This window comes from Podarcis raffonei, chromosome 6 (assembly GCF_027172205.1).
Source record: "Podarcis raffonei isolate rPodRaf1 chromosome 6, rPodRaf1.pri, whole genome shotgun sequence".
NCBI lineage: Eukaryota > Metazoa > Chordata > Lepidosauria > Squamata > Lacertidae > Podarcis > Podarcis raffonei.
In genome coordinates, this window is record NC_070607.1 from 51,298,740 (window position 1) to 51,364,048 (window position 65,309).

The following is a 65,309-nucleotide window of genomic DNA, read 5'->3' on the forward strand; positions in this document are numbered from 1 at the left end:
AACTATTCTGCATCGCAGACAAAAAAAGCAATTCTTACTATTCAGTGTTGCTAGTCAAATTCAGCATTGTTGTTTTTAAAAATTAAGATGGAAAAATAATTTGACATTCATTTAGCTTGCACACTAAACTCTTGAACCATTACATAAATGGGTTAGGGCCACATTTTAATTCCCCACCCTCCTCTGTGATCACAAATATTTTTCAACCCCCCCCCCAAAACTTCAATATTTGCACCCAGTTCCATGATTCCAGGACCTGGAGCTTTGTGAAGCTGAAAATACAGCAAGCCTTAAATAATTAAAATATATTGTGTCACTCTTGTCCATTTCTTTTGATGTTTGATTTCTTTTGTTGTCATTTTGCAGGGTGAGATTTGTTTTCTCCCCCCTTTTCAATCCTGAAGTTGCATTAAATGAATGTATGTCCTTAATAAAGGGTAAAGTAACAATTTTACTGTCATATTAAAAAATGAAAGCCATCCCTTCATTTCTTCCACCCTGGCTCTAAACATATTAACATGCAAATCAGAGTTCACTTCTTTCAGTCAGGCTTGCCCCATCAACTTTACCAATGCAGTGGTTAGACCTAAGTAGTGGAGCCCAAATCTGAATTAAGCATTGCCATTTATATCAACTGACAATAGAAGGTAACACAGCTTTCTAATTGCTACTGTAAGTATTGCCGTGACCTTAAATGATAGCAATTCTAGTTTTTAAAATGCAGATTTGGGGCTTCTGCCAAGAAGACCTTTGCTCTGGAGAACAGGCTTCTAGTTTGCTTCTGCCCCACACTTGCCAAAATCATGCTCCCATCTTCCTAGCAAATGGGGCACAAGTTCCCACACATCCCAGCCAGACCTTCTGCCACAATTAGAATCAGACGAGCGAAGTAGAAAGAAAAGAACAACTTACCCCTGTGATTACTGCACACTCATACAAGGTTATCAACAGAAAGATGCACATGATTTGGATAGTTATTTTCATGGTGCTTGAAAGAATAAGGAGATCCTTGTCTTTTTCCTCCTCTTCACAGCCTCTCTTTCATGTCACGGCTGCACTTGTGGTGTCGCGAGTCCCTCTTCTCCCTTCTGCCTTGTTAGGTTCTCAACGAGAGCTGATCACACCCCTCTCTCCTGCCTCTCTATTTAACATCTTCTCAGCCCCTTTCAATCTCTTTTACTGATGTGAGACTTGCTATGATGATCTCCAATACCACAGACAAGGCTCGTATCCATAACATAGCAAAACAGGAGGAGGAGGACGATGATGACAGCAGTCTGGGGGCTTTGAAAGATTTATTGCACGTGGAATTTAATCACACGTCATTTTTAAGATTGCTTTATTTTTAATGTAATGTTGGTGGATTTACAAGATGTTGAAGTCCTGTCGCTTTAACTATCCTTATGTATGAATTCACCAATTTATTATCACTTATTATCGTTACCATTATATCTCAAAGAGTCCTCCAAGGAGTTTAAGGTGGCAAACATTTGCCATCACAACAACCCTGTGAGGTAGGTTAGGCTGAGAGACAGTGACTGGCCCAAGGTCACCCACTGAACTGAGTAGGGATTGGAACACTGGTTTCCCAGTTCCTACTCTGACACCCTATCCATTACATTACAGTGGATCACCAGTGTTATGTCCATATGTGCATCTTTAGGCCTTTGGAAAGGAGTGGGTGGAATATAAACTAGAAGTACATGGTCTCCTCAGAGACAACAGTGGTTAGATCACACTAATTGATGCAGAATAGCTGAGTTGGCATAAGCAGTGGGTTACACCACCATAACTAAAGCTTGAGAACTCTGTACCTGGAAAGAGAATCTCAGCCTTCTAGTCCTATCCAACAAGTAAAAGACAAATTCTCTTCTGCAGGCGTAGGCAAACTTGGCCCTCCAGATGTTTTGAGACCACAATTCCCATCATCCCTGACCACTGGTCCTGTTAGCTAGGGAGTTGTAGTCCCAAAATATCTGGAGGGCCGAGTTTGCCTATGCCTGCTCTACTGAGACCAGCACATGGTTAGAAGCACAGAAATCTACCTTATACCAGGTCCTAGCCCATAGATGTTGACTCTAGAAATGGCTTCCTTGTATCTCAAATGGAGGGATTTTACATCGCTGTCTACCCGATTCTTTTAACTGGAGATGTCCAGAGCTATATCTGAGGCCTTCTGCATACAGGTGCAACAAATCAGGGCTAGGCTAAGACATTTTGCTGCCTGATGTGAAGGGCAAGATGATGGCACCCTTCCCCCATTTCTGCTGCATTAGCAGTTGAACTTCAACATTAGTTATGAACAGCCAATGAGGACAAAATGGGGCACATGAGTTCTGAGCGCATGTTAATTTATACATAGAGATTCAAATTCAGAAATAAACACTAGAATCTAACTGGAAATGCACTGCATCTCAGCACAGTGGGAAAGACTGGGACCAGGGGGCTTTTGATGTGTATTTGCTGTCCAGGTGCTGACTTATGATGGGCATCTTCATGAAGTTGGACACAGCCCTTCAAAGAGAGAGCTGTTGTTTCTAAAGTAGGGACACATGGCTACTCTGGCCCATGTTTTGATCCCTTGGAGTTCTGTTGGAGCTCTGGGACTTAGAGAGCAGGATAGGTTCCACTAACCCACCTCTTTCAATCTCCATTCTAAAAGGGTGCTTTGATCGAGCAGCATCACCCCTCCTTCTGCTGGGGAAACAAATGTTTCCAAGACATCCTCCCGAAATATTATTCTCAGAGAAGTGAGGCTTCACTTGTGAGAAACAATGGTCTCCTTAGGGGACCTCTTCCTTGCAAAATATTCATGAATTCAGGATTTTTCAGAGTGCTACTAATTTGGATGGCCTGGTTACAGTATCTAGTGTGGCCAGCAAATCTCAAGGGAGAACATGAACTGGGTAGTCCAAGAGCACATGCAATTTCTGTGCTTTACTGTCATTGTTGCAACAAACAATGCAAACTTAGTGCCCCACTACCAACAAGTAGCAGTGGGCTAAGAGGGGTCCCTTCTTTCTTAACTTACCTAGGTAGTTTGCAGGCTGCTTCCCTCATATAGAAGTGCAGCTAGGAAAGAAGAATGGATGAGAAAACGGTGAACACCTCCCACCCACCCCAAGCAGCAGAAATTAGCAGAGAAAGGGCAATCCCCTGCACCCAGTTAAACTTTGGGTCATTAAATGTGTCTGCATTCACCATGAACACCATGAATGTTTTGGGGGGTGGTTGTTGCTAATTATCAGAATTGCAGCTGCAGTCCAAACTAAAATTGCTCATCTGAAATTACTATTTCCATTGGGAGGAAATCCCATATTGGGAGGAAATACCCTTTTGGCACCAATGCAAACAGCCATTTTAAAGTTATATTTTGCCTTTCTATCTGCTGTGATTCTGATAGCTTTCAGGGAGCCTTCCCCAGGTGCAGTGTTTACATTTTTTAAAAAAGTATCTTTGATGCATCTTTGTATTAAATGCATTTGATGTTACATCTAATTTGGCCCTAATTGTGAGAAGCACTTTATATGCCTGAGGTGAGGGTCACTGCTGTCTGAGATAAGAAGGGGAGCTCATGCTCATCTGAGCAACTTTCTTAAATTAAAGTGCCTATCATGGTATTTGTGGATAGTCACTAAGCTAACAGTAGAAGTTGCCTCCCATTTAATAAGCAGAAGTCACAACTCAATGCTGTAAGGGCCCCTCCAGAATGGAGTTTTGTTTTGCTGGTGTTTTCTGCAGCATATCATGTCATCTGGAGGGGCACCCCTGCACTGTGATGCAACCAAAGTGGGACAAGAAAATCCTGGCACATTTTTAGTAAAAAAAAGCTGCAGGATTTTAGCAGGACATTATGGGACATGCAGTGATTGGAAATGAAGCAGTATGTTCACCCCAAAACCTTTGCAGGCAGTATTGAAAGCACAATGCTGTATAACAGCCCTGATACCATCAGGTACATAAATCATCATGACTGCACAATAAAGAGGATGTCTCAAGGGACCCCAAAGTATCGATCAGCGGCAAGCAAAACAACAGCATCTTCTCGTGGCAAATGAACATGGCACACATGCCAAGACCAGGATAAATGTGAAAAAAGAGCAACCATCCACAGGGTTCCAAGGTCCGATTGCAGAATAACATGCAAAGTATGGCTTGACTATGTGCAAGAGCATTGCAAGCGCAAATTAGTTAACTGTGGAGAGAAATGTTTCCATTTTATTATAAGTCATTTGTGAGTACCCACCTATCTGCTTAAGTCAGAATAGGTAATAAATAAACCACTGATGTATTTATATTGCAGCATCCTGATGAGTCAGGAATTATAATTAGAATTAGAATTATAAGCCAGGAGCCCCTAGACTCCTCCTATTAATCTTCCTGGCATTTGCCTTAGGATGACATTTATTTTCAACTAACCTTACTTGCTTTTTGCCAGCACTGAATCCTCCAGTGTGATCCTGGATCTGCAGAGGCTGCTGCTGCTGCTATAGTTCTTCTCATTCTTCTCATTCCCACCTTCACCATAATCATTGACAACAATCCTGTCCTTCTATTGCATTAGGCTCTATCTTTTTCATAACCAGTGGCCACCATTTACACCCACCTACACCAAGAGATGCGCTTAATTTTCAGCACATATGATTGTCTTTCTCCTTCTTTTCTTCCTCCTCTCTTTTTCTTCTGTCTTTCCCTCCATCAACTTTCTCCTCCATCCCAGCTCTGTCCTCTGAAAGAGGAGACTTGGCCCGCCACAGGCTACTTTAGCTTTAAAATGTGAAGGATAAAATCACAGAACATGAGACCATAGTTTGAACCCTAGTGGGTCAATAAGAACATAAGAAAAGTGGTGTATTCTGGTTGGATGCCACAAGGCAAGATGAATCGGGAGTTGCAAGACAGTGGATAGCTCTGATACAGCTATCCATGGTCCTGAAGCCTGCTCTGACAAAGCCTCTTTCTGAACCCCTGGCCCAGACTACTTCTTCCAGGCTCTGCCTCCTTGTATTGAACTCAGATCCTTAAAGGGCAAACCATCTGTAAATATTGGGGGTAAAAATTGCTCCATTCAATCCAATTTCTTTGATTGGGTTGGGAGTTGCCTATTAATATACACTAAGAAAATGTTCAAGTATGCAGGACTCCTCAGAAGATCACCAGACACTGCGTAATATGGTGTATTACTCAATTTGTGATTGATAAGGCAAGTTCCAAGTCTTACTTCAAAGTAATTAGGAAATGGTAATATGTCAGGGAAATCCTTGTTTAATATGAGTACTAGACCAACCAGATATATGGGTACAAAGCAATGCATGAAGGAGTCTGATGCACTCAGCATAATTCTTTAAAGATAACTCAGTTGAAAGTGATGTGTTTAATACCAATATTCATAATTTATTGAACACCTAAAAGATATAAGCCTAAGAAAAATAGGTCTTGCCTAGATGGGCTTGTAATCTAATATATTGTGTAACATGGTGTATTTACAAAAGACAAAATAAATTAAGCTAGAGGAAGAAAAGAAATATGCCGAAATTTAAATTATAACAATTTAACCTTAGATTAGGTGAGGGTCAAACTAGACATTTGTAATTTTATTTAGCCTTATTTGTTTATCTTATTTGTAAATCTCTATAAAGGGGTTTTTTTGTTTGTTTTTTACAATCAAGTGATAAAATCATAGGAACATAGAATTGTAGAATTGGATGGGACCCCAAGGGTCATCTCTAGTCTGACCCCCTGCAATGCAAGAATCTCAGCTAAAGCATCCATGACAGGTGGCCACCCAACCTCTGCTTTAAAAGCACAACTTCCTAAGGGAGACCGTTCCACTGTTGAACAGCGCTTACTGTCAGAAAGATTTTCCTGATGTTTAGCAGGAACATCTTACTCCCTGCTTTTACTTACCTTGCAGTATGGCCCATTGAACTCAATGGGGTTTAATTCCAAGTAGTTCTGCATGGGCTTGTGTTGTAAAATGGTATCATAATAATGCAACATGAAGCAAAGTAAAAGAACGAACCAAAACAGAAAGGAAATTCAAAAGAAAGGAAAGAATGAACTCCTTTGTTTGTTAACAATTGAAATGGGCTATGGATGAAATCTGAAAACAAAACTATCAAAACTGTTTAGCTTGAAGAAGGGGAAATGTCAGAATGGAGCTTATAGTCAAGCCTTTTCATGTTTATTGCAGTTAGAAATCTACTGGAAATTTAGCAACAGATTTGACACCAATGGAATATATGCTAGGTACATTCCAGCTATATAGCTGGAAGCACATTTCCTGTTTCTAATTTAGATGATCACATGCCATGTTTAATTACCCAGTTCTCTAAAAGTGCATCAGCAACTTTCTCTGCTGGGAACCAGTAATTATTTAGAAGATGGGACTTTTTAGATTGCCCTGGTGCTTCAATACCATCCCATGGTGCATGGCTGTGAGTTAATTACCGTGAACCACCGAAGAAACCAAGCAAATAAGAGCTTATCCCAGCAAGTGAGCAGAAATCAAATGTGGCAATACAAAGGTACATCCTGTGAGGCAAAGCTGACCTGTTGCCTGTGTTGTGTCCTGTGGTTAGGGTTTCTCATCCCATTGGCAACCACACTTCCTTCATTTAATTTATAAACTGGGATCAATGGATTGTAAAGGCATGTGACTCCACCCTTGGAGGTTGTGTTCTAGTCATTCACAAATGAGATAATTCACATACATGCATGAATGACACCATTCATCCAGTCTATGATGTCCATTTATTATTATTATTATTATTATTATTATTATTATTATTATTATTATTATACCCCGCCCATCTGGCTGGGTTTCCCTGGGCGGCTTACAGCATATATCAAAACATAATAAAGCATCAAACATTAAAAACTTCCCAATACAGAGCTGCCTTCAGATGTCTTCTAAAAGTTATGTAGTTCTTATCTCCTTGACATCTGAAGGGAGAGTGTTTCACAGGGAGGGTGCCACTATTGTATTAAAGAAACAGACATAGTTCCCCCCGATGGTACTCAAGGGTACGGAGTATCGGCACCTTTTTTTCTAGAAGAAAAGCACTGGAAAAGCACCCTAAATGGCCTCGGTCCAGTATACCTGAAGGAGAGTCTCCACCCCCATTATTCTGCTCGGACACTGAGGTCCAGCGCCGAGGGCTTTCTGGCGGTTCCCTCACCGCGAGAAGCCAAGTTACAGGGAACCAGGCAGAGGGCCTTCTCAGTAGTGGCACCTACCCTGTGGAATGCCCTCCCACCAGATGTCAAAGAAAAAAACAACTACCAGACTTTTAGAAGACATCTGAAGGCAACCCTGTTTAGGGAAGCTTTTAATGTTTAACTGACTATTGTATTTTAATATTTTGCTGGAAGCCGCCCAGAGTGGCTGGGAATACCCAGCCAGAAGGGCGGGGTGTAAATATATTGTTGTTGTTGTTGTTGTTGTTGTTGTTGAAAGGTGAGGAACATCAGGCCTGGGCGTAGTCCATCTGGGAGTCCATGTGGCCCTCAGAAATTTCCTCAGGCCATATCCCTCACTGGTCCTACTCCCTCCCCACCCACCCACCCGTGCTTTTGCCCAGCTAGAGTGTGAACTTGAACTCTGATTACACCTCTTGCTTGTCTGAATGGAGGATAAAGGAGGCGTGTGAGAGTGCGCATATAACCTAACTTCTTGTACAAAGGTAAAATTGCCATTCATTGCTCTGCCCACTTTTTGCCTTTGGCCCTGCCCACCACTAGCATGCAGCCCTCAGAATGCTGCCCAGAAATAAATGTGGCTTTCAGGGCAAAAAAAAGGTTCCCCACTCCAAAATAGTACTTAAGAGGAAGAGAACAAAAAAGAGTCCTGCATGCTCAGAGAAAGCACAATGTAGTCTTGTTTCTAATAGTGGCCAACCAATTGCTTCTGGAACGTCCGCAAGTGTGACTTGAAGGCACTGACCTGCCTGTGTGTTGTGTGTGTGGCAGAATGAGTTCACTTGCCTCAGAAGAGGCATTTGTTCTACTGAGAAAACTTGCCTGCAGCAGTGGCATCATCCACACCACACCTGACTCTGGGGTGGGGGACCAAAAGGGTGCCCAAAGGACACTTTGCCCAGTGCCTCTTCAACCAGGCACCTGCCCTGGCAAGGCAGAACAAGGAGCATTTTTCAAACAGAGAGTTTCTCAAAAGCTTTGCTTAGCTTCCCTGATCAATAACATTTTAATTTTCTCATCTGACAAGGCTGGATCTATTGACACACAAGATGGGAATTTACTGTAACTGGCAGTCTATTTGTATCTATCTTTGACTCTGCACATTTACTTTCTGAGAAGAAGAACCTTACTGGCTTGCAGTGATTTTTTTCAGTGTGCCTTCTGAAAAACAACAACACCGCTTGAGTCTCAGAGAAGCTTAAAAAATTATTTGCTTTGCGGAGCTTGAATCTACAGCTAAAGGAAATGAGAACAGATAAAACCTAACTGTATTCTCAGCTGCGAGGGGTGGAAAGACTGGGCACAATCCTCTAGGAAATTCTCCTGCACAGGTTCTGTTGAAATGAGGGAGAGGGAGATGTAGTGAAGAAAGGGCCTTTTCTGTAGTGGCACCCCAACTACGGAATGCCCTCCCCAGTGAGGATATGATAACTGTCTTCAAATATCTGAAGGGCTGTCAGGTAGAAGGTGGAGGGAATTTGTTCTTGGTTGCTCCAGAGGGCAGCATGAGAACCAATGGGTGGAAGATGCAGAGAAGCAGATCTTGGCTAAATGAGAGGAAAACCTTCCTAAATAGGATGTGTTTGACACTGGACCAAACTGCTTTGGAAGATGGTGGTGGCATCTATGCTGGTGCTATTTAAGCAGAAGTTACATAGCATTCTTCAAGAGATGCTGTTGTTGTATCCTACAGTTTAGATCTTGCATTGAGCAGGAGGATCTAAAAGATGATCACCATGGACCCTTCCAAATCTAAAATTCTATCCATCCATCCACTTTGACAGACACACATTTTAACAGGCTCACAAAACATGCCCAAGGCCACCCAGACAATTTGGGGCGAAGAAGGTCTTGTGCATGTTTACTCAGAAGTAAACTGGGACTTACTCATTGTTAAGCATAAATAGGATTGCAACCTGAACCTTCCTGACCAGCATCCAATTCCCTATATCAAATAGATGCATCATTCCTTGGCAAGTTCTGCTACAGCAATATCTTCCTCACAGTGATAGACACAATTGTAAAGAAAAGACTTATTTTAGTGAAGCATCAATGTATTTCAAAGCACTTTGCTTCTGACTTAATGAAGTGAATTACAGGAAGCAGCCTTAACTGCTCAGGCTCTATCTAACAGCAACAGTAAGTCATCTACATTGGATAAACCAATGAAAATGTATTTCCCACCACGAAAAGAAGATGGGACCAAAAGGCCAATTTAAACAGCTCGTGTAAGCAAATGTGTTTTCATAAAAGCTATATTAGCTTATCTCCTGACTAGATGCAATAGCAACAGAGCCATTTTCTTCAACTGCAGGCCTAGAATGTATGCCTCACATCAGGAAATGGACCACCAAGGCCAAGAGGGTGCCACATTGGTTAATGAAGAGTCAAGGAAGCTGTAAGAGGTAAGAAGGCTTCAGAAAATGGAAGTTTTGTCAATATGAGAACAGGAGCACAAACTTTTGCCAAATAGACACAGGCAGACAGTGAAGGATGCCACCACCCTGTCTCACCTTGGCAGAGTAAGGAAGGAAGAACAGTTCAACAGCTCTGTCCCACCACACTAGGCACTATTTAAATACTACACAGTCTAAAGTATTATAACAGAAAACTGCTTCCAGCTATAGCTGCAGCACCAAAGGAGAGCGTCCTTGTGGGGGGAGTAATCTTTTTGTTACTGTGCATATGGATCATGTCTGGCTTTTCACACACTAAAACAGAAGATGCTATTGTTTAGTCGGTTCTCTGTGTTCATGCAGTTCTTCCTAGAACTCCTTTATACCATCTGAAGCTCAGCTGCAATTCAATAAGGTGCCTTTGACTCCTCACAGTGTGAGGCGAACATCTACTCTTTGTCGGAAATATTCTATGATGAATGGTTAGGCATCACCCTGGATGGGTCCCTCTGGAAATTTGAAGAGCTGCGTTGTAAAGGAAGCACCAGAAACCCATCAGTTAAAATCTACTGATGGCCCCACCAGATTTGGAAGGTCAGAGTCAGACTGGAGGAAAGGGCAGGATTAAGCAGCAGAGCTTCTTTTAATGCCCCTGGGGAAATTAGGCCATATTGATGCAGTTATATTCACACAACAATCATGGCCCACTTGGCAATCACATTAGCAGCTGTATTCATCCTTCTGGCAAAGCAAGCACATTGCTTCGACCATACTAAGCAGGTTGAAGATTGTTGGTACACGCTGTTAGGTAGACCTGAGATGGACCGGAGGAACATGAATAAACTTAAGCATGTGGCAGTCAATGCAGGAGACATGATGCAAGACTCGTGTTCAAAAAGCTCAGGAGCAAAGACAATGTGTTCAGTGTAGTGCTGTTCTAGGGTATTCCTGGGATGGGGCAGAGGAGAATATTATTTCTTTTAATATTCTTTATTTTGATTTATTTTAATTAATAACCATTGTATACCACTTGTTTGAACATAAAACCTTTAAGCGGGTTTTTTGTTCTTGTCTGTTACCTGTTGCAACTGTTAAGGAACTTTAGAAACAGTATTTAAGAAACTGTAAAAAAAAGAAGTGTATGTAGCGATGTTTCCTAACGGCTGATGCACTCTCAATCAATATATCCCATGATGTTCTCATAGCTGTTGTTGCTCCCCAAAGAGAATTTGAAACAGTTTGGAAACTGCCGCCATCTAGTGCCCAGTAATGGTTCCTCCCTCCTCCAACTGCTACAACAGGGGCTTCTTGCCCTGGGGGAGAGCAGAGAAGCAGCAGAAATCAATCTTTCAGTGAAGCAGCACTTACATTCTGGCATTCCCTGCCTATTAATATTAGGCAGATGCCTTCTTTGCAATGTTTTGGCACTTGCTAAGAACTTTTTTGTTTGGGCAAGTCTACCTTAAAAAAAATCTCTTGATTTTATTTATATTTTGATAACTTTGTGATGTCTACTGTTTTAAAAGTCTGCTTTTATTGCTATTTTTAATTAATATTTCATACCATTTTATGTAAACCACATTGAGATTTTTAAATGATTATTAAGCGGTATATAAACCAATCATTTCTGCTTTTGATAGAGTTACAAGCTTGGTGGATCAGGGAAATGCATATACGTCATGTATCTTGCTTTCAGTAAGGCTTTTGAGAAAGTCTCCAGCGATATTCTTGTGGAGAACCTGGTAAAATGTGGGTTGGTTGAAGCTACTGTTATAGGTGGATTTGTAGCTGGTTGACTGACCAAACCCAAAGAGTGTTCACTAATGGTTCCTTGTCATCCTGGAAAAAAGGGACAAGAGGGATGCTGCAGGTCCTTCATTGTTGTTCAACATCTTTATAATGACTTGGATCAAGGTATTGAAGGGACACTCATCAGATTTGCGGGTGTCACCAAACTGGAAGGAGTAGCCAATGCTGCAGAAGACAGAATAGGGATTCAAGATGATCTGAACAGGTTGGAGAACTAGGCCAAAAGTAACAAAATGAATTTCAATAGGGACAAATGTAAGGTTCTACACTTAGGCGGGAAGAGCCAGCTACACAAATATAAGTTGGGGGGGGTACCTGGCTTGCAAGTACATGTGAAAAGGATCAAGGAGTCTCAGAAGATCACAAGCTTAACACAAGTCAACAGTGTGATGCAGTAGCAAAAAAACCTACTGCTATTCTAGGCTGCATCAACAGAAGAATAGTGTCCAGATCAAGGGAAGTAAGACTACTGCTTAATTCTGCCTTGGTCAGACCACACCTGAAATACTGTATCCGGTTCTGGGTGCCACAATGTAAGTGGGAATGTGTGCAGATGAGGGCAACCAGGATGATAAAGGATCTGGAATCCAAGCCTTATGAGGAACAGTTGAAGGAATTTGGTATGCTTTGTCTAGTAAAGAGGAGACACAGCAGATGTTATGGCCATCTTCAAATATCTAAAGGGTTGTCACATGGAAGATAGAGAAAACTTGTTTTCTCCTGCTCTGGAGGATATGCCCAGGCAGGTGTAATACTGATGCCTGAAAAGAGAGCCTTCTACAAAAGTATGTATGGCATGGATTGATGGATTTAGGAGGATAAGCATGTGAGATTCTTATCCTGCCCATGTCAGAAACACAAAGGAAAAATATATATTGGGGGCTTATTTGGGCTTTACATTTTATCTTGTTATCTGAAAGCATTTTGTTCAGTTTTATTCAGGTGTGTTTTTCTTTTAGCAACCTTCATGCTTGTTTGAGAGATAAATCTTGGATTTTGTGTTAACCCCAAATAATAAATTACTCATCTGCACTACAGCTATGTACACATTAGCAGTTTGAAACCACTGAGGTTGTGCATCCAACCCCCTCCACCAACTGAATTTCAAGTCTCGTTTTTCCCCTGCTGTACACAACAGGGATATTTTCACTACATAACCTGATTTGTTTCCCCATGTCTGCACCTCCCCACAAACTTCTAGTTAATGAATCTGTCATCTGCATATGCACTGCCCTAGCTCCTCTGATATCACAGAGAGATAAATAAACTCAGGCCATGTCACTAAATGCTACCTTGGAGGTTTTAGGATAAGAATTTGAAGGTCTGTGTGCAACGTCTGTTAAATACAGCTTCATAAAACTAAAGCTTTTAGATCTACCTGTGTGGCCATACTACTGGACTGCATGCTACATTGTCATCTAATGGGAACAGGGCTTTCTTTGATGTGCCTGCAGTATCGTAGAATGCCCTCTTGGAGGAAGGCTGCATGTAACCTTCTTTGGCAACCTTTCACAAACAGCTTTATCATTTATTTTTTATCTGACAGATTTGTGAGGAGCCCCTTCTTCTTCTTCTTCTTCTTCTTCTTCTTCTTCTTCTTCTTCTTCTTCTTCTCCTTCGTATCTTGCTGTTGCTTTAGCTGATTTAAAGTATTAAAGTTGTGTTTAGATTTTTATGAGTTTTAAGGCTTGCTTTGGATAGAATCTTATTTTATGATAGAAACCACTTTCAAACTTTATTTGTTGCTGCTGAAAAGCAGTATATGATTTGGAATAGCACCTTGTTGATATAAATCAGTTGAGCAGAGAGTTGCAGTAAATGTTTAGCTTGCTGTAATCAGAATGCATTTGTATGCTGCACATGAGAATGAGGGGGAATATATATGGATTTTCATGTTTGGGTATCCAGTGTGCATAGGTGAAACATCTTTTTCGGATGTTGTTTGTCAGCTGAGTGGCCTTATACAGTATAGCTGCTGGGGTAGAGAGGATCAGAGCTGTTTCCAGAGCTGTTTAACACACTGGATTCTGGACTGTGGAGAATGATGAAGGAACTTTCTCTCTTGTTCATAGTTACTTGTCCAAAAAATGATAAACCTTTATTTCCCCCAAGTAAGTCAATTGGTTTTTCACTCTCGGCTTGTGCTTTTAAGATGGATGGAATTATATACATCTTACATCCTCATAGGCAATTGGGAGTATCAATAGAGACATCACTCTTTTTGCTTCTGACATGCTCATCAGGGAAAGAGTGCTGAAGCAAAAGAATTAATGTGGCATTTGATTTAATACACAGAACCCAGTACTCAATTCCAGTAATGACATATGGCTTTGGGGGCAAGTCAGCTGGAGCTGTAAAGGAGTGGGAATTGCAGCCTGATTCTGCTAAGGAGTTTGCAAAATCAGTTCTGAGAGTAGCCATTTTTAAGAGAAAAGAGTGAGCATGAATCTTAGTTTTAAAATACATCCATCTCAGAAGCATAGAACCAAATATCCCTACATTTAAAGTAGGAAAACTAAACAAAAGTAAGTCTTTTTTTAAAAGAAGAAGAAGAAGAAGATGCCTGCAATCATATTTTGTTATGCCTGAGCCACAGAGCGATAGTATGAACACAAAATCTGGGGCAGCATAAAAAGGATAATTTGAGCAAGATTGCTTGCTAATTTTTTGTTTTGTTTTTCCCATTCCCAAAATTCATTTGAATGTGTCTTTATTATTACATATTCATAGTCAATGGGATCCTGAGTAATTTGGGACTGCATACACACCATAGATTTAAAGCACCCACCCAGAGAATCCCGGGAAGTGCAGATTGTTAAGGGTGCTGGGAATTGTGGCTCTGTGAGGAGGAAGCCACAGTTATAAGGATTCTTCTCTCTCTGTGTGTTAAATGCATGGTGTGTTTTTGTGTGTGTGCATGGAGCTGTTTGAGACAAGAGTTCCCTATTCAAATAATTATCTGCACTTTTAAGTGAATATGGATCTAAGAACAACCTTCTGTTTCATTCTCTATGCTGATATAGTGTCCGTAAAGGGGATCCAAATAGCTTCACAGCCACCACTTCTCAGAGCATTACCTCATCCCACTCACCATCATTAGTAAATACTGGCCTCCTTTACACGGGGGTTGTGATGATTGTTGAGAATTTGCATGCTTAAAATCTGCTATAGAAACACAAATTTCCAATATATATCATTAGAAGAATCAGCAGGGCCAGATTTAGGTTTGATGAGGCCCCAAGCTATTGAAGGTAATGGGGCCCTTTATGTGTCCAGCTGTCCTTTGTCAACAACAAATTGTCGCTTTTTTGTGTTGAATATATGCTATATGGCAGGGGAGCCCAAACTTTTTTCAAAGAGGGCCAGATTTGATGAAATGAACAGGCATGAGGGCCAACCAAAGTTAGGATTGAAGTTGTTGAGCTTTTTGGGAAATTTTACCCCAGAAAATAAACTGCCACAGGGGCCAGATTAACATAGCTGTCAACGCTTCCCTTATTCCGAATAGGATTCCTCGCAAGAAAAGGGGAAAGTTGACAGCTATGCGGGTTAAACCAACCTGCAGGCCAGATTAAGCCCCCAAGACAGTCTTTGGACATGTCTGCTAGAGGACGAGATGGTTGGATAGTGTTCTCGAAGCTACCAGGATGAGTTTGACCAAACTGCGGGAGGCAGTGGAAGACAGGAGTGCCTGGCGTGCTCTGGTCCAGGGGGTCACGAAGAGTCGGACACGACTAAACGACTAAAGAACAACAAATGGACCTAATAGGTATATAAAGCCATTTGCACATAACAAAATATGTATTTTATCAAAATAATTGTTGAACTGAAATACAATTAAGAAGACGAATATTAATAGTGAAATACTTTAAAATTTTTGGTGGGCCCCCAAGAGAGGGGCCCTAAGCTTGTTTAGCTTATACGCACTGGAAACGATGCCTTATGAGGAACGGCTAAGGGAGCTGGGCATGTTTAGCCTGGAGAAGAGGAGGTTAAGGGGTGATATGATAGCCATGTTCAAATATATAAAAGGATGTCACATAGAGGAGGGAGAAAGGTTGTTTTCTGCTGCTCCAGAGAAGCGGACACGGAGCAATGGATCCAAACTACAAGAAAGAAGATTCCACCTAAACATTAGGAAGAACTTCCTGACAGTAAGAGCTGTTCGACACTGGAATTTGCTGCCAAGGAGTGTGGTGGAGTCTCCTTCTTTGGAGGTCTTTAAGCAAAGGCTTGACAACCATATGTCAGGCGAGCTCTGATGGTGTTTCCTGCTTGGCAGGGGGTTGGACTCGATGGCCCTTGTGGTCTCTTCCAACTCTATGATTCTATGATTCTATGAGTATCAGCCACCTGGTCTAAAACAGATTTAATAAAACACCTCCGTTTACAGCTCTCTACTTTGGGGCTTAAGAATCTTTCCTACGTTTTCCAGCCACTCCCCTTTCCTGAGAGTAAAATCCTTTAAATCTGCACGCCTGGTGTCAGGGTCTGGCCTCCGTTTTATTGATGTGAGCGGATTTTAGGCGACAACATTTGCACGAAAAAACAGGATAAAAATAAACAGGCTTGTAAACAAAGAAGGACTGCGATATAAAGTTCAGTGACACTCCGTTACTAAACATGTTCTTTGGGAAATAAACTCCACTGATTGACCTCCTCCTAAAAGGAAAAGGAAGGACGCTTCGCCCCCCTCGTGATTCGCGAGAGCCGAGCCGGCGTTTAAAAACATGCGGCCCCATCAGCAAACGCTTCGCCTCCAGGAATTCTGACCCTGACGAGCCACCGTACCAGCCCCTTGCCATCATGTGATTACAAGTCAGCTGACAAAAAAAACACTCCCGCATGCGGAAGTGATCGCGGTGCTCGGCAAGATGGAGGGGGCGTTGGAGCATCATTTAGAAGACACGTAGGTGCTGGGGTGGGAGGGAGGCGGCGGGCGGGCGGGCCGGCCTTCTCCCTTTTGGCAAAGGGCCGTCGGAGTCGTGGGGCGGAGGGGAGGGTGACGCGGCTCTCTCCTTGGATGCGTCCGGTACAGTAGCAGCCGCTGATCTCTGCCGTTTCCTCCTCCTCCGTTAGAATGAAGAACCCCTCCATTGCAGGAGTCCTGTGCACCGATTCCCAGGGCCTCAACTTGGGCTGTAAGTAACGCTGACACCTTGTTATCGCATGTTCCCATGACGTCCAAGATGCTGCCTGTTTTTAAAAAATAGCTTGCTACTGCACCTAAACCAGCCACCCCACTAAGTTCCCAGTTGTGGACAAGCGTAGTTGTGGACAAACATGAGATACACTTATTGGGTAAGTAGGTGCTGGGGTGGCTGGTGTTAGGTGCAGTGCTTTTTTCCCTGGGGGTACGCATGCCCCTAAACATTTTGTGAATCTAAGTTTGGCCTCATTGAGAGTCAGTATTTCAATATGAGTAGGAAAATGAGAGCACCCCAAAACATTTTTTTTAGAAAAAAAGCACTGGTTGGGTGTATGTGCATAATAGTTACATATGTAGCTGAAAAGCAGTGATAAATGTGTCTGTGGCATCTACATCCTCCCTTTTTGCCAAATGTCATCAAGATGGTGCCTGAAAAGAGATCTACATAAATTCTGAGCATCGTTTTTACTAGTTTAAATTAGGCAATGATTAAAACCTTGTTTTAATCTAAAGTGCTGTGTATACAAATAATTTAAAAGTCAGATTGGTAGTTATAGCATTAACAGCAAAAAGAGTCTAATAAGAGACCTCCTATTGCTTGCTTATGTGGTAGTTGCATTGCTATCTAGACAACTTGACTTGTACAACTTAATACAGTCTCCTTAATACAATCTCCTTGTATTGCACGGTTCTAAAGTGCACAGCTATAGTGAGTGACTTTAGATCAGCCAGCTAGCTTCAAGTAAATGAGTAATGGATGCTCCTGTATCTTCTGACCACTGCTATTTTAAGAATTGTGAAGGCATGACAAATTAAAACGTACTGCTAGTTAATAATCACTAACCCAACACAGCTACAAAATTCTTGCTATTAGTTTTCTTTAAAGGTGACCTGTAAAAGTGATGACACAGGGATCACTTTGGCAAGGCAGGGACTTAGTTCTCCTCTCCTCCTCTCTTGATTCAGCTCATTTATACCTTAACCCCCTATGCACACACTCTCCACTTTCTTATGCAACAACACTAACAGATCTTGCATATCGTCTTTCTTCCTCAAGTGGCTCTGTTTCTTAAGGCTGCCTCTATAAAATCTGTGTCCTAGAAAACGACAGATGTTTCTTATGTCTGAGACCTTCTTGGTCTTCACTTAACCATTCCCTAGCAGCTGTAAACAAGTCAGACTGTCAGATAGTGGGCAGGCAGGGGAAAAAGGAAATATGGGGAAAGAAGTGAGAAGGAAATGGTGGTAAAATGGGATACGGAATGGGAGTGAGGAAGAAGAGCAGAAGAAGTAGGAAATGAATAGTTTTGTGGATTTTCTAAATATTTTTTAATTGGAAAAAATATTTGCCTATATATTGCATCAGGAAATTTTTGTTGCCTTAGAGATAGATGGAACTTAGTATGTTTATTTTACATATATTAAGCAAACAAAGCTTTAAAAAAAACCTTTAGTACTTTCAGATTTTTTTGTCTCAGTACTTTCATATATATTTGAAATATTTGATGGGGGAATTTAAGAGTCCATTTAATGTGGTTTAAATTTTATATTGTGTAAAAGTATTTACTGGAATATTCATAAAAATGTAAAATTCTAGCACTGGGATGATTGCCTGAAAAACATTAATTATTAGTTTGTAACTGCCAAGCTTCCATATTACTGCAATTGGCATCCATTCTTTGTTATTATTTTCAGTTTATGGAATTGAAAATTCTCCGGTCAAGGACTACATTTGGTTTCCCCCTTTTCAGTCAGCATTTTTTGTTTTGCATCCCTGAACTGACCACATCCTGTATTTCTTTACTCATTTTAAATGATAAACCATTGTCTTCTAGGTCGTGGTACCCTCTCAGATGAACATGCAGGTGTGATATCTGTTCTAGCCCAGCAAGCAGCCAAATTGACGTCTGATCCAACAGATATTCCTGTAGTGTGCCTCGAATCAGATACTGGGTATGTGTATTTGGAGCTATTACTTCCTTTACTTAAGACAAAGTAACTGACATGACAGGCCCATTGCTTAAGTTGCCTTCTCATATGGATAAATTGGTTAATCCTTACTGCTCTCTGGGTTCTGTCTTCCATGTGCATGGTAACTTGTTTGGAAAGAACAGCTTCAACTTCTGATCTTTTGTTCTTGGAATTTGAGCCGACTTGCAAAAGTACTCTCAAAAATGAAGAAGACACAAAGATCTTAACTAGCCTCAGTTAATGTGTTTTGCCATTAGGCTCTCAGTGTAGCTGGGAAGTAGGTTATTGTTCTTCCTACTTTTCTTAGCTATAGTACTGCACCCTCCCTTGATCATATTGCATGTTGCAAGAGCCTCGTCCTTGTAGTTTCCCCTCTGCTATGGAATAATTTGCTCTCTTCTGCTAATGGGTTGTGGCAAACATAAGAGGAAATAGGATCATCTGTTTAGGATGCTGATATCATGGAATAAATTGAAAGATTCTTCCTTGGTGCATGTGGCTTCACTGACTTTGGAGTTCTGTAGGACTAATTTTAGGCTTTAAACATATACTTATTGAAGCCTTGTAAATACACCTCCCAGTTACTAGTCTGCCTGGGGCTGGCAGGGGTGAACAGCTGCATTCTGTGTTGGGCACTGATGAGGGATGGAGTGTACCAACCTTCCTCTGCCAGTTCACTCAGTTGCCTACATGAAATGGGTACCAGGCTAGTGCACAAATATAAGGCTGGTAAAGCCTTATTTTAAGTGTTAAGTTTCTTGTAAGCAGGGGTGTGCTTCCAAGCCTTGTTCCCTCCAGCATGCCACCATGATCACATTTGGAGCCTTCCATGAATTTGAGGGTGAAGGTCTGAGGTGGGAAGCTTCTACTTACGGAGTCTCCCTGTGGATTTAGATCTCCAGTAGCACAGGGCTTTAAACTGTGTATGCGTGGAGCCTCAAAACTTTTGAAGTGCTCTAAAGGTGGCGATGCACCCCAACTTCCATCTTGGTCAACATGTGAGTAGCGCCAATGCCCAAATAGGGCACTGATAAGGTTTACAAGGAAAAAGGTTTAATAAATAATTCTGGGTTTAAAGTCTACCTGATTTTGCTAATATTTGAAATAATGGTGATTAAAGGGGTGTCATCAAAATGTCTATAGCTGCATTACAAATGATGACAAGTGAAGAGAATCTATGTGTGATATGAAAAGCAACAGATCTAAAGGCAACAACAGTGGGCTGCAGTTATTTTGGTTAACATTTGGGACTTGTTTCATTCTATGAAAGTGGTGTGTTTAAAAACAAACCTTCTGTTTCTTTCAGCAATATCATGATCCAGAAGCATGATGGCATCACAGTAGCAGTACACAAAATGGCATCTTAACCTTATACATCCACAATATTCCTTGCTCTTCGACATTTATGCACCTTTGTGGACTACTCTTCTACAGATTAATACAGGTTGAATATCCAGTATCACTAGGTAGAACCTAGCTGGATTGGACTGTAAAAATCCTCCCAAGTTGGTATGGAATCTTAATTGCTCTGAACTTGTACCATTTCATATTATCATGTGTGGAATGTTTTCCTGTTACATGGCTGGGGAGAGCACCTTGTCAGGTGGCCCCAATACTCAATAAATCAATAAATAAACAAACTAAAACACACTGCTTGTTCACTACCATTTGACTTAATGTTGTTTTATTTGGTTTGTCTAGCCAGGCAATGACATTCAGTTGTCTTAAGAAAATGTAGTTGTTTGGTATACTGAGCTGCCTTCTATGTACAAAACTAACAATCACATATTTAAAAGGGACTTGACCATAATAGTTGCAAGACTAATCAGGCAAACTGTTTTGTGTCATCTGCTTGTTAGCTAATGGCAGTGTATTAGCTACCATCTGTAAAGCTCTCTTGAGTTTCTTGAATTCCACTAGCTGATCAAGAGTTACATACAGGGTTGATAGTAAACCTGGCTTTTTCATGGATCAGGGATAGCTCAGTCAGTAGAGCATGGGACTCTTAATCTCAGAGTTGCAGGTTCAAGCTCCACGGGCAAATGATTCTTGCATTGCAGGATGTTGGTCTAGACGATCCTCGCGGTCCCTTCCAGCTCTACAATTCTCGATTTTATGTTCTAATTCCAGAGGCCTATACATCTAGCATTTAGGATATCCTAAGAACGAACAAATCAGAATCCCCTCTGGAGTCCTGAGAACCGATACATTTCAGACCAAACTCGTGCCATAGGTTAACTCATGGAAAGTGTTAATAGAGCCAGAAATTTAACACTAAAAAAAGGCACATGACTACAGTGTGTAAGAAAATAGTGTAGGGACTCATGTCAAGTATGGAATGTGGGGTTTGTGCTCATCAGAACACTCTCTCAAGTACAACCTAGTCCTAGGATGAAGGGCAGCAGGATAACCATGACACATAACAGAATCCTCTTCAATCTAGCTTCCATCCCAGTTGAATAAAATGTATTAGCTGCTCTAGCAGATTACTATGCCAGAAAATACAAGATGAAGGTGATCCTGTTGATTCTCCTTTCAACCTTTCCTTATTAACCATATTTTCCTGGACCATCTGTCTGGGTTTGGATTCGAAGCTGTCCTGATTGTTCCTACCTGGTAGGGAGGTTCTGGAAAGTGGGTCCCTTGTGGCAGTTGTGTGGAGTATGCCAAGGTTCATTACCCTCTGCTCCATTTCCCTTTTAAATCTAATCGAGTGTTTCCCAAATCTGGGTCTCCAGCTATTTTTGGACTACAACTCCCATCATCCCTGACCACTGGTCCTGCTAGCTGGGGATGATGGGAGGGCCAAGTTTGGAAATCCATGTGAAGTAGCTGACATTCTACACCATGTGAATCTAATCCATGTGAAGTAGTTGACATTCTACACAGGCTCCTTGCAGTTGAGCCTCTGATAGCTGCTTCTGCAGTTTCAAATCATACTCTACAAGCCTGAGTAAGGATCTTTACCCTATAAAGCCAATTATTTGAATAATATGAGGATTCTATCATATGCCTGCACCTGCTTTGAGATGTAATTATAAAATATGCACAGAATCCATACATACCTTGCTCTCTCTAGAAGGGTAGTTACAACAAGAAATTATTGTTTAGTAGATGACATGCTTATACCTGTGTAGTTGAGAGAGAACATGCTCCCTATTTAGAATATGGTCTGTTTATCTTTATTTCTTTTATGTATGCATCTTTACCCATTGTGCAAGTATTGTGGTGGAAAGGGACTGAAATAGTAGCAATAGTACCATCTAAAGGTGGTTACTAATGAGCATATCAAAACAATTATATGATTAAATGGCCTTACCTTGTGCATCATACACTGCATGAAAAATACAATCCAACTTGTATTTTGGATGTACCATAACTGCTGTAAAATGAAAATTAATCAAATTTCTGTAGTTTTTATTTTTTAAAAAACAAGAACACATTTCTAACCTAGAATACTTGAATAAAGAAATTTATTTGTATGGATACTTGTTTAAAGAAGGAAATATCACATATTCCTCAAGATGAAAACCAATCTACCTTTTCATGTGCTAGGGAATAATTTTTATTGTGTAATCTAAAAATCAAATAAATTTATGCCGATGGTGGTATGCTGAGCTATTTCTTTAAAAATAATAATAATTCAAAGTGAGCCAGGACAAGGGCTTTACCTCCAGGGGCACTGGCTCAATCCACTTGTAGGAGAAAAGACATTGTTTTCGCCAGTGATATCAAGACTCTTATAATCAGGGTACAGAGGGCTTCCTCTGCAGCTAAGTTTCAGCTGCTGACCTTCAAACATGCAGGGTTTCTTATTTTAAAGGTACACAACGGAGCCATTAAGAGGAAATGGCCAGTGTTTTGACCTGTCACGGTTATTTTGCAATTATTTACTTTCATACCAAAGAACATTGCATAACTAGTCCAAACACACATTTCCCAGTAGGGGTACTGGCACTGTAGGTTCTCTTTATAGCTTCTACAGGTGCAGGCAGGCATTTAAAATGGAACACTGAACAAAAGGGATCGCTCAGTGGAGCATGAGACTCTTAATCTCAGGATTGTGCCCTGAGTTGGGCAAAAGATTCCTGCATTGCAGCAGGTTGAACAGGGGTCAGCAACCTTTTTCAGTCGTGGGCCAGTCCACCATCCCTCAGACCATGTGGTGGGCCAAACTATATTTTTTTTTGGGGGGGGGGAATGAACGAATTCCTATGCCCCACAAATAACCCAGAGATGCATTTTAAATAAAAGCACACATTCTACTCATGTAAAAGCACCAGGCAGTCACCACAAATAACCCAGAGATGCATTTGAAATAAAAGGACACATTCTATGCATGTAAAAACACGCTAATTCCCAGACCGTCCGTGGGCCGGATGGAGAAGGCGATTGGGCCAGATCCAGCCCCCAGGCCTTAGTTTGCCTACTCATGAACTAGATGACCCTTGTGGTCCCTTCCGATTCTACAATTCAATGATTCTGTATAAATGAATCCTGCCTTGCTCCTGAACCCTCTAGCAGGAAGGAATTAAGAATGCGGGAGGCATGGCCAGGCTCCTGCCTCTGCTGTTAGCGCACCTTGGTTGGGAGAGGGACCTGAGCAGGGGAAGCTAGTAAATAAGCAGGGCCTAGTAGAAGTTAGCTGAGGCAGCAAGCAGTTGCTTAAAAAGCCTGTGCAGAAGAACAGCAACTGCTTCTTGTCCTCTTCAACAAGCCTTCTTTTCAGGTGCTGGGGCTGTTCCTTAAACTAATGCCTACTGGATGCCTGAACTTTTTGCTCACCAGGTGTATGCTGAAACCAAGAGTTGAGACCAAAGCACAATTAAGATGAAAGGGAAACCTGGAGTTTGAATTAAAAAGCATGCAAGACATGCTAGAGCCCAGGCTTCAGCAAAGCACTATGGAGACAAGCCTTTTTGTGTTATTTCCTGCCCAGGGTGTACTAGGGTCAATTCAGAAGCCCTTTCCCTGAGAGGCAGCAGTTGTGTGACTCACAATACAGGACAGTTTCTGACATTGACTTCTGAGGCTTCCCTGGTCAAGCAGAAGGATCTTGCTGCAAAAGTCTTAGCTGATAAAACATACCCCTTAACCGCCACAGAGCTTTAAAAAAACAAAACCACTCTGATAATTTTTTCTTTTAATGTCGAAGCAGTCAAAAACAACCAGAAAGGCAGTAAAATTAAGAGGTCCATCTTGTTCACTAGGGTGATACCACCGTTTTAGTGTTTAAAAACATTGGGTTAATGTTTAAGTTGAAAAACTGCAGACCGTGTTAAAGCAGCAATGGCAGCTTTTATTTTGAGGGTTTGTCAGCAATGTGGACTATTATCTTTTGGGTGTAAGAGCCCTTTAACAAAGTCAATTGCAGCTACTTGCTGGAGCTCAAATCTGCAGAAGGAATGGAGAGAACAGAGGGTGAGCCAGAAGCTGAAGAAAGCACCAAACAACACGACGGTGCAGAAGCTCCCGATGGAGGCTGGGGGTGGATGATTATGCTTAACTTTTTTCTGGTAAGTAAGAAATGTGACAAAGTCTGTGGAGGTTTGGTTTTGGAAAATAGGAGGCTGCCTTATACCGGGCCAGCCCAGTATTCTCTACACTGACTGGCAGGGGCTCTCCAGGGTTTCAGGCAGGAGACACCAGGGATTGAACCTGAGATCTTCTGAATGGGAGACTAATGCTTTGTCACTGAGCTACAGTCCTTCACCTTTATGTATATTGCATTTTACGTAAAAAAAATGGGGGTATTTGCACAGGGAATGAGGTCCACACATGAAATAAGACCTTACTGTCGACTTTTCTGGGGTTTCTTAACCCTCCCCACAAATTTAAGGGGGTACAGGGGGTACATAGGGGCAATGTTCCATTGCACAGGTGGACTTTGTTCCATGCATGCAACCACTTAGTTGAATGCCACTCTGTACATTTTCAGAAGCCACAGAATAAAACTGGGGGCAGCGGGGGGGGACGGGACAGAATTTGAATGCTCAACCCCCAAAAACATATTAATAGCCAAGAAGAGAAACATTAAGGGGAGGGGTGCACACCATGAGATTAAATCTCCCACCTAACATTTTACAACCACAGAGTGGTGGGGGAGACCTCAGACCCAGCAGGGGTCCCAATATTGCCTGTGAGACATTTCCCCAGACCAGACCCATCTACCCAACACTGGACAACCTATGTAGGCAGGTAAAGATATGGCTGAAAAGGAGCAACCTTGAGCTTAAAAGTCTGCTCCCAATTGCTCCTTGGCAAGTAGGGCTCCCTTTCAGTGCTGGTCTGCACTGACAGGGCTCTCTTACTAAAGCCATTCCCAGTAAGAACTCTCCCCATTGGGAACTTCCTTGGCAGCCTATGGGACACTTTCAATACTCATGCATAACAAAATTTCCCTTTCAATTTGCCAGGATGGAACTAGACCACCAGCTGCAAATCTGTGTCTTTCAATGCTTGTTTAAAAGCCATAAATTGAGCACAGTGGATGGGTCAGGGAATGAGAAGTGGAGAGTTGGGAGGGATGTTGCACCATCCATCCCTCTCTTCCCATTCCTCTCCTCTCAGGCTACTTTTTCTCCTAGGTCAGCTAATTTCTGGACTTGGGAAATCTCAATGAAGTTCAGCACCATTTCATTTAGTTTCATATCAACTGTGAGTGATCCAAAGTTAAAACCCATCACAAATTTGCCCAGGGAATAACACGTGCTATTCTAAAAATGGAAAATGCTATATTCTGTAGAGCAGGGACAAGTGGCAGCAGGCAATACATGTGCTTCAATTTTACTGGATGTTTTGTTTCTTTTAAGGTAAATGTATCTACAATGGGAACAGCGAAAAACTTTGCCATTTTCTTTGTGGCCTTTCAAGAGCATGTTGGCGGTTCTTCTGAACAAATCAGCTGGATTGGCTCTATCATGTCCTCACTTCGATTCCTAGCAGGTCAGCACAAATACGGTTGAATATGACTTGGTGAAGAAATACTTTATTTGAAGAAATAGTCCTGAAACACTTTTAGTGGAACTTTTTTACACATGCACGGCATTTGTTTGCTGCCCCATGGGCTGCTTACAATAAGAAAGCAAAGCCTAAGTAACTACTGTCATTAACCTATGTATACAGCCAACTTGAAAGCTTATAAGCATCTAAGACCAGGATGTAAGAACAGACAATGTGTAAATTACTGTTTAGTATAGATGCACATCAACGGCATCCACACTGTCAATATGGTGGCAAAATTCTGGTTTAGGGGATCTACTTCATTTTTTCCTTGAACCCTAAGGTCTCCCCAGTGGAGCAAGGAAGGACATAAACTGCTGCTGGTCTCCCACAAATTGCCCAGAGATAAACCAGTAGATCCCAGACCACCTTTGGGCCACCCCTGATGTAGTGGGTAGTGCCAGACTTAAAATGGGGGCACCTGCACTGAAATCTTCATGCTACCCACAGAACTTAATGGGTTAATCACTGTCTGTCAGCCTCATCTATCTCACACAGAAGGATAGGAAGGGGAAATGCCATGCATACAACTCTGAACTCCCTGGAGAAAAGAGGATACACATGTGATAAGTAACTCCACTAATATTAAGGGCTACTCTCATCAGCCATGTTGAAGCAAGTTTTTTTCCTCAGCTCTGTTTAGGCAGCAGAAAACATTCTCCTGACAGCTCTATTATAGAGTTTCCAAAAGTTAAGCGTATGCCAGGTTCAATATTCCCTAAAACTGGCAAAAATGCCTACCTCCAAGTCTCTCCTTCTGCCAGTTGCAACCCTTTCCCCAAGCCACCATGAAGCTGTTTTTCTTCTCTGTTGCAGCACCACTGGTAACCGTAGTATGTGAAATTATAGGAGAACGACCAGCATCAGTGATTGGGGCTTGCCTGGTTGGCATTGGTTGTCTTATCAGCATATTGGCCACAAACATCCCCTTTCTTTGTGTGTCTATGGGATTCCTGACAGGTGAGCGTACCTTAAAAATCAGCCACAGTAACAGAAAAGTCTAACTGGAAATAGAAAAACTGAGTAACAGTCAGGCTAATGTTGGGTTGGGGGGGGCTTTTGTTTATTTTTTGCAAAGGCCTTCCCCACCAGAATGAATAATGGTCTCCCTGCACTGCTGAGACACAGGGCCCAATTTATAAAAAGTTAAGGGAGGTACTCTACCTGTTGGGCTACTGGAGGCACCTACAGGCAAGTGCCCCCTTTCATTCATATGTGCCCCAGTAGGTAGACAAAAATGTTTTGTTGCACATGCCCTCCCCTTAAAAAAAAAAAGAATTACATTGAAGAAGGTGAGAAAGACATCATCTGGAGTTCTTTTTGTCAGCTCTTAAGATTACTTTTGAAATTGAATATATATATATATATATATATATATATATATATATATATATATATATTCAATTTCAAAAGTGTGCTAATTAAAATATCAAGATGTTACATTTTGGGCTGTATTCAACAAAATAGTTCCACTCGCTCAATGACTTGAGCCTGTATGACAGAAGCTTCCCTCCCTCTCCTTTCGTTGTGTGGCACCCAAATCTAGGGTTGCCTACTACCCTCCGGATGGGCCCAGGAGAAGGAGCGTTTTTCTTATGTGTTTCTTTTCATTTTAGGATTGGGTTTTGCTAGCTTGTATCAGGTAGCAGCTGTGATGATTGTCAAGTACTTCAAGAAACGCCTGGCTCTAGCCAATGCAATCGGCCGTTCAGGAATGGGACTGAGTGTTATACTCACACCATTTGTTCAAGTCCTGATAGAAACGTATGGATGGCAAGGTTGGTAGCTTTCACTTCCCACATTTCATTGTAATTACCACCTTATATGTATGGGCTTTGAGAGTGGGATAGGGGAGTGCAACCCTGCTACTCTTATTCAATCTCTCAGTGGCTTTTTATACTATTGACCATGGTATCTTCCTGGTCAGGAAGGCACTTTATTAGTAGATTCATTCCCACCTGCAAAGTCAAGTCTAGAGAGTAGCACTGAGGGAGTGTGCTTTGCTCCTTAAAGGAACAAGTGCATAGCTTTGGGGTACTCCTGTGTACGTCTTTGTCATTCAAGGCCCAAATCATCTCCGTACCAGGAAAACTTTTTGCAAGTGGAAGAAGACTCCTTGGGGTGTCCTGGGAAGGAAGCAGAAAAGCCTCTGATATCTTGCCTTAAAGAATGCCAATTCTCCCAGCATGACTGAAAATTAACTTATTTTAGACCCTCTGAAAGTCACCAAAAATGTTCCTTCAGAGGGGATGCTAACAGAATTTATTAACATTTCTATTTCCCTGTTATTGCAGCAGAATGTCACATCTCAATCTCTGTCTTATCATTCAGGTGCCCTACTGATATATGGTGGCGTGATGTTGAACCTTGTTCCTTCTAGCATGCTACTACGACCGATTAACATGATGAAAAAGAAAGTTGTAAGTATTAAACACCAAGACAAACAAACACCTGTGCACCTAAGAATTGCAGAGACCACTGAAGACAGCCAAGATAAAATTGGCACCACAGAACCGAACAGATCAGATCCCCTCGATCATGAATGCATCAGTATGAACAATCTACAGCATGTTGGACTACAATTAGCCCCAGAAAACGACAAGTGTTCTGAAGTGCCAGAGAACGGGAGCCACAAAAACAAACATCCCAATCGGAATGGTAATCAAAACTGCTTTCCAACAAACAAGGAAGGAAATTCCAAGTCGCAGCCTTTTTCTTGCAAGCAATGCCATGTTGATTTTTCCCAGCTAAAAAACCCTTTCTTCTACATTTTCACATGGTCTTTTCTCTTCAGCCAGCTAGCCTACTTTATCCCCACGTTCCACCTTGCAGCCAGAGCTAAAACACTGGGCATCGAGCCAATGGATACTGCTTACATCATTTCAGTGGCTGGTAAGAAAAACTCAACTTTTAAAGTGGCTTTCTTAAGATCTCTGCATGACAGCTTCACTAATAATTCACTTTGGGTGAAGAGAAACCAATTCCTGTAGAAAAGAAATGTAACACTGCTTATGGCTCAACATACAACTCTATTAAAAACAACACAACCCAAAGACCTGTTGTTTTTAAGTATGAAATCAAAATATTAGTTATAAAAAGATCTCATAGCAATACAAGAAACGATAATTTTTTTTACAACACAACAGAAATGATACTGGGAAAACTGAATATGATTTTGGATTAATAAATAGCTCCCTAGAAACATTGACACTGGTTTGCTGCAGCCATCAAGAATGTAAAAGAGTGATGTTAATAGTAAATACAGTACACTGAAAAATGGAATATATCTCATCTCTTTGTCTCAAATGTGTGTTTTATATGCCAACTGGTGTGTTTAATCTGCCACCTCATCTATTTTTAAAAAATGTGTCTTAATCAACTTCTAAGTAAACTGTTCTGAACAGAATCTGTTCCCCTCCCCATTTGATATTTGTATTATGAAATAAGAAACAAACTCCAGTAATTAAAAAGACTTTATTAAATGAAGCCATTGTCTCCCATTGTAAGACAATGATACATAATAGGGATCAGCAAGGAGAAGTTCCAAGCCCAAAGCCAGTCACCCACCCAAAATACTCCCCTTCCCTCCAATCTGAAATTTGCCAACCAAAAGCCAAGAGTGGCATATGAAGGGAGTAACATCTGTGGCAAATGTACTTGTCAGCAAGCGATTTCGAGAGGTAGGAGTTGGAGACTTGGGCCCTAACCCAGCAATTTCATGCAACTAAGTGACTGTTTTAAGAAAGCTAGTTACTGAGCAGGGATACAAAATATGAGTCATGCAGAGTGAAGGCAATGGCAAATGGCCATAATTTCAAATGTGCAAACTTTCTCTTAACAAAAAAACAAAACACAAAGAAACTGGCTGCATGCATACATTTAAACTTCTACATAAACAAGTTTGCTAGACTGCAGGCAGTATACTTTGTTGTAAAATGAAAGGAGGGGAAAAGACAGCCAGGGCTTTGAAAATATTTTTAGTATTTCTTCAAAAAATATTTCACAAATGGCATATAACAATCTGGAAATTCCTGAGACCCCCCCCCATGGGTAAATTACCAGGATATCACTGTTGGCGAGTAGTAGTGATGAAATACAAAATTCTAATGGATGGCACTTACCTTTCAATTAAGCAGATCAACAAATTAGTCCTGAACAAAAACAAAAACAATCAATGTGAGCCACTGATGTTTTCATAAGAATACCAAGTAGTAAGCTAAATTAGAAGTGGCATAAAAAAGACAGAAAGTTTCCTGAGCTGTTTTTATTTTATTTTGGGAGGATATTTTAAAATTGCACAAATAAATACAACCGAGCTATCCTAAATTTTATTGACAAATTAGAAAGATTCTTCTGACAATACTTAATGCATGTTCTTAACTGTTCTTTAAATCAAAAGCCTTTTTTTAAAAAAAGTATTAGATCTCTGCAAGGAAATATTAAATGTTAAAGAAATAAAAGGTAGTAAAATAACATTCTTTTTTTTCCATGTAAACTGCCACCAACCTCTGGGCTTGAAATTTTGAATTTTCACATGTATTTTACAGAAATAAAAGAAGGGTACAAACTCTTTCCTTTCTGACCTTTTATCTGTGTTTTTCAAAGCTTCTACTACATAAATTCTGTTTGAAAATTCATTATTTTTCTGCTTCCCTTTAGGTATAACAGAGACAGTCAGCCTTTTGCTCTCTGGTTGGATTGCAGATCAGAACTGGATCAAGAAGTATCATTACCACAAGATGTACCTCATTTTTTGTGGTGTCACTAACCTGCTGTGTCCTCTTGCCACAACCTTCCCATTACTTATGACCTATTCTGTAGTCTTTGCCATTTTCAGTGGTGGATACCTGGCTCTGATACTTCCTGTACTGGTAAGCAGAAGAAAGCAATTAATCATCAAAAGGCTAATAGCAAAGCGATCCAGAATTCTTATAAAGCACAGACCATCCAAAACTTTCACCTACTTCAGTACACAAACCAGAAAATTAAAAATGCTCTGAACATGATATACTTGAGGCTCCATTTATACATAGGAACATGAGAGAGAAAACCTTACAGATGCTCTGAAGATCTATTTGATTGAACCCAATGCATTTTGAGTCTGTGATTCTGCCTCCAAAGCATTAATTAAACAAGTCTTCTGTACGGCCTCAGAACCAAACTACATATGACTTCTGTCACACTTTTGAAAGTGTGCTTAATTGAACCCCTTTGACTTGGGCAGGGTGGGGGAATCAGTTATAGGGCTCTGATATGAAATGTTATCCCAGTCTAGATTGCTCTCTCCCTGCTGAAAATCATCCCCTTCATTGTCATCCCCTCTAATTTCAGATTGCTTAAACCTGTGGTGGCCAATCTTTTTTAGCAAGCATGTCACAGTTCTAAAATATGAGACTGTTCCATTCTACTGCAAGCTACATACATTTATAGTCCTTGGGTTGGTTTGACCTCAATTATTATATACTGAGCTGGGGAGAATGCAGTGGTACAACGCTGGATAAACAGGGAGGAGTAGAGATATGACTCTAGTCCAGGCATGGGGAACTTCCAACCCACAGAACAAATTAGACGCTAATTTGCTCTGTGCAGTCATTTCCCCCAAACCTCACCCACCTGATATTATACATGGGGTCAGGAGTGTGGGATAGATAAACATACGGTTGTGATCTGGAGCTTAAAGTGTGCTTCAGGTTGTTCCTCATCAAACGAGGCTTGCTGACAGTAAGCTCATTTGAAGTTGTACATCTGCTGCAAGTGTGGTTTATGTACCTGTAAATGGACATTTTTCTTCTACAGACTGGCCTTGTAGATAGCTTTGCTTGTCTGCGGCAGAAAAGTCTCCATCTGTAGGTGCAGTTTGAATCCAAACAGAATCTGCAAATGAAAAAAGTGAGACTCACTGTGGGCACCAAGAAGCTCATTGGGGCTGACAGTGAGCTCTTTTGAAGATGTCACCTGACATCACCATAAGGGCGTCAGGTGTCAAAGTAGCCCTGGGGTATGTGAAGGGTCAGGATGTAGCCCTCTGGCTGGAAAAGGTTTGTCACCCCCGCTCAAGTCTATGCCAGAGAAAGACCCATGTGCCTATCACATCACATAAGCCTCTACTGGCTGTGCCAGAGATTGGTCACCTATGGCTTAACTGCAGAGTCTAGATGGTTTATTTTTATTATTAACTTTAAAAATGTATTTCTAAACATGCAAATGAAGGGAACATGCAAACTGTTTTCAAAATGGGGGACAATGTGTTGAAAATATTTATAAAACATATAAATAACACTGATTGCTTCAACAGGTAGAGTTTGTAGGAGCCTCCAGATTCCACAGTGCTTTGGGACATGCCTCATTCATTGCTGGCCTTGCAGTCCTCGCTGGACCTCCTATTGCAGGTAACTTAAAACAACCTCTTCCTTCCATTGAAAGAGTGCTAGAATTCCTTTCTTGTCAAAAGCAAGGCTGAGTAAAGTTTGTATCCAACAATGTCACTGCACAAACTGAATGACCTCCACTCATGCCACAGAACTTTCCTTCCCTCTCCTCCTCCAGCTGCTTCCCCTCCACATGCCCTGATATCTGCTCTGATGTTTTCCCCAGCAGATTTCAAAGGGTGCAGGGAGTCCTCTAGGAGAGAAGGAAGGGAAAGTTCAGTTGCACAAGTGTTAAGCTGTTCCACTCACACAATGACTTCACTGGATTCTGTATTGGGTTTTCCCCTCCAAAACACTATCAACAGACCAACCTATTTATGGACTTTCATTCATTTTATAGTAAAAGTCAGCACAAAAAAGGGTCTTCCTTAACCCTGTTCAAGGTGTGTGGAAAAGGAAAATAAAGCATGCATTTGTGTTTTTAATCCTTCCTCTTGCCTGTGGGGTACAAGCTCTCTAGAAGGGGAAAAAATCCTTAGGAAGTAACAGTGAACTGTTGTCCACCCACAAGGGAAATAAAAGGCAGCAACTGTGTAGCACCATCTGTTTAAATGTTAAACAATCTCATATCCTTCCACTTCCTCTGTTTCCCTTTTGTCTATTGTAAAGCACCTTTGTGAAACACCAGGTACATGGATAATGCAATATAAATAACAATAGTAAGGAAAAATATTGTTCACGGTTGCTGCAGGCTGGGTACCGTATTTTTCGCTCCATAAGATGCACCAGACCATAAGACGCACCTAGTTTTTGGAGGAGGAAAACAAGAAAAAAATATTCTGAATCCCAGAAGCCAGAACAGCAAGAGGGATCGCTGCACAGCGAAAGCAGCGATCCCTCTTGCTGTTCTGGCTTCTAGAATAGCTGCGCAGCCTGCATTCGCTCCATAAGATGCACACACATTTCCCCTTACTTTTTAGGAGGGGAAAAGTGAATCTTATAGAGCAAAAAATACGGTATTTGCTTCCTACCTTCCTTCTTCACAGCTCTGGCCCTCTCTTGCTCTCATGGTCTTCCCTAGACTGTCTATTCCAGGGGTCCAGGGGGTTGAGCTGCAGCTCCTATTGTCACTGATCACTGGCCACGCTGGCTAAGGCTGATAGGAGTTGGGAGTTCAACAACGTCTGGAGGGAATCGTGTTGGTTATCCCCATGGACTAGCCTTTTCCCTACTTTGTCTTTCCCTTTTCTGTGTAGAGTCGTCTGGAATAGAATTAATGGGCACATTAGGATAAATTATGATCATGGAATAAGGCCCTAAATCCCGCCTCACAGCCCCATGTGATAAAGGGCTCCTTTGCCTCATTCCCCTGGAAAACAATTAATACATCTCTAGCATGTAACTGACACACCAGTAAAAGGAACATATGTAGCTGTTAGCCAAGCAAGTTGCAGCAGCATAGAAAGCAGCCAGGAACAAAATGACAGATAATCCAGAAAAGCTGGGGGGGGGGGGAATAACCTCTGTATTCAGACATTGACAGTTCAAATCCCTTGCATGCCTATTGAGATGTAAGCCCCACTGAATTCAATGAGGCTGGAATCCTTTTTTTAAAAGGAGAATGGAAGGCAAAGAAACTGTCACATCTACTTTCCTGCTAGGTCTTGCCAGCAAGGTGAGAGAAAAAGTGGAGCAGCACTCTCACTGTGCCAGCTATAGGGCTGACAGTTTCCTCCCTAGATTGAAAGGATCCAATTTGGATCCAATTCTTCCCTTGGTTTGCTCCCAACACCCTGCAGTGATTTCCATAGCAGCAAGAAGTAGGCACCCAATGTTGGTTCTCCTTTTATGTCCTCACAGGGACTAGAGGAATACAAGGCCCCTTTTCTGTGACATCCAATGTACTTGACTTGTTTGATTTTTAAGGTGGTACAGACCCATTCAAAACCAAAAATACAATTTTCCAAAAGGTTATAAAGTCCCATTAATGCTACACCAGATTATAGAAACCTGAACACAAGACCCTTGTCGTGTCATCTCTAAATAGAAAGTAAACAATTATCTGGGGCAAGGGACTATGAAGCATTTTCTAAGAAGAAAGCAATGCAGTTAGCCACAGTTTGCTATCAGAAAATGCTCTGGGAACCTGTTGGAGAGCATAGCAACCTAACAAATATACACACTTAATGATGTCACAGCACCACACACCAAGTGAGATTTAGCAAAAGGACTAAATACAAGAGAGAAAACAAAGGCACCTCGTTGCCCTCTGAGCAGCCTGCATGTGATAGAGGGAGAAAGAGAAAGGGAGAGGGGAAGAAAAGAGAAAATAAATCCCATTTGCCCAGGCAACCAGCCAATGCTGGCTTGTCCTATAACGCTGGCAAATTTCATTGCCAACTAGGAGAGACTTTCACCTCAAGCTGTCTTTAGTCCTGCATGACTGGGTGAGAATGTGGATGGGGAAGCACACCTACATCCCCACATTCACATTCCTGGAACTGGGTAGTTTCACATTTCCTGTGGTAGTGTTCGTGTTGTGGAACCACGTGCCCTCTGAGTTCAGGAAAATGCCAAAGTTAATGTCATTTTCGCAACTTCTAAAAACACATTTGTGCTCCCAGGCCTTTGCTTGTGCCTCATCTCCAGGAAGCTGCTATGCCTTTTAACTCTGCCCAGAGTTGCCTGCTTTGTGTGTGATTTTAGTCTTTGATCTGTTTTTCAAAATGGCTAGATGTTGCCTCAGGACTTATGTAGCAGGCAGAACTGAAAACATAAAATGGAAGTTGAAAGGATGGCAAATCCCTTCAGTAACCTTGGAGTTTGTTTAAAACCATTGTAATAGAAGCTCAGATAAAATGTTCATTCCCTTTCTAACCTGTGGCATACAAGTCAAACAGGATACTGGCATGGTTAAACAACAGTGTGAAGAAAAAGGCATCTTGGTGCCCTTGAAACACCCACCATCCCTGAACATTGGTCATGCTGCCTGGGGCTGATGGGAGCTCTAGTTCAGTAGCAACTGAAAGGTACTACACTGGCTACCTCCACTTTTAAAAGAGAAAGACTTGCCCTAATGAGGAAAATAAAGAACACAAGGTTTGCCGGGGGGGGGGGGGGAATCAAGCACCAAGGAAGCAAACAATTAAAGCAATGAAGAGGAAACTGCTAAAGGCTTGAGCAAAACATGTATTTAAATGCAGCAGGTGCAGGAAACCAACCAGGGAGACATAGTACCTTAATGAAAGGCGTAAAAGAAGTACTGAATAAGGAGAGGGAGACTGCAGAGGCTAAACGGAATCTTTGCATCACTAGTCACTGTGGTAGAAGATGCAGAGAGATCCAAATCAGAATCTATTGTTATCTTGGAGGGCATCTGAGGTGCTGTGTCAATACAGGCAACAAATGAAGATGTTTAAAGCTAACTGACAAATTACAAATTAACAAGTCACTGGAGCGCAACACAGTCACATTACCTGAGAGTTCTTAAAAGAAAGAACATGAAATTACTGAACACGTACATATTGGTCACTGATAGTACTCCTTTTACTAGCACTTTCAAGGTGGCTAATTTTGTGTGTGTGTGTGTGTGTGTGTGTGTGTGTGAGAGAGAGAGAGAGAGAGAGAGAGAGAGAGAGAGAGAGAGAGAGAAAATATCAAGTTAAAAGACTAAAATCAATTAGAATTATTTGGGTCAAAAGCAGCAGTTAGGAGAAATCATACAGCCATTATAGTGTCACAAAAGGCAAAGTAAACTTAGCTTGAGATAAGGGGGTGATCTGAACTGCTAACATGGTTAAAGAACAGTAAGGCGAGAGTAGTTCTCACAATGGAGCAGTAGGGTTCTCAAAGGATGTGTGTTGAGGCCAATGCTATTTAACTTCATAAACCTGGAGCCAAGGGTGAGCAATGGAGCTGTCAGGACTGTGGATAACACAAAATTACGCAGAGTAGTGAAACACAGGTTGTGATGAACTCTAGAAAGATCTCTCTAAACTGGGCGAATGACTAACAGAAGAATAGCAAAGGCAATTCTGAGTTAGTGCAAAACTTCTTATACACAGCAATGGGGTCTTAACTGAAACTAATGAGGGAAAAATGTGTTTGCTTGAGTGCACAGCTCACTGAAAATGTCAGCTCAGGACACAGTAGCAATAAAACATGAAATATTATTAGGAGAAGAACTAAAACAGTCACTGTCTCTCTCTTTGGTATAAATGTAGTGTGGCAGCATTTGCATTATTGTGTACAATTCAAAAAGGACTGGAAGGGGTACAAAGAACAACAACTGAAATGATAGGGGGCTGGATAAACTTCCCTAAAATAAAGATTTAAGGCTTTAAGGTGTTTTAGTTTGGTGGGAGAAGTTGACTATGGTGTGGCAAAAAAGGTTTATAAAATTATGCATGGTGTAGAGGAAAGTTGATAAAAAAGTAATTATTTCATGGAGTCAATCAGAAAAATGGACACACAGTAGATTCAGAAGGGAGTACTCTTTCACATAATGGGTAAGACTGCAAACCTACGCACACTTTCCTGGAAAAAAGCCCCATGGAACACAGTAAGACTTATTTCCAAAGTAAACCAGCATGGAACTGCACAGAAAAACCAGATTCATACAACTCCATCAGTAACTATTAGCCTTGATAGCTAAATAGAGCCTGCCCCTGAATGCCAATTGGCCCCTGAATGCAGTAGATCTACTTGCATGTGGAAGCACCCCGTGAATGGAAATCTGTATAAACAGTCCTCCATTGGCAGTTCATTTCAGAATACCTTGAAACAGACATGTATTCCAGTGAAGAAGAAAAAGAGTGGGCCCTCTGGTGGCACATTTTAAGAACATCTTGGCAGAGGACAAAAATATTGCTCAGAGGAAAACTGGTAGAGTTACTTAAAAAAGGCCACAGGGATTTATTTATTTGTATGTATAGTACACCAATCAGATATCACAAAGTAAGAGCATATCTCATCTGATTGCTGTGTGGCCAGACTGGTGTTTGTTTCATGCTCCAAAATGTATTGTACAACAAATGCTTTGGATGGGACAAAAATAATCTTGAGTATTGTACTGTGGACTTCTATAGTCTTGCAGAATAAACATTTAAACTCTCAACTATTTTCCTTGGCCCTTCTACATAAGCTCTGCAGTAGTAATGCTGTGTGAAATGAAGTGATATTCAACTGAAATATCAAAAACTTAAGTAACTGAACTCTGATTCCCTCCTACAGGTTGGCTACATGATTACACTCAGACATATGCTTACTCCTTCATTTTTGCGGGCAGCTGTTACCTTGTTTCTTCCCTTTCACTATTCCTTGCACCAGTAGCCCAAAAATGGAGGCAAGGAAAAAGCTGAACTGACTACATAAGCAAGCAAAATTCTGCAGCAATTGGAAGAAGCCATATCATGTAACATTTATAACAGTTTGTTGACTATGTAATAAAAAGAAATAAAGGATTTTTCCAAAATATATCCTTTTGAAGCTGTTGTGCCTTAACATACCAGTGTGGTAGTAAATTTATATACTGTGAAAACTGAAATTAAGTATACAAGAAACATTTTTAATAGCCAAGTCTAACAAGCCTGGTATCCCATTCCTTCCCAATATCCCAAAACACAGAAAAAGCTAACTCACCTCTGAAGGTCCAAATACTAGCAACCTAAAAGTGTGAAAGAGGTCACTACTTAAAGAGTAAGCAGAAAAACCAAGGAGGAAAAGCTGCTTAAGGGGATGAAAGACATTTAACAGCAAATGTCCCCCTCCCGCCTCCGAAAGTCAATTCCATTTCAACAGTAAATTGCGAAATACAAACTGTCTTCACAATCTGGACAGAAGACAACACTGCTGGCTCTCAGTACACCATCTCCTAGAAGGGATTAGAGAGTAAGTTAACCATAGGCATCAAGTTTTAAATTTTATCAAGTACCGTACATTGGTGCAACAGACCTTTTCATTACAGAATATGGTATATTGGCCTTTTAGGTTATGTTAAAAGTGGTTTACTGGGGGGGGGATAATAGTTTGAGAATGAACAAGCTTCCATATGTAAACCTGTAATTCTATATGCTACAGGAAAGCATGTTTTCCTATACTCAAAAGGAAACAAGGGCCAGAAAAAGATCAACGATCATGTCACTTCTGATGACCTACAGGGGCTATCACACAAAATGAACAAGGAAATCTGTCAACAGTCCCCTTAATTTGTTTAGTTCACAGGTTACAAATGCCCAGAGTCATTTCTGATCATCACACACACGTTTTGCTGCATGTACATAAACACACACATCACCACTTCTTGGCATATACTTAAGACTGAGACACACGTTTCATATTCTATGGGAGGGGACCATAGCTCAGAAGTGAAGCACATGCTTTTCATGCAGGTCTAGATTCAATACCTCACATTTCCAGTGTTAAAAGTCAAAAAGTAGGTGATTCAGTGGCAGGGAAAATCTCTGCCTAAGACACTACCAATCAGAGCACACAGCACAAGGCGTCAGGGACAAAAGTATCACCTGGTGTGAGGTAGTTTCCTACCTATTAGTAGCAGTGATTATAAAATGTAATAATTCTTATATCAAATATAAATCCATGTTCTTTCATGTAGGAAGTTTGTAACATGTCAAGTGGCTCCATGTGAAAACATTTTTTCCAGGCAGCAAGTATCCACTTGCTAATCACCCCTGTGAATACCCCACCAGCAAATACCCACTTGATGGCAGCAATGGAATATCTATCCTTGTACATAATGCTGCTACTCAAATTGTCTTCCCAATGGAATGGGATGCACAGAGAGAATTACCATTTGTATTTAACGTCATGCAGGCATTTAAAACTTCCTAGCCATGAGGCTGAACTGACCAAAATGTGAGGTATTAAACCCTGTAAGGTGGCACAAGCCAATAATAGGGTCATACTTTTGTATAAGATCTTAGGCAACTCCAGCTAAAAATCTAATGTATCCCTACAGACAGGAATTGCGGCTTGTCACACACTTGACAATCTGCTTTCCCAGTTCCAGACACTAGTTTTATTGCGGCCAAGTGGATCACCATTCATGATGGGTGGGCTGGGTTTGACTTGCGAAGTCTTTCATTGTACAGCCTGGTAACAGACAGCCGTAGAATAGATGGCTTGCTGATCTTAGTTTCATTTGAGTTGGACTAACTATGCTACTAAAGATGTTTCAGTAAAATAATGGAACGAGCCGAACAGAGAAACATGCAAATGCAACAAAGATACGAAGGAAATTGGGATCATTCATATTTACCTAGACTTGACACTTTGCAGTTACGTCTACAGGCCAGATCTGAAGGTGCTTCTACTAAATAGAGGTAGAGTGGTGCTGAACTGCAGACAAAAAGATATAGAAGGGAACCCCATCACCAGCAATCCCAAGCTGGGCGGACCTTGTCCAGGAAAGAGGAACAATTCCTGATATGTACCATCTGTATAGACACAGTTTCACAAGGACACCAAAACAGATATCCATTTTATCCCATCAGTGGGCTGCTACCATGTTTACTAGAAATACATGTTCCAGGGAAATGCACTGATCCCAGATTTTCAACATCAGCATGGCAATGTGAAAACTAATTATGGCCAAGAATCTTGCTTCATCTCAAAAGCATCCTATACCTTCCACCTAAACATTAAGTCGCACTAAGATGGCAAAACCAGTCTAGTTTCTGTTGTTCATGTTTATGTACAGATACACACTTCTTCTTTACTTTGGGTGATAGCTCATTTGCTAGCTATTTTCAGGGCTGTGTGTAGCCCATGCATCCATGGAATCATCAGCTCCCTGTCCTCACCAGAATGTGTGCATGAAAATAGATCAGCTGTTTTTCATATGATCTGCTGCTGATACATACACAATGTGCTGTCAACTACACCATAATGTAGTATTGGTCACCCTTTTTCTGTACACTGCTTCATTTTGGGGGAGTTGTGTAGACATCTGTCATTAAAGAAGACAAACATTCCACAACTAGTTTAAAGAGCCATCTCCTTCTTGGCAACTTCCTTTTCAAATGTATTTTCACTGTAGACATCATGCTAATTGATCTGATGTGCAACTGATCGTTTCATAATGCTAGAACTCAGCTACTTTACAATCTTAAGTCCCCATGACCTCATCTTTTGCTATAGCGCAACTAATGTACAAACATCTTTACAGAAATAATGGTATATAATCCATGTCATTTCAGCAAAACAAAAGCTTGCAACCTCCAGACAAAGAACCATGTAAGAACTGAAAATGAGTAGAGACTGCATGCTACTGATGGTGGTAGGTAGAACAAGGAAATTATTGTATATGAAGCAGCAGGAGGGGAGGATGCTACCTGGTTATTCCCACATGTTTTGCTGTATTTTAAAACATTAGCATCATTTTTCCCCCTTGGTTCTTCAGTATTTCAAAAGCCTCAAATCCTACTTTTTCTAATAAAAAGTTAAAGGTATATTCATAAAGAATGGACAAGGTTTTCTATAATATTTGTGCTGCAGACAGGACAGGCCTTAGTAGACTATGCCCTGCCGTTTCTTAATTATGTCTACTGATTTCATCTGGAAGAATGTTAACTGCGCAGTGGCTTCTCTTACTTTGCATACTTCTGCTTCTGAAAGTCACTGCAGCCATAATACGTTGATCTATAAATCTCTGCTCTTCCCTTCAAAGCCTTAACCATACGTTCGCCGTGACATTAACTATTCTTACTAACCAAACACCCTTTTAACTCTGGTCTTGCAAAACTGCTTCAACCCCTGCTTATCAGGGAATCTCATTGGCCTCATTTTAACAATGGTTAAGGTTGATGAAGACATTGTGGCAAAGTGGATTTACAGTAGAGAAGGGACCAACATTACACTGACAGGTGCGTAATTTCCTGGATCTCTTCCTGCATCTTGTTTTATAAACTGGCTGTTAAATTGGTTATCTTCCAATGCAGTGCTTAAGGAGGACAAGTTTAGTGAAACGAGGTAGTAGGTAAGTAGGTTAGTTTAATAACAGTGGGGTAAGAAAAGAAGCACACAGGAATCCTACAAGTGCAACTAACTTTTGGTACGTAAACAGAAGTTTCATTGATATGTCTTACTGGTGTCACTGAATGCATTCCTGAATCATCTGGAGTCAGCAGGATGGAGAGTGAAATAGACACCCCAAAACAGTCAGTTAAATGATAATACAACTCTCCAGAAAGAGAAAGTACCCTGCATGAGCAGGTTGAGGTTTTGTGATTGGCAGCTCCAGCTTCCATTTAGGGCTTACTCATGTGTGCTTTTGCGCGTGACTTATCTGAACAATTCCACCAATCTTCATTGTTGTTTGCTAGTTCACTTTTAGAAACAGTAATTATTTCACTACTTAGTTATTAAATTTCTATACAGCCCTTCATCCGAAGATCACAAAGGAGTTTATGGTGAAGTTTTGGTGGTTGCTTTTTGTCTTACGTTATCTAAACCAGGGTTGGGGGACCTCTGGCCGTCCTGTGTCCCCAACTCCCATTAGCTCCAGCCAGCATGACCTATTGCCAAGAATGACAGGCACATTAGTCAAACATCTGGAGGGCCACAGGTTCCCCATCCAATCTTATTCCAATCCCAACCAGTCATTTCCTATATCCAGAGAAATCATTCTCAAAATCATTCCATAATTCCCCAACAAATCCCTTGTGCTCTTATTTTTCAGGTCACTTACTGTGTCTTTCTCATTATTCATATTAGTGGGGCATTTATTATTGCGAGGCAGGGCCATAGCTCGCTGGAAGAGCAGCTCCTTTAATGAAAAATGTCCCAGGTTCCATTTCCAGGTAGGGCTCAGAGAGAGCCTTAAAGTCAGAAACGCTGGACAGCCACTGCCAATCAGTACTAAGCTAGATAAAACAATGGCCTAATTCAGTGCAAGGCAGCTTCCTGTGTTCCTATACTGAAGTCACTTGCCTTCACCCCTGACTCCCTCACTGTGACCCAAGTTGTACATGCATTTAAGTTCAGCATTAAAAAAAAGAGAGAGAAAACATTATATGTGTTTGGGTAGTACTGTACTCTTCCTGTGTGTACTTTGTTATGTGTGAGTGTGCCCTTTCAGATATTCAGTGGTGGTGGAAGGACTTGCATAAAGGTCTTCATCCCCATGTCCCTACTCTCCTCTCCCCTCCCAAAAAGTGGGTCTGAAGGGGGTTTGAATGTGCTTACCAAGCCCCATTCAGACCTTCCACTTCATACAAGAAGGTTGTGAGTGGAGCAAGCAAGGACATTGGGTGCAGGATAAGTATACACATGTCCCCTTCTCACCTGTACCTGTTTTTTGAGCACCTGAAGCCTATGATGTCATAATTGTAGACAAGCAGTATACTTCCATGCTTCAGGAAAATGCCATCCTCTCTGTCAAGGAAAAAGTAGGAGGGTGCAAAGTTCACATTGCCCCAAGGCAGCGACTGGGAGGAGTGGCAAAAATGCCAAATTCAGTTCAAATCCACCCCACAACTTTAAAGGGGGCCTAGCAAAACAACCCCTGCACCTATCTGTATGAAATTTGGCAAGCTTTATCTACTTAGTGGGGACGCGGGTGGCGCTGTGGGTAAAACCTCAGTGCCTAGGACTTGCCAATCGTATGGTCGGCTGTTCGAATCCCCGTGGTGGGGTGAGCTCCCATTGTTCGGTCCCAGCTCCTGCCCACCTAGCAGTTCAAAAGCACTCTTAAGTGCAAGTAGATAAATAGGGACCGCTTTATAGCGGGAAGGTAAACGGCGTTTCTGTGTGCTGCGCTGGTGCTGGCTCGCCAGCTGCAGCTACGTCACGCTGGCCACGTGACACGGAAGTGTCCTCGGACGGCGCTGGATCACGGCCTCTAGAGCGAGATGAGCACGCAACCCTAGAGTCGGACACGACTGGCCCATACAGGCAGGGGTACCTTTACCTTTACCTATCTACTTAGAAGAGGCTAACTTCATCTAATTGTAAAGAGGGGGCAAAGAGCTAGTTGTTGATTACCCCAGCCTGTTCACTGGAAAGCTTTAGATTTTCTGCAGCAAGGCTCTGCTTTGGACCCAAATCCAAGCTGGGATTCTCTGAAGTGGTACAAGGCAAACCAACCTGCTTTGTACATCACCAAGTATTTTCTTCTGAGCAGAGCCCTCAATCTTATTGAGTGTAAATGACATACCTAAGTACCACACACTCTAACTTTACACATTCAGATGATGTTGATCTAAATTCACAGTAACTCTCCAGGAAATGTTTTAAGGTCATAGAAGAACTCTGCTCAGGGTATCATAGCACTGAAAAGGGCAAGTATTGGAGAAATTAATGAAAATAAAACTTTACGGTCCAGACATGCCATTACACAGATACATGGCACAGAAACTTTTAGAATTTCATGTACAGTTCAGGCAACTTATCTAGAAAATGTGTATTGTTAGATAGGAAGGAACTGTAATGATGTAATGGGATGATGCATCTCCCTTAGGTCATAGGGTTACCCAAATGTCCCCGGTTCCCAAGGACAGTCCCTGGATTTGCAAATCTGTCCCCAGACAAATTCCGTCCCTGGAATGTCCCCAAGATTTGCAAATCTGTCCCCGGGAAACGTGGCAGTGGCAGCCTCAGCAGCCCGGAGCCAGCCTGGTAGCGCAGTTGGCTCTGGCTGGCTTCAGGAGCTGCTCGCTGCCACTGCCAAAGGGGAACTGGGGACGTCCAGCGGTACAGATCTCCTGCCCCCTTCCCCCTTTGTTTTGACAGATTGGGGGAGGCTTGGGAGTTGTGGGCGGGTGGCCGTTGCCCTCCTGTGCATTTCTGTTTCACAAGGTGTGAAAGGAGGGCTTTGCACCTTGTGTAGCAGAGAAACCACGCACCTTGTGCATTCCTCCTGGGCAACGGCTGCCCGCCCGTGACTCCAGAGCCTCCCCCGATCTGTCAAAACAAAGGGGGAAGGGGTCAGGAGATCGGGGAAGGCTTGGGAGTCACGGGCGGGCAGCACGCCATTGCCCAGTTTTTTAAAAACTCTGCGCATTTAAGTTTCACAGGGTGTGAAAGAAGGGCTTTGCACCTTTATACAATATGCATGTGTGCTTGGGCCCAGGGTCTTTTGCCTCACCATCCCCACTACTGACTCCCTGTTGCTACACAGCTTCAAAAAAAAAGAGGGAGGAAAAGGTGTCGCCGGATTCATTGAAAAAAAAAACTGGTAACCATACCTTGGGAAGAAATTGTAAAACATTTGTGGCCTTATAGTTTATAAAGTGGGGAGGAGGGAAGTAAATGGAATCACTTAATTTGGTTTAATTCAATTCAGTGTTGGACTTTGTTCCTTATCTTTAATGTTATGTTTAAGTGACTTCATTTTATATCACTTTGATATTTTTTGAGTTGACAGTTTATAAAAATTATTTAAAATAAATCATTGTAATTTCTAAAAAATTGTGAATAAGATAGAGAAGTAGAAACTTGTGAATTGTTTTTCTTCTCTCTCACTACTAGAAATTGACATCACCTAACAAAGTTGACTAGAAGTAGATTCAGGTCAGACATAGGGATCGGCTACTAATTTAAACAGTTTGAAAAAAGGCTTCGGACGAATTCATATCCTTTCTGAACCACTGAATCAATATCCTAAATATATCTGTACCATAAATATATTGAAATGTCTGTTTTATTTTCAGTCTCTTTCCCCAAACTGAATTGCCCACCTTTGTTAAACTGAGTTGATAATTTCTGTGACTTAGTCACTAAAGATCCTACCATATTGTCAATAGGTAGTCACATATAGTTCAATGGAGAACAAAAATTCTACCTTACTGCAAGTATATATCCATGGTTTGTATCCAATGAAGTCATCCCATTTGTCCAAGGACTTCTCTATGCAGAAGAAAAACTGCTCTCCTTCTCCTCTTCTGGCACATCATCTCCAAATCTGCTCTGGAGGGTTGGGGGAACCACCCAGAAGAGATTTGAGGGTGGAGGAACAGACAGGGAGAAGAGAGGAAATTCTGTTGCTCAGACAGGATTCCTTGCACTTACACTAAATCTCCTGACATTTTATTGCTCTTTCGTCACAGAATAATTGCACTAGTTACATCGCAATTTATCCCCACTCTAAATCATGGTCCATCCTGAGTAATACAGGGTGAGATCCAATGTGAGTGTCCACTTACACATTCCCCTGAAGCCCTTTGCACACACCCCAAATCAGATATCATTGAGGGAGAATGAAGGGCACTGGAGAGAGGACAAAGAAACCAGATTGTTGGGATCTGCAGGGAAGAAGTCCATTTCCATTTCAAAAGCAGGCATTATCACTGAATGTTTGGTGCCAACCATGTTTACTTTGGCCATGTCTGATTAATTACTCCACCACAGTCAGTAGTCTCCAAAAAAGAGTGAGTATCAAGACTGAAGTATCTGATTTGGATGAAAAGAAACAGCTTGGTGCTGTTATACTGCTCCAAACACCATCTTTCTCCATCTGAAATAACTTTACAGGAAATGGCCTAGGAAAGCAATGAGCAGCTGCTCATTACTCAAGACATCCTTGAAACATTAACTTCCAAACACAGGACCCCACTTTTCAGTGCCTTGTCAGCCAGGACAGGAATGACTTTAATTGACAAGAGACATCCCATATATCTGAGAGGATGCAGTGCATACTGAACCTCAAATATTGCACATTCTCAATTGTGTACATAAGAGAATCCTTCAATGCAAACTGAAAGTGGTATACACAATAGCAGCAAGTGTGTGTAGAAACGCATAGTTCCTGGGTAGGCAAAGCTCAGATTCACACATCTATTTGCTAACTGGAATTTTCGGCCAAATCACACACTACAGAAAGCATCAGTGATCCCTTTGATGCTTTTATTGCAGCAAGTGTCTCCCTCCCCAGTCATTCAGGTCTTCCATAAACCAGTCACATCAAACACAGGGCAACTGGTGGGCATTGCTACTCATGAATGCCTGGGTTGCAGTCCTAGGTCAGCCATTTATTATATGCAACCATGAGACTGATAGTAAGATTTCAGAACCCTAGGAGTATATCCTAACTCCTGAAGCTTTCTAGAAACAAACAAACTAACTTGCCTGCCCACCATGTAGAAAGGGGGGCATTTATGCCTCCAAAAGTTGAATGACAATAACGTTCTCTCACAATCTATAGCCAGAGTATCCATTTTTATACTAGTATAAGTATTGGTTCCTAGTGTGTCCTACTACACGCAGCAGTCCAAGCAACTAGAGAAGAAAGATCCAAAATGATCAAGGGCTCCAAGAGTCCCAGATCTTCCTTGAAATATGTGAATCAGCATTTACTGAACCAATATTTGGGAAATTTCCAAAATAACCTATTCCATCCATTCTTAAGGAAATTAGCCCTGAGTGCTCGCTGGAAGGACAGATCGTGAAGCTGAGGCTCCAATACTTTGGCCACCTCATGAGAAGAGAAGACTCCCTGGAAAAGACCCTGATGTTGGGAAAGATGGAGGGCACAAGGAGAAGGGGACGACAGAGGACGAGATGGTTGGACAGTGTTCTCAAAGCTACAAACATGAGTCTGACCAAACTGCGGGAGGCAGTGGAAGACAGGAGTGCCTGGCGTGCTCTGGTCCATGGGGTCACAAAGAGTCGGACACGACTAAACAACAACCAAGACCTCTCATTCCATGAACGTAATTCTATGTCACAACCTTTTAGCACATTTTCTTTTTTTTATGACTAAGGCATTTTTAAAGACACTTGTCCTATGCTCCACGTCACTGCCCCAATGCCTGGTTGGCTCCATCAGAAGAAACACTGTTCTTTACACAGCCAGATTTGGTAATAAACAAATTAGTCTGTTGTTTTGCTCACTACTGGTCCTGTGTTACACAGAAGCAAATGACCAGAGCATCACCATGCCCTTAAAGTGCTTTTCTACACACTTTGCTCTCTTCCACTTCCCATTAAAATAGCAATTGACTGCTAATTCCTCTCCCACCCCCAGTCATTCACTCCCCAGAGCAAAAATTCTCAAACTCAGCAAGACTACAGTATTATCAACTAGAAAGATGTCAAGGTGAGGTATTTAGAATAGAATTAGGGTATGAAGCAGCTGGAGGAGGGGTGGGGAATCTATCTTTGGACTCCATCAGTGGTAGCCAGCATGGGCAATGTTCAGGGATGATTTGTTTTCCAGTAACATCTGGAGGGCACCAGGTTCCCTACCCCTGAGCTACAGAAATCCTTGACCTTCATGATACCTCTTCTCCCTTACCATCAACTAGGCTGATATAACAGAATAATTATTTCTATTGTCCTAGAGTACTGAATATGAAAAAGCATAACGCTCCCAAATCCATTCTGTATTCAGTTAACAACTGAGATGGTTCTCAGATCCCCCAATCCTTGGTGCCCAGAAAAGGAAGTAAGAGAAATGCACTATATTGCTAGTGTTCAATATATCACTGACTGGTGGCTACTGGATAAAACAGCTCAACTGCAACCAGAATCTAACCTGCGGTAGCCTTTCATTTTACACTGGTTCATTTTTTAAACTGTTCCAATTAGATTTGCAGTCCCAATTTCAGAAACGCACACCAAGCAGACTAAAAATCTACCTCCAGCACGCAAGGCTGGATTGAAAGCAGAAATTGATATGCAAGCTATGCAAGACAGCTTGGTGTGCACATCTGAGCTTCTTGTCTTTTGCATCCTGACCTAAGCAGTGAAAGAGGTCCAAGTGATCAGAAAAACACAGAAAGTTAATGTAGGAAAACAAATATGGCACTTTCTTGCATTTACATTTTCTCAGAAGCTCAGGTGCCACAGACGAAGGTCCAGGAGATTAAATTCTGACTGGCTGTAAATGGAGGGCTGTGTACACCAAAATCAAAATTCTGTACTCAGAAAATCTAAATTTAGCTAATTATAAATTATTCATGCTTACATATACTTGCTTATCTTGCATAATTTATTTTGGTTCCATTATTAATGAGGAACAAGAATCTACACAGGGCATCAAAACCCTACCCTTCTAACCAGTGGGAATCCTATTCACATGTCCCCACTCCTCTACTTAAGATGTAGTAGGCATGTCTGTACACATCTTCACTCCCACTTTAAACCATGAAAGCAGAGTGCCTCAGGATGCTGCCTTCTGGGCAGAATATTTAAAATCTGCCTCTGTGCAGGATAACAGCATTCACCAAGCATTGAATACATCTAAGTGTTGCCCCAAAGGAGACTGCAGTGTGGATGCATTAGAGATACCTCGGGTTACATACGCTTCAGGTTACAGACTCCGCTAACCCAGAAATAGTACCTCAGGTCAAGAACTTTGCTTCAGGATGGGAACAGAAATTGTGCAGCGGCAGCAGGAGGCCCCATTACCTAAAGTGGTGCTTCAGGTTAAGAACAATTTCAGGTTAAGAACAGACCTCCGGAACGAATTAAGTTCTTAACGCGAGATACCACTGTATGTACAACAAAAGCCTGAATATTAGCCAGAGGTGGGGAACATTTTTTCCGTCCAAGGTCCACATTCCCTTCTAGACAACTTTCCAGAAGCCATGTGCCACTGTTGGGGACGCCCAGAAGGAAAAAGCAGGCAAAGCAATGCATGTGAACTTTTTACCTTTGTATACTAAGCTAATTTCTTCACATCCACATATCCCTTACTACGTTCCAGCCAGAGAAGCAAGGAGCGTGATCAAAAACATTCCAGCCAGGCAAAAGTACTCAAATGAGAGTGCAAACAGGACTGGTGGCTCAGGAGGGAGTGTGGCCTGGAGAGAGTCCCGAGTGCTAGTTAGAGAGGCCTGGAGGGCCACATGCCCAATAAAAGCTGTAAATGGATGCAGCCTATAACTGCAGACACCCCTGACATTAAGTTGCCAACATATAAGTAATTTCACACACAAGGTTGATTTCTTACCAAAAGACCCTCCATTATTTGGATAAGCACTTTTAAGGCCACCTTATTAGTATTACCTGCTTGTTTGATATACTCTTCAAGTATGAAACCTGGCATACCTTATGCGCTCGTTCTCTTCTGCCTCTAAAGATCAGTTAGTTGGATCACTCTCTTCTGATTCAAAACCCCTGATCAGGAAGCATCAGAAGGCAAAGTCCTCACATTTTTAGGATGTCCAAAATGGGATCCATAAAGCTCACACAATCTTCTCGGGTTCAAATGCAGTACTGACACTATGTAATGCAGATGTCGAACCTGTGCAGCTGGACAACTTCCACAATCCCTCACCACTGGCTAAAAACCCAACAACAGCTAGAGGGCTACAGTTTTCCATCCCTGATCTAGTGCTAATTGTAACCGATTTCTCATGATCCAATGTTCTAAAGCGGCCTTCCCTAACCTTGTTCCCAAATGTTGTAGTCCAACAACTTCCATCGTCCCATCAGCTGGGCAACTGCCAAGGATGAGGAAATCAGTAGTCCAATAACATCTTGGGGAGAAAGGTTGGAGAAGACACTTTACAGAGCACAAGGCTCTAAAGCTAAGGGAAGAACAATGTTAGTCTTTCTTACATGTTGGATCCAATCTAGTCTTCACCAACCTGGTGCATGCCAAATGTTTTGGACTGAAACTTCCATCAGTCCAAAATAGCTGGAGGTCACAAAGTTAGCGAAGTTTGGTCTAACCATGGATCCCCATGGACCACCAACTTCTTTTAAATTTTCAAAGCAAAACTACATACTTAAGAGTATCTTTAAATTAGGGCATAACTAACCTGTGCAACAAGTGCCCTGCTGGCTGACCAAGGTCTACACACTCCCAGCTTTCTTTCCAATAACCCAAAAAGCAGCAGGTACAAGGAGATTTGCCAGAAAATAATCAGTGGTCTATGACCACTCACAGATCACAGCCTACTTTTTATCGTCTTAGTTTTAACAAATTACCTAAAACAGAATAACTCAAGACACTAACTTATGTCCATACCTCTACATTTTACCAATTGCTAAACTTAAAATTTGTATTAGATGAGACACTTTAGATAAGCTTCCATTGATAATAGCTTTCAACCAATCTATTTTCCTTTACAACCTAACAAAACAGCAACAGGAGGTATCCAACTAAGTTATACCCAAGTCCATTGAGTCAACTCAGAGTTGGATACCATCCTATGAATACAGAGAAAGTTCTTTGTAGCCCTTGTTGTGAAAAGGGAACGTTAACATCTAGAACTATACACTGGTTTGTGAATTCTATGGGGATCAAATTGATACTTTTAATTAAGAATAGGTGTTTTTCCCAGTCCTCCTTCAGACACTACTAAATGTGAAGTGTAAGCAATTGCTATTTCTCAAATATTCAGAGACAGAATGTAGAAGTAAGAGTTTGCATACAACTACAAACCATCTCTTATTGAGGTGCAGAAATATTTTATATTGTTTGGTGTATCTTATATACGTTTTATAATGAAATGCTTAGCTTGAAGATTTAGAACCTTAAACACTGATCTACCAATCCACTTTCAGTTGTGTCAATTATATTTTTTAAATTGGTTGTACATTATTTTTAAATATTTTCCTGTTTGTAATCGTTTTCTTATGAAAATTAACTAATGCTAAAGAGCAATGGCTAAGCACTTTTCAGTCCCATTGATTTCTGAGAAAAAATATGTATGCTCTTCACTCCCCCTTAATGAAAGTCTATTAATGAGGCTTAACTTTTGCTGGATCACGCTCTTAATATACTGAATGGCAAACTTGGTGTGCAGTTCAAGATAAGCAAAGAACTTCAAAAATATTCTTACCATAGAATGCATAGTTATAAAGAAGCAGGTTCAGTATTTAAATACTTTTCTCTCTGCTTGGTATGCTTAGAGTTAAATCCATTTTTTTCATATTCTTATATGCCATAGCCCAAGCCAACTTAAGCAGCAGGAATTCAGCATGTTAAGAAAAATGTACAGTTTACCTTTCAGACAAAGATGTCCCTCTAACCAATCCAGAGGGGCTGACCAATCCTGTGAAGAAATAACTCACTATTATGGAGCAGCCATTAGAGCATCCCCCAGCATCACAAATGAACTGCAATTAAAAGATACTGGAGTAAACAATAAGAGGGAAAGTAGAAACAACTGTGTAGTTTTAATTCAAAGTGAATCAACTCAATTCACCTGAACGATCCTCTAAGAAAAAAATCATTAAAGGAATACTGTAAATATAGCAGACTGCATTTCAAGTGTGAACATCTAAATCGGCTGTGGCATTCGCACCATCAGAGTAGACTGCAATCCTACACACACTTACTTGGAAGTAAGTTCCACTGAACTTTACAGGATTTACTTCCAAGGAGTCATGCACAGGATTATGCTGATGATGGTCCTAATTACTCAGATTTTGATAAAGGATGTGTAACCACCTCTTTCCATTTCTTTATTTAAAAGGTCTTTTTTCTTGCAGTACTTAAAAGACAATTGAGGGGAAATTCAAATTACTTGCCAAAACCCAGACAGTTGTGACAAAAATTTAAACTGTGCCTGATGATACCAAGCTGTGTTCTAATATGCTCCATCATTACTCAAGCAGATCTGTTGTATCACTTGCCAGAATTCAATATCCTCACAATATCTGAATCACTTAAAATCTAAGTATGACTATCTCTTCACATTCAATGACCTTCCTATAAATATTCCATGCAGAAAAAGGCATGATCAAATGATGAGCATCTGCTTATGTTTCTAGGTATGCACACAACACCAAGTGTGCATTTTCACATGACTGCATTGATTTTAATACAGAAAAGTGATGTCCTGGACCATATAGAAAGCCACGTGTGAAGCAGCCCTTTGAGCCAGTACTTTAATTTACCCAACAGAAATATCCGCATTTATTATTAGGAACAATGGGTGGTATCCAACTAGTCATACTTGGTAGGCTCATTGAAATCAACAGACTTAAGTTAACTTAAGTCCATTGATTTAAATGGGTCTATTCTCAGTACTACTAAGTTAGATACCATCCAATAGCTTGACTGCTCAACTATTTGCAGATTTTAAAAAAGGAAATCAGAAATCAACTAAAAGTGACATTAAATGACAAGTTTGAATTAGTACTCAGCCATCCTGGAAGTCATAGCACTTTGGGTAAAAGCGAGTTAGTAAGAGATATACCAGTTACCTAAGGACTTAGGCTATAATATAATGAGAAAAGCCTAAAAGCAGTAAACCCAGCTCCCTAGAATTACAATTTAGTTTGACCTCTTAAAATCCCTTACCTGTTTAAGTGTTTTAAACAGCAGTTTGCCTTGGGAACACATAATTTGTGGAACACAATCGTTGCATCCGTGTGTTGATAAGCACCTGCTGCCTAGCAATCATCCTGCGTGAATACAGGACAGTGCTAGTGTTCTTTATCCACAATAGGTTAAATATTTCAAGGCAACCAGAGCAAGCTTGTTTTTCAAGATGTCTTCCATCTGCATGTCAAATGGCAACTAGTTAATTCTAAGACAGAATGGCAAACATATGCGGTTTCTGCAGCCACGGTGCAGGTGCAGCACTGTTCGCTTCCTCTTGACCTCTGGTGGTGTGACGTCAACCGTGCCCCGAAGTCTCCTGCAGCAAAGAGTTGTACTCCTGCACAGTGGGAACAGCTTTCCAAAGCTCAAGGTCCCCAAATGCAGGGACACATTTTTCAAAGTGTCACCACTTTTTTCCTCCTCTCATCATCTGTACTACAAACTACAAGTTTGCAGTGGTACCTAGGAAACGATCAAGGTTGCATGCACATCCAAGGTGTGTAGACAATTTGCTTCAAAACTGGTCAAGAGCACCAATACCAATGGTACAGGTTTTAATGACAGCATTCTAGCTCTCAGGAACTCTTCATCCATTCAGAACTACACCCAGGACTGCACAACTCTGGTGAAAAGCCCCTGGATGCGGAGGAGCTCTTTCAAGCTGTCTGGAAACGCGCTATCACTTAAATTTTTTTGAGTTACTTTTTCGTTTTTTCAATTTGGTGGAAAGGTTTCTATGCGCAAGATGCAAAGCAATTTCAAACTTTCTTCAAACTAAAATCAGAACTAAGGCCAAACAAGTTAGGTGAACAAAACAAATCAAGAACTTAAAATTCAGGAACTCCAGCTCTTCAGAATCAATGAAGTCCCAGATTTGTACACTGTTCTGAGACTTAAAGATGCTTTCCCTGCTTCTTGCATGCCAGCAACAGCACCATTTCCTCGTAAAGATGAGGAGATAGCAGCCATTGATCCCCATTCACTGTAAACAATGGGACACAGCAACACAACAGACTAGATTCTTCAGATCTGATACAACAGGATGGTCAATATCAATGCGTAGGTCTCCCTGCTTCTTGTCTGAGACCCACAACTATCAGATCGAGGAGGAGGAGCAGCGGCGGCAGTGGCAGCAGCAGCAAAATACCCCCACAGCTGCAAACAAAGGGGTCAAAGGTTTGTTGTCAATTCATTTCCAGGCAGAAAAACCACTTTCCTCAAAAGAAACAATTTATTTAGAATGAAACAAAATTAGCTCGACTGTGAGCGCATGTTTTGAGTGACAGCTAGTTTAAGCTGTGTGAGCCATAAAAAGGTTTTTTTCCTTTACTTTTGCAGAAATCTTGTGTACACAGCACAAAGCAAAGAGGTCAATTTTCCACTTAAAACACGGGCATTGGCATCACAATAGCAGATACACAACTTTTTTTTAAGCTGCCATTTTAGTAAAATGCACAAATACTAAACAGATAAGCTTTCTTCCACGAGGCCCATGTAAATTCCACACAAGCCAAAGCTTTTCTTCGCAAAGGTCCATTAGAGCTTGGAATCCCTTGTTGTCTTCGGCAGTTCACCAGCCTTGCTTTCAGGAGGAAAGAAGAGGTTATTCAGTACAAGTGTTTACAACAGAGTTGTCCTCTCCCTACATTAACAGATAATTTATAGAACTACAAGGCTTTTCCTGAATATTCTAGGGAAAGTCTGAAAGCACCAATCACCCTTCACTGGCACAAAACTTTTGAAATGAATTAACATCTATATATAGATGCACAATGAATAGCCCAGGGGTTTTAAAACATAAAATACAGTTTGAAGTTATTCAACTGAACTGGTAAAAAAAGGTAAAAACCCAGGAGGAAAATCAATTCACACAATTTCGCTTTTTCAAAAAGGCAACTCAAACAAGAACATGAAAGTTAACTGTTCTGTTTGTATGTGTATTTTCTCACTTTACTGCGTATTACTAGCAGCAAGCCCACTAGTTGCAGGAGGGAGGGGAAGCCAATGATATACATCAAATTCCACCAAATTACATCTGAACAATCCCACCCCCCAGTTTTTCTAAAGTATTGCAGTTTGGTCAAATACAACTGGAAATGTTTACATTCCATGACACATCTGGAGTATCTATTCTTATCTACACAAAATAAATGGAAGCCAGGGTAAATTACTACACATCTTATTTTTACATTGATTTCTTCACTTCTAATTAGTATTCAAATTTTATCAAGTGCTCCCCAAGTATAGTTCCTGAATACACTTTTGTGGTAACCTCTAGCTTTTCCATTTAACCATCTAATTCCAGGAGGTTTTTCCATGCACCTTTTCACTCTAAATCATGGCCAGGCTCCAGCTGCTTGCTTAAGACACCCAAATAAGTTATTTCTTTTGCCTATTAAACTCCTAGGGAAGTGATCCACACTGAAGATTGCTTTAAAAATGCTATAATCTTGCCTCCACTTCGATTGCTCCCATTTGGACCGCCCATGTAGGAAGCCATTCTACAGAACACAGAAGTGGATCTCACAATAATGAGGTAGCCTTAAATTCATGCCATGTTGCCAGTCAACAGCAGTCTTTATGCTGAACTTTCAAGCATGCAGTCACTGGCTAACAGCCAAACCGCTGTTTAAAGTTTCCAATTGTAAAAAAAAAAAGTATTAATGGCAATATGCCACTTAAAAGTTTCTTCCCCTAAGCAACAAAAAGTGGCTATTAAATGATGTATCAGAAAAAGATAATTCTCCATTCTAAAGCAATACACTGTAATGAATGAAAACAGTTGTGAATATATGCACCAATCAAGTGTGCATCGCTCATACTGAAGCTCCATAATGCCATATACAGAGAAAATAACTCTGATCTGTTGTGTATAAAAGTGGCATTAAATGCAACATTTGCTAGTGCTGAACTCTTACCCAGATGGCTCAAAAGGATAATTGCTCTGCTATGCACACTCAAAAGTAAATACAGCCCCCCAAACTTGTATTTAGATTTTATGGCGGTTTTAACTAAGTGCTGTGACATTTAATGTTGCTTGTCAATTGTTTTACCCTACAAAGGGCTCCTAAAATGCTAGGTTTCCTTTTCAAGCTAACAAATGAACCAGATTTTTTACTAAATAATAAAAAAATCTAAGTAAGGATTTGGAAATTGAAATTGCCCATTTCACATAACCTTAACATACTTCAAGTCATGAAGATAAGCAGCAATGAACATAATTTGTTTCCATTTTCAAAGAGGAAACCCCATGGTGTTGAGTTTTTCTGACACCAGTTGTCAGTGGCTTGCTTGTAAGCAAGACTTATTTCATACAGTTTATTGCAAATTCAAGTTCTGTAGAGCTTTTCTCAAAAGAGCACTGCATATTGGAGAATGGGTACTATTGTTCACAAGTATAAAGGTTTTGAAGGGTTACACAGGTGGCCTTCCATAAATGACTCAGAAGTCTAACATAGAGATCAAGCTCTGTTACAAAAACCGTAAGAGAATCCACTCTATATGCCACCAGTGCTTGACAAGTGCAGTAACATGGATAACTCAGCAACGGTCATGTTATGCACTAACTGGCAACATAGGCCTATCTTACTGAGACTTTGTCTGGAAGCAGAGAATATATGAAACAACTCCCTACAGAATTATCATTAATAGTAAGGAAAGTGGCTAGATTTTGCATGCACATTGAAGGGCTCTTCAGCCCACAGTTCAAAGTTTTCCTCCTTTATTACAGGGCAGCAGACATTTTCAGTGTGTGCTGGTGGTTAATTGAAACTTGCAATTACTCATCAATGGGTTTTAGGGTGCTAAAGCTGTTTTCCTGAAAAAGTGAAAGGATTGACTGATTTCAGAATTGAGGCTTCACTCTAAAAAGTGACTTTAACATGCTTCTCAATTTAAGCTTACAATGAGCAACATGTTGCTTTCACCAAGCCACATTTCAAAGAATGTAAATGGGCAAAACCATTTTACATCAAATGGAAAAGAGCACTCTTCATTACTCAGAGGCTGGTACAATGCCTTAGAGGGTTAATAAAATGTTTGAATGAAAAGATTAGAAAAATGAAGCCACATGTCTGAACTACTTCCCCCCTATCTATATCAAGATGCTTTTGTGGAGTTTAAAAAACCTCATTTCCCAAAAAAACAAATTATGTTCTTTGAATAAACTGAACTGCTTCCCCAACACTTGGAAATACAAGACTGCAAAAATGTCAAGATTAAAACAGTGCAATCCAGACTATAAAACCTTGCATAATGCCCATTTTTTACCTGAAAGTAACTACCAGGTAGCATTCACTTCTATTTTCATGGCTATAAAATGATATTGAAATGGTTATGTGGCAGAACTTTTTACAAAAGTTAAGTGCCATCTCAGAAAATTATATTTCCAAGTTACATTTTGGAATTCACTGTCCCTACCACAATTAGCAAAGGGCAATAACAAAAATGCAAGTAATCACAGTTGTCTTAAAAGCACCTGCTTCTTACATACTGAAGCGCAAGATGTTCATGGATTATAGCAATGCTCTTGGTTCTTTATCAAGTATCACAACTACAACCCAAAATGAATAAGAGATTCAAAAGTACACCTGTGTACACATTCTTTGTGGGCATGCACTTCTATGAACTTGGCAACAAAACTAATACCCAGTGAAAGAAGCCTAGTGTACCACAAAAGATAAAGTATCATCTGCCTTGGGGAAGTCAATCCTGAATCAATTCAAACTCAGATGTTATTTTCAGGTTCTTGATGGAGGGATTATTTTGATTTCAAGGCTACAAGCCCAAGGCCTTCACTTAACCATAGGGCTCACAATGGGCATTTGCTTTAGGCATGTGATTCTGTATGAGCCACAAATGCTTTAAATCTGGCCATTTAGATTTGTAAATGTAGGGAAGTTTTTATGTCTACTTTAAAGTTATGAAATGAAAGAGGACAAGAAGTTAAAGGGTATTTTTTAAAAAGGGGGGAGGGGAGAAAGAAATACGCTTGTTCTGGGATTCATATTTTAGTTGAAGCAGACCTTCCATTCCTGCTACCTGCACATCAGCAAGACAGTCATGGTAGCCTAGCCATACTAAAGAACAGCTAACAAGTCTGCCTTCTAGAGAGTTTATAGAAAATGGAGGGGAGGTAAGATTAACTACATATCTAATTAAAAATTATACTTGGGGAAGTGGCTAAGGCTTATCGCATAGCACCTGGCAGACACTGGAACAGAGGGGAGGGGGGCTGTGTGAAGCAGCAGGAGAGAGCATAGAAAGTATTAGGGCTTTAAGATGCACCGCGGACAATGATCATGACCAAATAGTCATCCTCTGATTTAGCCAGGGCCTTGGCTGTAGAATCCAGGAACTGCTGAGAAAAATCACAGGGTGGGAAAGCATGCAAGACCCCGCTGTTTTCTTTGTCTTTATTGCCCCCTACTGGGAGGCTTATCACCCCAGCTGCCTGTTTTTGTTTAAGATAGGACACCAGGTTTCTGAGCGGCCGCTGTGTAGAGGTGGTGTTAGCTTCACCAGCCCCAGATGAGGCACGGTTGTCTGTGGTACCAGGCACAGCCAGAAGAATAGCATATCCATTGGGCCCTGCCACTTTGATACGACGGGTAACTTCATCCAGCTTGGGCTGGTCCAAACGGAGGCGCTGTGTGATCTTTAGCTGGGCCACTTTGCCACCAGTTGCTCCTTCCACCAGGAGACTGCTGGCCACACTCAGATCCCCTTGAAGTAGGTGCATGTTAGACGGAAAGTTGCTGTTCTTCAATAGAAGCATTCCTTGCCAGGCCAGGCACAGTTTGGGGGATGACCCAGACTTTGAGGTTCCATCCTGCTGCTGTTGCTTTTGAGGTGGAGGTTTAAGCCGAGATCCTCCACCACTGCTGCCTTCGGATGCATGCTCATCCTTTTTAGCTGGACTCTTGCATTCTTGGGTGGTAGCAGTGGTAAGTGTGCGATGCTTTCTTTCCCTCTCAGAGCTTTTGCGGTCACGCTTCTCACTCTGGCTTCGCTCCAAGCTACCCCTGCGTGGCTCTCGGATGGGTGAAGGGCGCTCCAGCAACAGCAAACGAGAGGTTGGTCGTTCTGCATCGCTACTATAGCGGTCTCTGCCCAGACTTGGCTCAGGACTACGATCTTGTGGAGAGGCTGCAGCAGGACAGTGACGCTTGCGAGATGAAGATGATCGTTCACTGTCCGGCGAACGGTCCAAATGCCGCCCCCCATCTTCCACTAGCCTTCGCTTCCTGGGTAGATCCCTACTGCTTATGACTAACTCCCTTTCCCCACGAGTTCTTTCTAGAGACCAACCATCTCGTCGGCGTTCCAAACTTTCTAGTGTATCATAAACAGTTGCTCTGCTCCCCCTGTCCCGAACTGGAGGTGGGGGAGGCACCCACTCTGTCTCAGGATAGAGATCTCTGTCACGATCGCCATACACTAGGGGTGGAGTCCTATCCCGAGCACCTCGGAGTGGATCCGATGGGGCTCCACGATGTGCCCCAAAGGCAGATGTCTCTGCTACCAGATCATAGTGAGGAGGGGGTGGAAGTGGCAATGTCTGCAAATAAGGTTGCTGATAACGATGCTCAGTGTCAGCAAAGTCCACCCGGAGACGGCGGTCTGGCCCACCCAAAGGAAAACCACGCATGTGGCTACAAGCAGCTTGTGCAGCATCCAAGCTCTCATACTGGATGTAAGCCCATGAGTCACCTTTACGATAGTCAATGGTGCGAATAGTGCCAAAACGGTCAAACTCCCTGGCAAGAGCAGCCAATGGTACCCAAGGCCCCAGACCACCCACCCAAAGTCGTGTGGTTGGGGTGGCCTTACCATAGCCAATTTTGATAGGGTTACGCAGCAACACTTTACCGGACATAGCAAGTTTAGCCCGGTGGGCCATGTCCAAGTTTTCAAACTTGAGAAATCCATAGGTGCTAGTTTGACCTCGGGATGGCCTCTTGATGTCCACCTCAGTGATTACCCCAAAGCGGTCAAAACCTCGGCGTAGATCCGATTCAGTCACTGATATGTCCAGATTGCCGAGGAATAGGGTACGATTGGCTCTCTGGTCATCTTCGGGGCTAATCTCTTCCTCACTGGCTGTTCCAGTGCCACCAACCCCACGAAATGCAGCTGCCGCCACTCCGGCAACTCGATCCAGACTGTAAGCGGGCCTCACGCGGTCATAGAAGCCCCCATAATCTCGTTCTCTTTCCAACTCCCTAGGCAGAGGTGGCGGTGGTGGAGGAAGGCGGCCCAGGGCAAGCTGCTGCAGCCTGAAGTCTCTGTATCCCAAGCCAGCTCCTCCACCAGCAGGAGAAAGCGCCCTCTGAGTAGCCCCAGTGGAGGGGTGCCTGATGGCTGCAGGTGCCGCACCTGCTACACCCACCGCTGCGGCTCCGTAGGGAGATTCCTTGTCCAAAAGGGCAGGAGAACGGCTGGCGCGACGCCGGCCGCTTCCCCCTCCGCTGCTGCTCCCCACGTAGACAGCCTCGATCTTCAGCGGCCGGTCGTAGAGAACCAGGCGGCCGCGAGCATGCTTGGCAGCCCGGGCGTCCTCGGGGCGCCGGAAATTGACGAAGGCCACCCGCTCGTCGCCAGCGCCGGTGCCGGGCGGCAGGCGGCTGATTTTGACACTTACGTCCCCGAAGCGCTTGAACTCGTGGAAGAGCCCGTCCTCGATCGCCTCGTCGCTCAGCGCAGAGCCCAGCTCGCTGATCTTCAGCGTCTTGTACTCACTGCTGCTGCCGGAGTCGGAGGGGGGCGCCCGGGAATCGCCGCCGCCGCCTCGGCTGCCCCGCGAGGACGACTCCGCGTTCTTGCTGCTGCTGCTACTGTTGCTGTAGCCGTGGCGGCTGCTGCTCCCGCCACCCCCGGAGCTGCCCACCGTGGCGGAGTCATACTCGCGGCTGCTGGCCCGGCTGGCCTTTTCCAAGTGAAGGCTCCGCCGACTGCTGCCGCCGCCACCTTCGCCCGAGCCGCCGCTCGCCGACTTCCCGCCGCCGTTGCTTGGCTTCTTGCTGCTCCGCTCGCTCCGCGCCGAAGAGGAGTCCTCGCCGCCCCGGGACCGTTTGGCCTTGGCAGGGGAACGCTCCTTGCCCTTCATGGCGGCGAGCGCCAGCAAGAGGGAATCGCGCGCCGAGTATCGCGCCTCACGCACCCGCCGCCATCTTGGAACCCTCCTGCACACGGCAACTCCGCCCACTTCGCATCCATTGGACGACTTAACCGAGGTCCGCCATTCTCATTGCACAGAAAGTCTGTCAGTGTGAGTCGAGGGGAAGGGAAAAATTGGCCCAGAGCCCCGGAAGCGGAAACCCTCCTTCTTAACTAGCGCTCATCATCCTATTAGACGAGGCGCCCGTCACTCCGAAGGTCGGTGAGGTCCGCTGAACGGCGGCAGCAGGAGAGTCACACTATAGGCCGGCTATGGAGAGGCTACGAGCAGGAGCTGGGATTGGGTTGGACAAAAATCCTGTCAGTCGTCTTTATTTCTCCCTCCGTCACAGCCCAAGTCGCCCAAGCATTCATTGGCCATTTTCTTCGAATCCGGGCTCCTGTCTCTCCCTGTTCCTATTAGCGTGGGACCGGGCGGGGCGGGGAGGTCTCGCGCTGCAACTTTGATTTGATTGGATGTTGGCGATGCCCAACTCGACCGTTTCAACTGGCGGCTGGGATTCAGTAGCCGTCCGCTCATTGGTCTGTCGACGATTGTCGCTAAAGATGAGGCGCGGCCTTGCTCATTTGATTTGGCTGAGGCGCGAAGGCAAGGCGGCGTTGGTGGTTCCGCTGGGAAAAGCTCGGAGCCTGGCGTTTCCTGCACACAGCGTTTCCTCCATCGTCACCGGCCTTCGTCCCTCAGAACTCGCCCTGCCTCTGCTGCAGAAATGCGGAGCACCGCCCAAAGTCCCGCAGTGATAAAACGTCCATAAAAACATCTTTGCCTTGGCTCCGAGAGTAGTATAAAAGACATTAAATAAAGTAGAAACACCGTAAGATGAATATACGTTCAGTACTTCGAAATAATAAACGAATAAAAATTGCTTAGGTCCTAAAGCCCACCACTAGTTCTGCAACTGGGGAGGACTCTTCTGTGCTACCCAGATCCTAAACCTCCATGCAGTCCTAGCGACAGCTGCAGCCCCCCTTTTCTTTTTTTCGCTGAACATTTTAAATAGGGTGCTTCGTGCAGTAACTGATGCAGGTATTCCAATGGTACAGTTTTCACAAGCCCCGGTGTGCCAGTAGCAGGAGCAGCCCGAGATATTTTGACACCCGAGGTGAACCACAAAATAGCATCCTCCTCCCTGCCAGGGAAGAAGAATGACTGAGTGAAAGTCCACATCAGGAACAAGAGGGGGATAAAGATCTACATCGGGATCTGCTGCTCCTGTGGATCCTGCCGCCCAAGGTGGGCCGGCCCTGGTCAGTAGTGGAGGTTCATTACCCCCACATGCAATTCCTGGGAAGTGGAGGGCTGCTTGCTCTGCAATAAAATGCACCTCCTGAGATGCATAGGCGGAGGAGAGATCACTGAAGACCACATTTGAAGTTGGACAGGAATTTTCCATCCATGCAATATACACAATATTGGCAGGTAATGACCCTAGTTTTCAGGAGCAATTGTACCGTTCAAGCAGAATCCACATAATCTACAATGTGGTCCTATATATGTATACTTAGAAGTAAGCCCCATTGAGTTTAGTGGAACTTTCCCCCAAGTAACTGTATTAGATGGTACCCAAAGAGGAGTATCAAAATATTTTCTAGCAGATTTACTAACTTCTCACAGTCACACCATTTGACATTATTTCTAGCAGGGGAAACCCGATACAAAAACATATACTGTGTATGGATTCATAAATCCGTATAAATACCACCCTACCCTGGAAATGCAACAAATCCTAACACTTCGATGCATCTTTAAGATGCCTGGGGAAGAGTCATGTGATTATTGCCTGCAATAAGTCCCACTGAACACAGTGGGATGTAGATAAGATTGTCTTGTTAGGATGGCCAGATGCAAAGGAGGTCAGGGATTAAGGGTGTAGCTTCTCCCTCTTGTACACAAGTATTAAAGATGCAGGTGCCCTGTAATCTTTTGTATCTGACCGTACATAAAACACTCCTTACATCCTGAATACAGTGGAAGCTGTTAATGAGGTAGAGTCAGGGATTTTATATAATTCTCCCCTTTCTACTTGGCTTTTTAAAGATTTCATCCAAAAAGTATTCAAACAGAATTCATGTTTATTCAGCTTTAATTTCATGTCCTAGTTCTAATTCAGGCTAGTGGGTTCTCTCTTTAGTAAAGGTTTTAAAGCAGAAAAAGAAGCAAAAACAGGTGAATAAATTATACAGTTTACTGTCTTGAGCCTTTTTTTAATTGATTAAAAAAATACATTGTGCATAATGTATTTGTTGTATTAAAACTCGCTGTCTATGAAAGTTCATTTCATCTTAAATGTTTTCTATCTGTGTATACTCAGGAGCAAGCCCCGAAAGTGTTAATAACATCCGGGAGCAAGTCTCATTGAGCTCAGTCTCAATACACAAGCTGCACTGAAATTAGTGGGAGGTGTGGAAGAGTTCTACCATAGTGACAATAATTTCTTACAAGATTTGGTTCATTTCAATGAGATTTGCATAGGAAAATTTCCTGACAGATGGATAGCTTGAGAGTCATGTTCTGCCCAGTGATTATCTCAATCATGATAATCTGTGAAAAGACAAAAGGAACAGTTTACCTAGAAAAAGCTATTTCTGCCAGTATCATAATGCTCTTATATAAATCTATGGTGCTAGCACATGTACAGTTCTGGTTGCTCCATCTCAAAAAACAGCTGGAAAAAATGGTAAGGGAGTTAGAGCAATTTTGCTAGGAGGAATGGCCAGGACACTGGGTAGGGGGTTGTTTAGGGGGGGGAGGGAGTGGGTATGAGGGAGATTTAGGAAATTATGTGAAGTGTGGAGATGGTGAACAAAATCTCCCGTAATACCAGAACCAGGGATAATCTAATGAAACTGATTAGCAGTAGTTAAGGGCACACTATATGTGTGTATATATGTACCCCCCCCATCTTTGAGGATACAAACCCTTCTAAGATGGCATACAAGTAACAGAGATACTTTAATAAAACCACAGCAATAATTTTGGAATATAATACTTTACCAGGATCCTTTCCACAGGGCATGTGGTAGTAGATAGCCCAGGTTGAGGAGAGAGAGAGTTCAGTTGCATCAGGCTCCGAGATGGTCTTCCTCAAAATAGAGAAGGAAGTACTTCACACAATACCAAATTAATTTCTAGAATTCATTGTCACAAGATGTGGTGATTACCACCAACTTACATGATTTTAAAAGATTTAAAGCATTCCAATTATTTGAATTTCTTATTATTCTTTCTAATTGCCACTTCTTCACATTTTGTGCTCCAGTTCTCCTATCCAAAAATGCATATGAAATTGTGTACGTGGGGGGGAAATTACATAAACTGCATAAGCAAAATAACATACAAAAAAGAGCATTATATATGGGGAAATTGCTTGCAAAAGGCAAAATTGCATATATACAAAATGTGTATATTAGGAGAAACCTGGACTAAAATGCTGAATAATTTTCTTTCTTTTTTTAATAATATTTTTTATCGGTTTTCATCAAGAAAAATACATATCGCACCACATTACAACTTTAACAAATTTTCTCATTTTTGGACTTCCTTCAGCCTCTCTGACCATCATCCGAATTAAACTTTTTAATTACACATTTCCTAAATTTGCTATTGCCTTTTAACATACCCTTCCACATCTGTTTTTCTTTTTTGCAATATTTCTTAGGTTTTTACAGAGCTTCTTTAAATGCCACTAACGTTATTTCATTATCACTTATACATTCCCAATACTCTAATGCTGAAGAATTTTCAGGAGGACTGTAAAAATATCAGAAAATACAGTAATTCTGAGATGTGGCAAATTGACTTAGGATCTGAAAAAAACAAAGATTGTAATTGACAAATTGATCCGTCCTTACTAAGCAGCTAAGTGCAATTGATGAATCGGCATCTGGTGTTCAGGAGGGGGTGGGAGTAAATAAGCTAAAACTTAAGGTGGAGGTATTGTTAATCAGTCATTCTGGTAGCAAGAGCAGGTGCAAAAGAGGGCAGGGCTCTTGCTCTAGTAGTTGTGTAAATAATTATAGCAGGTGTAGCTTGCCATGCAAGATCAGAGCTGCTGAAAGTCCCTCTTGTACAGAACTATTCAAGGTACAGAAGCCTTGTCCTGTTTTACATTGGCAGCCCTAAATTCTGGTGATCTAGAAAAGGATATTACGGTAATCTTACCCTCCATGGGTCTGTACACTCACTGAAAGAGTGGCATACCGCTTGGGAATACAGTGGTACCTCGGGTTACAGACGCTTCAGGTTACAGGCACTTCAGGTTGCAGACTCCGCTAACCCAGAAATAGTACCTCGGTTTAAGAACTTTGCTTCAGGATGAGAACAGAAATCGTGCAGCAGCAGCAGGAGGCCCCATTAGCTAAAGTGGTGCTTCAGGTTAAGAACAGTTTCAGGTTAAGAACGGACCTCCAGAACGAATTACATTCTTAACCCGAGGTACTCTTCAACCCAATGCTTTCCCTGCATGCCCAGGTGGAGACAGTTGCCAGGGTACCTTTTATCATTTCAGTAGATTCACAAGTTGCAGCCTCTCAGAAAAGGTCGACCTAGCATCAGCTATCCATGCTATTTTTTACTTCCAGACTAGATTAAGCTTCTGGCCATGTCTGCTCTTGGTATTGTATTTACACTTCTTAGTGTGACCCCTTCTTCTGCCCCCTGGCAGATGAATGGGAAGAGGTGGTGGGTGAGGGTGATAGTGATGGGGACATATTGCACCTCCTGTTATGCCCCCTAGCCTTGTGTTTGCTATGCATTTTAGTCCCCCTGCCTGCAGATGGAGGAACAGGAGGGACTGCAGGATTGTCAGGGACCGTAATGGGAGTCTCTACTACTGGTGTTATGGGAGAGGTCCTGGTCCCTTGTGCCTCCTGAGCCACTATGCCCTCATCAAATGCTTTTGCCTGGGTGGATTTTGTCCATCAATGCTCCTAGCTTGCTGGGATGAAATGGGGGGCAGGGAAACAGGCTGTAGCCTTGAGCCAGAGAGGCTTGAAAG

General features: G+C 42.1%; 4 protein-coding genes and 2 long non-coding RNA genes across 8 annotated transcripts in view; 2 read left to right on the top strand and 4 right to left on the bottom strand.

Moving 5' to 3' along the window:
- The window catches only part of PROK1 (prokineticin 1), a 5,422-nt gene extending 4,188 nt beyond the window's left edge, over positions 1 to 1,234 (bottom strand). Inside the window, exon 1 of the mRNA XM_053392798.1 lies at positions 913 to 1,234. Coding sequence (XP_053248773.1) covers positions 913 to 984 — 72 coding nt within the window. The 5' untranslated portion in view covers positions 985 to 1,234. The remainder of the gene's footprint in view (positions 1 to 912) is intronic.
- A 14,957-nt stretch (positions 1,235 to 16,191) lies between these two features.
- Positions 16,192 to 20,189, top strand: LAMTOR5 (late endosomal/lysosomal adaptor, MAPK and MTOR activator 5). The gene is made up of 4 exons (XM_053392799.1): positions 16,192 to 16,314; positions 16,485 to 16,546; positions 18,390 to 18,507; positions 19,832 to 20,189. The coding sequence occupies exons 1-4, from the start codon at positions 16,280 to 16,282 to the stop codon at positions 19,890 to 19,892; spliced, it is 276 nt and encodes a 91-aa protein (XP_053248774.1). The 5' UTR covers positions 16,192 to 16,279; the 3' UTR covers positions 19,893 to 20,189.
- Positions 20,190 to 23,795: 3,606 nt separating this feature from the next.
- On the top strand, positions 23,796 to 37,348 carry SLC16A4 (solute carrier family 16 member 4). Its single transcript, XM_053392801.1, has 8 exons — positions 23,796 to 24,041; positions 25,338 to 25,470; positions 26,344 to 26,487; positions 27,144 to 27,305; positions 27,859 to 28,419; positions 30,187 to 30,398; positions 31,823 to 31,916; positions 37,128 to 37,348. The coding sequence occupies exons 1-8, from the start codon at positions 23,931 to 23,933 to the stop codon at positions 37,253 to 37,255; spliced, it is 1,545 nt and encodes a 514-aa protein (XP_053248776.1). The 5' UTR covers positions 23,796 to 23,930; the 3' UTR covers positions 37,256 to 37,348.
- Positions 28,983 to 32,994, bottom strand: LOC128415934 (uncharacterized). 3 transcript variants are annotated; one of them, XR_008331105.1, is made up of 4 exons: positions 32,927 to 32,994; positions 31,297 to 31,401; positions 30,297 to 30,395; positions 28,983 to 29,678 (listed from the first exon to the last, which is right to left on the bottom strand). It is a non-coding gene; the product is annotated as an uncharacterized LOC128415934 (long non-coding RNA). The 3 variants fall into 3 exon arrangements; XR_008331104.1 differs by lacking the exon at positions 32,927 to 32,994 and having other exon boundaries at positions 31,297 to 31,825; XR_008331106.1 differs by lacking the exon at positions 32,927 to 32,994 and having other exon boundaries at positions 30,273 to 30,395; positions 31,297 to 31,825.
- Positions 37,349 to 37,455: 107 nt separating the features above from the next.
- On the bottom strand, positions 37,456 to 52,104 carry LOC128415935 (uncharacterized). The gene is made up of 3 exons (XR_008331107.1): positions 50,809 to 52,104; positions 42,204 to 42,287; positions 37,456 to 39,251 (listed from the first exon to the last, which is right to left on the bottom strand). It is a non-coding gene; the product is annotated as an uncharacterized LOC128415935 (long non-coding RNA).
- Positions 52,105 to 53,346: 1,242 nt separating this feature from the next.
- RBM15 (RNA binding motif protein 15) lies at positions 53,347 to 60,731 on the bottom strand. Its single transcript, XM_053392800.1, has one exon. It carries the CDS (start codon positions 60,239 to 60,241, stop codon positions 57,410 to 57,412), a length of 2,832 nt encoding a protein of 943 aa, XP_053248775.1. The 5' UTR covers positions 60,242 to 60,731; the 3' UTR covers positions 53,347 to 57,409.
- Between the last annotated feature and the right edge of the window lie 4,578 nt (positions 60,732 to 65,309).

Coding starts and splice junctions, on each gene's coding strand:
- LAMTOR5 (XM_053392799.1), top strand. CDS start 16,280: ATGGAGGGGGCGTTGGAGCATCATTTAGAAGACAC. Junction 16,315..16,484: donor GAGCATCATTTAGAAGACAC/GTAGGTGCTGGG, acceptor CTCCTCCGTTAG/AATGAAGAACCCCTCCATTG. Junction 16,547..18,389: donor CCAGGGCCTCAACTTGGGCT/GTAAGTAACGCT, acceptor ATTGTCTTCTAG/GTCGTGGTACCCTCTCAGAT.
- SLC16A4 (XM_053392801.1), top strand. CDS start 23,931: ATGGAGAGAACAGAGGGTGAGCCAGAAGCTGAAGAAAGCACCAAACAA. Junction 24,042..25,337: donor TTATGCTTAACTTTTTTCTG/GTAAGTAAGAAA, acceptor GTTTCTTTTAAG/GTAAATGTATCTACAATGGG. Junction 31,917..37,127: donor CGCTGGACCTCCTATTGCAG/GTAACTTAAAAC, acceptor TCCCTCCTACAG/GTTGGCTACATGATTACACT.
- RBM15 (XM_053392800.1), bottom strand. CDS start 60,241: ATGAAGGGCAAGGAGCGTTCCCCTGCCAAGGCCAAACGGTCCCGGGGC.